At 61.0% G+C, this 68,632-nt stretch overlaps 1 protein-coding gene and 1 long non-coding RNA gene across 15 annotated transcripts; one reads left to right on the top strand and one right to left on the bottom strand.

Moving 5' to 3' along the window:
• Nucleotides 1–29,180: 29,180 nt before the first annotated feature.
• On the bottom strand, nucleotides 29,181–37,598 carry IRX4 (iroquois homeobox 4). Of its 14 annotated transcripts, none has more exons than XM_053202411.1 (7): nucleotides 36,097–37,165; nucleotides 35,026–35,268; nucleotides 33,315–33,435; nucleotides 32,582–32,833; nucleotides 31,801–31,943; nucleotides 30,594–30,922; nucleotides 29,181–30,138 (listed from the first exon to the last, which is right to left on the bottom strand). In XM_053202411.1, exons 3-7 carry the CDS (start codon nucleotides 33,357–33,359, stop codon nucleotides 29,315–29,317), a joined length of 1,593 nt encoding a protein of 530 aa, XP_053058386.1. In that variant the 5' UTR covers nucleotides 33,360–33,435; nucleotides 35,026–35,268; nucleotides 36,097–37,165; the 3' UTR covers nucleotides 29,181–29,314. The 14 variants fall into 14 exon arrangements, with proteins under 14 accessions (XP_053058386.1, XP_053058394.1, XP_026929570.1 ...); XM_053202419.1 differs by having other exon boundaries at nucleotides 35,026–35,196; XM_027073769.2 differs by lacking the exon at nucleotides 35,026–35,268 and having other exon boundaries at nucleotides 36,097–36,333; nucleotides 36,886–37,165.
• On the top strand, nucleotides 33,819–35,309 carry LOC113603653 (uncharacterized). The gene is made up of 2 exons (XR_003425315.2): nucleotides 33,819–34,255; nucleotides 35,018–35,309. It is a non-coding gene; the product is annotated as an uncharacterized LOC113603653 (long non-coding RNA).
• Nucleotides 37,599–68,632: the final 31,034 nt, after the last annotated feature.

Below are 68,632 nucleotides of genomic sequence, written 5' to 3'. Positions count from 1 at the left end.
CAGAAAATGGAAAAGCACCACTGTTAGCGCCTTACTTGATCTTCTGCGACCTTTACCCCGCCATGTTGATTTCGCTCTGAAATGTTATGTCTCCCGTTCCAAAGGTTTGTCCCGTTTAGTCTCCTATTTAATTAATACATCATCTTCTTCACTCTCTCTAATGTTGCAACAAGACGTTTCCTTGATTTCCTTGTTGAACCATTGTCCTCACTCCACGTTCTCTCTGCCACCCCGACCGCTTCACGCCATGATTGTCTGGAGCCACCGCAGAATCCCATCGACGGGCGTTTAATACCTCTGTCTTCCTGCAGGTCCTCGGAGCAAATGGCTGTTTCGGACGAGAAAGCCCCGTGTGCGTGGGCGCTCTGCCAGGAGGCCAACCCACGTGTGTGCGTGGGTGTGCGTGTGCATGTGTGTGCACACGTACATGTGTACATGTGCCTGCATGTGTGTCTCTGTGTGTGTGCATGTGCGTGTGTCTGGTGTCTGTGTGTGCCTGTGTGTACCTGAGCACGTGCCTGCACGTGTGCATGTGTCTGTGTGTGCACACGTGTCCACATGTGTGCATGCATGTGCAGATGTCTGCGTGTGCGTGTGTGCATAAGCATGTGCCAGGATGTCAGCCTCATGGGAGAGCCCGGCAGCCCCCTCGGAGGGACAGTGTGATAGGAGCGTGTCACTTGGTGGGAGGCCAGAGTGCAGGGAACCGGGGTCCAGCCCAGGGCTCAGGGGCTGAGCCCTCGCTGCCGACAGGTTGGTCACACCTGTGCTGGGTTGAATAGTGTCCTACCCCAAACTCCTGCCCACCTGGGACCGGGGGGTGTGACCTTATTTGGGAATGGTGTCTTTGCAGATGTGACGGAGTGAAGACGAGGTCATGGTGGCTTAAATCCATATGACTGGTGTCCTCACGTGAGGGAAGTGCAGACTCGGAGGCGGGAGTGAGCGTCGGCAGTCCAGGACCAGAGGGGATGGAGGGCAGCCAGAGGCCTGGGTCGGGTCGCCCCCCGAGGCAGCAGCGGGAACCCCCTGCGGGCACCTCGATGTCCGGGCATCGGGATTTCTGCCCCCAGGGCTGTGAGGCAACACGCTTCTGTGTGTGGAAAGTGCCCAGCTGCCTCCCCATGCTGGGAGTCCGTGCACAGTGCCACAAGCTCCCCGGGGAGGTCATAGGCCACACGCAGGAGCGGGGGGTTGGGCCTGTCACCAGGTGACCGCCCGGTCACCAGGCTGGACACATGCTCTGGGCCCTGCTGGGCGGCTGGGATGGGCCTCGCACAATGGCATTTCCCGTGTGCCGGGCCAGGCAGGGTACGGGGCTGGGGTTGCGGCACAGAGGGGGCAGCAACGATCCCCGCGGAGCACTCCCTGACCCCGCTGGGGGACGGTCCTGCTTGCAGAGGCTGGGCCCATTCCCAGGGAGGCCTGCCTCGTGCTGGTGGTTCTATAAGATTCGAGACCGGCACCGGGTGTGGGTGAATGATGCAGGGCTCTGTTGGGGCAGGAGGAGGGCAGTCGAGGCCCAGGGGCCCTTCCCCTCCCCACCAGCTCCGCTGTCCTTCGGTCCCCCCCCCCCCCCCCCGCCATGTTCTGTCCCTTCTCAGGGACAGCCAGGGAGGAAGGACCGAGATAAGGCCTCTTGGGGACGGGGTTATCTTGCTGACCCTTGGAGAGGCTGAAAAGGGAGTGTTGTCACCCAGAGGGCACAGAGGGGTCGTGCAGTGGGGAGTGGCCACCGGCTGCCAGAACGGTCAAAGGCAGACCTGGGAAGACAGCCCGGACGGCCTGGCCCGCTGTCAGCGCCATCAACGCCACCGTGGCTCCCAGACGCCCAGACCCGCCTGCCGGCACGCATGAGCGCCCCCGAGTCCCCCTAGGAGGGGCCGGGCTTGGGGCGACGGGAGGGAGGGGCCCACAGGTGGTCTGGCGGGCCTGCGGGGAGGACGGAACGGCTGTTTATTGAGACGTGGCCTCCAGAATAACGAGGACGGAGACAGGAATCTTCCCGTAGGCTTCTCCGTGGCTTTCGTTAAATCCCCGGTCCTGCGTTTCCCAGGCAACATGAGGGTATCAGAAGGGCACAGGTGGCCGATTTGTTGAAACAAGTAGGCATTTCTCTTTGTGGGTTCTGCATTCGTCTGTAAATAAGCAGCCTTCTGCATACGAAAGACTGTAGAATAACCTCCATTTATTCACACCAAACACAGCCTCATGGAGTCCTCCAGACGTGCGTGACGGTTCACTGCATGGGCGGAGGACGATCGGAAAACAGATTTTTCCCCCAATAACCATTGCTTTCTAATTCCCTGTGATTGATTTAAGGGTAGGGAGGACGAAACTGTCCTGCGGTAAGCAGCGTTTTCAGAAGTCACCCCAGAGCACCGGGGCTCTCTACAGATTGATGTTCTCACTTAATAAACTTTCGGGGGCTGCACGGGGAGGGGGAGGAGACCCCTGCCCGGAATTCAAGACCGCGTTGAAACTCTGAAACGCAGTGTTTATTCAGAACCTACGCTTGTGTGACACGACTCATTCTTGAACACCACTCAGTGGTGAAAATGTTCCGCTTTGGAATTATAACTGTTTTTTTGTATGATTATAAAGGTCCCTTGACTATGTTTTTATTACTCAGACCTTATACATACATGTGTGGCCAAAGTGAAAATATTTTTTCACGAGTTATGATCTTTTAAAGAGTTTTCTAAATTATAAATTCCACTCTCCCTTAAAACCTGATCAAACAATAAAAAAAAAAAAAAAAAAAAACAAACCCAACCCTGATACCCTGATATACAACTGAGAGGGGAAATGTATTTTTTAACCAATATGCATCTTTAAATTGCATTCTGTAAACTCGCTCAAACCAATGAGTGGGTTTCAGTGAACCAAGAAATGCGTTTGCCATTGGCGCTGAGAACGTCTGGGCCAGCCGGGCTCTGCGGTAACACGGAAGACGCTGCGTAAACACCTGGTCACAGGGACGGAAGAGATTCGAACACGGAAGCTGCAGACTCCCTTACGACCGTGGGAGCAGGGCCTGAACACGCCAGAGAAGCGAGCCCGAGGGCGGACGCTGCAGACATGGGGGCCGAGGGCGCGTGGGGCTGCACAGGCTCGCCATCCCGTCCCCGCCAGGGACACGTCGTGTCTCCTCTGAACGCCACACGTGACCATTCAGTGCCGGGTGCTGGTAAAACGGAACTTTGTTTTTGCCCCTTTTCTCTGAGAGCCCTTACTGTTAACATTTATTGCCGGTAGACAAGGAAGACCTTCCAGAAGTTGGCGGAAGCGTTGGGTCTTTGGCAGCTGTCCTGGCTCTGGTGGCCCCGTGCCTTCTCTCCAAAGTGTCCCTTGGGCTCCACTTAGGGTGGCGGCGAGAGGGCCCCGTGTCTCTGGAGAGACGCCATGAGCTCGGCCGCACAGCCCTGGGGGCACACGCACACGGTCCCTGTCTTGTGCTGGGTCACACGCACAAGGACCCCGTGCACTCCCCGACGAGGACCCTGTGCACTCCTGGACGGGCCACCTGCACTCGTGTGGCTGGAAACCCGGGCCGCGTGTGGCTGGCGGGCACGCGGCTCCTCCCTGCGGTCGTGGCGCCCTCTGCTCGGTGCCGGAGCCCCTGACAGGCGGCACGGGGTTTTCTAGGCTCAGGCAAGACGAGCGGTGCTGCCAGGGGACAGCCCTGAGGGTCCCCGTTAGTGACGCTGGGGCTCTTCTCGGACACGTCCGGGACCCTGGTGCCAGGGGCCGAGCGATGAGCCCAGTGTTGGGCACGGGCGTGGTGTCCTGGCGGCCCCCCAGACATAGGGCCCGGGAATGGCTTCCTGTGCGGACACTGACTGTGAAATGCACGAAGTCTCCAGGAAGGTGGACAGTCAGACCCTCCAGTGCCCCCGGGCTTTTCAGGCTCCCGCTGGGGCGAGTTGAGCGCCAGCCTGGCCCTTGGTGACCCACACCTGGCTCTTTGGCTCACCGGTGTCTTCGCAAAGGCCCTTTTCTGTTTGAGTTGGCCAGAGGTGGGGTGTTGTGTGTGACCCAGGGCCCCAGCAGTGGAACGTCCTGTGTGGGGACACTTGGAGACTGTCCCCAGTGCGGGAAGCCACCGTACCGTCCACGGGCATCACTGCCTGCACAGGCCATTTCCTTTCTGTGGATTGGATGATGCCATTATTTGGAACAAGAATTTTTTGTTGCTGTTGTTCTTAAGTTAAGAAAAGACTCAGGGGATAATCCAGGCCGTCAGATTGGTCCGGAAGGAGCCTCAGACCCCTCCCCCCAAGGTCAGGTGCGTTCTCATCACCGCTGTTGCTTTTGGAATAAAATTTTTGACCGATTCAACCTGTATCTGTTCAGTTCTGTACAATGAAACATAGTGCCTCTCACCTTGCAGTTGGGGATCTCCCGGGGTTTTGTCACAGCGAGGGCCTGAGCTGAGGTCCCCGGGTGCTGGGCCAGGAGAGGCTAACCGTTTGGGCTGGAGCGCGTGCGGGAGAGCGACAGCGGACTGTGCTCCAGGGAAACACGCAGACAGCGTCGACACGGTGCCCGCCTGCCGGACGGGCAGGGCGGCTGTTAGACCGTCTTCCGGGGGCCACACTGTGATTGCACCTGCCTGGGCTTCCTTCGGTTTTGAAGGGACACAGCGTGTTTTTTGTGCGATTGGGGAGCTTGCTGACTTGCTTCTCCAGCGCTGGTTGTCGCTCCCACCCAGGACTTGTGGCAGAGACTGAGGGGGTCCCGGCGACCCTCCCCCACATTCACACCTCTTTGTGGGTGGGGCTGGGATGGCATACACGTGATTGCGTCGCATGGTTACGGCGCGCATCTGTGGTCACGTTCCACAAGATTGGGACATTTCTGGCGAGCACACCCTCTCCCTCACTGGCCGTGAGAAGCAGGCGGCTGTTCTGGGAAGTCCCAAGCAGCACAGGGCCAGAGGCCTGGGGCTCGGTCCCCACAGTACGAGCGTGTGTGCGTGCACACACTCACGTCCATACCCCCCCCCCCCCCACACACACACACCCGCACCCATGCCAGCACTGCCTCGTCTCTAAAGACGACACTGGGAATCACTGTTGGCGGGAGTCTGGCTGTCCCTCCTTGTGTTCCCCGGTGTGGCATCCGAGGGCAGGCTTCTAGGCAGTTCCGGAAGATGGTGTTCAAGAGCGAGAGGGGCCGCTTGTGAAAGGTGGACTGAGCTCTCATTTGCTTATGAAAAATGTGTGCAAATACAGTTATTTCCCACCATGGTTTTCTCAGGGGTGGGCGGGTGGGCACGGGTGCGGCCCCTGGGAGGTGCCAGTGGGAGGTGCCAGTCCCCGACTGTCCCTCCCAGGACAGTCCTGCTTGAGTCATCGCCCTTTTATGGTGCAGCTGAAGTATGGGGTGTGTGTGCACCGCGTGTGTTCGAGCCTGCGAGCAGGCGGGAGTCTGCACATTCCACGGTGCACACGCATGTGAGTGTGTTCGTGTAAGCGTGTACCCCGTGTGAGTTTGTGTACACGTGTGCTCTGAGAGTGTGTGAGCGTGAGCACACGGCTGTGTGCACGTACCTGTGTGTCCCCGGCCGACCACACGCTTGATTCTTGAGTCCGTTCAGAGGTTGACGTTTGTGGCCTCGGACAGCGGCCAGAGAGGACTTGAAGCATGGACACAGTGGATGTGCTGGAATATTCTGCCTCTGGCCCCCTCACCGGCAAGCCTGCCCCCATCCGTGCCCGGGGGGTCTGGGCATGGACCCAGCAGCCTGGGGCCGCCTGAGGTCCCCCCTTCCGGATGTCGTGGGGCTGCGTGGTGGGGCTGCGGGGTGGGCACAGCAGGCTCCCTGGCTTTCTTCGCTGTTTTGTTTTGTTTCTGAGTCAGCGCCGTGCCCTGCGGGCCCGCGACGCAGGAGACTCGGCGCGAGCGCGGGGCCCACGGTGACCACGAGCTCCGTGAGGCCGGCTGCCAGCACCATCCACCTGCGCTCTCTGACACCGTGGCTGCCGAGCCTCGCTTCCCAAGTCGAGTTTCCCGGGACGGCCCGGCCTCGCGGGGGCCCTGGCGCCGAGGGACTCAGGGAAGGAAGACGCTGTCGTCAGCGCCGGGAGCACAGCGGGGCTCGGCCACGCCCGGGGCCACAGCCGTCACAGTGGAGCGGGGCCCGGGATTCAGCTGCCAAGGCCCTTCCGTCCTTCCTCCCTTCCCTCCCCCCCCCCCCCCCAGTGCCCACGTGGTAGGGCCGTGAAATAGACGAAGCAGCCACAGGGGCCACGTGAGCAGAACGCAGCTCCTCCTGTTCGCACGGGCGGAGCTGTGTCTTCTCCGTGTGGGACACTGCAAGTCCTCTCTGTGTGCAGGGCTGGGGACAGACGCGTGTCCCAAGGGACAGAGACAGGCCATCAGACCTGGACGTGGCCCCGGATGTGGCCCCTCAGCCTCCTCCCCGGGAGGAAAGTCTGCCCTGCAGGGGGGCTGCTGACACACGCGAAGCACACCCATCACTTGCGTGTGTCTGGCCTTTCTCTAGAAAGGGGCCTCGTCAGCCGCACTGTAACCCGGGCGTCACGCCTCGTGTTTGTGAGGCGAATGTCGCGAGTGGGGTCATCCACATCTCAAGATAATCACGTACCTACAGACTCATCACGTGGTTCTTTAGGGCACTGCCTCCTACCGTGCGGCCACACACATGTGAGCACACACGTGCACGCACAGCACGCATACTTTCAGTAGGCCTGGGGTCTCAACACCTCCGCTCTCCCGGAACTTTCCGGAGCTGCAGGGAAAGTATGACGTGCCGTCCTCTGGAAGCTCCGTCCGTCTGGACCTGCGTTTCGCTTCTCGCGCCCCCTCGGCCCGCGGTGTGCCGGCAGTGACAGCTGGAAGGCCGGGGAAGTGTCGGCGAGGCGACCTCTCCTCACCTCCGCCTGTCACGTCTGACCCTCTGTCGCTGTGGTATTTGCAGGCGCTCCCCGCTGCCGTGGGCCCTGCAGCAGGATGCGAGCCAGCGGCTGCCAGATGACACACGTCAGCCGGCCGGAGCGGGCGCCTGACCCCGCAGGCGCGCACTGGGAGGACCCACAAGTGGGGGGCGGCACTCAGCAGCCAGCTGGCACATTCCAGAGGCTCCGGTGACCCGGGGGATGACAGGCGCCACCTCGCCCCTCCCGGAGGCCGTCCCTCCCTCCGAGAGCCGGAGAGCCGGGACGAGCTGGCCTGGAATATTCATTCATCAGCCGGCCCGGCTGGATCTTGGAAAAGCCTAACGTTTTCCCCGCATGCCTGTCAACGAGGGGCAGGAATGTGAGGCGGGCGGCCGGCCTGTCTGGGCCTGCTGGCCTCCGCCTCCTTCGCACCTGGCTCACGTGCCTCTGGGGACCTCTTGGGGCCCCACCGGTCTCAGAACTCAAGCCCCCACAGCCTGCCCTCGGCCCTGACGTGCGCCCTGGAGCGCGGGGCGAGCAGGCGACGCCTGGGACCGGCCGGGAAGGCGCGGCAGGAAGCTGCCTCAAAGCGCCAGGAGGCCTCGCCTCGGCCGGGCGTCCAGGACTCTCACTGCCCGAGTCCCGTGTTTCTTAGCTTTTCACGCAACACACATACTTCTTAGTAACGTTAGCGAAACAACAAAAACTCTGAAATACAATGAAAAATAATTTTAAGGAAGAACGAAATGATGGGTTTCATCAGGGGACTCCCTTACCACATTCTTGATTTCTTATTGTTTTTATTAATTCACAGACTCTTTTTTTCACAGCAGTTTTAGGTTCACAGGAACCCGAAGGGAAGTACGTCGCTCCACGTCCTGCCCCTCCCGGTCTCCCCTCCCGCTGACGTGCCACGCTGGCTGGGCGCACCTGTGCCCCAGGTGAGCCAGTGTGAGACACCGTGATCCGGTCCCTCCCGTCTACACGGGGGGCTCTTGGCGCTGCACCTTGGCGAGTCTGGACAGACGTACCCTGGCGGGCGCCCCCCATTCCAGTGTCACCCGGGAGCGTCTCACTGCCCCAAACCTCCTCCGTGCTCCACCTGTTCGTCCCGCCCTCCCCACTGCCACCCCTGGAGACCATTCAGCTTCCTGCCGCCTCCACCGTGTCCTTGACGCGTGCTGTGCGCAGCCTTCAGACCGGGTTCGTCACTTAGCAGGTGCGCACTGGTAAGTCCTCCACGTCGGCTGTTTTGTCCCCCGCCGCGCGGCCTTCTCGCAGGAGACACGGTTCTGTCCGAGGCCTGCCCACGGGGCTCCAAGTTTCCTCTGCGGCGTGTGCCCACGGCGGGCCCCATATCTCCTTCGCCTGGTGGTTCGGGGTGGCCTCTTCCGCGGCGTCTAGCCGAGGCCTCGTGGGGTCCCTGCACCTGGGTCACCGTGGGGCCGGGGGAACGAGCTGTGCACTTAGGAACCAGCGCAGGTGAGCCTGGGGCTGGCCTATCACCTGCCTCCCACCTCCTCTCTTCCTCCCCTGGCCGGCGGGAGGCTCCTTCCAGAATCATGCACCCCTGTCACCTCACAGGTAAGTTGGGAGTCACGAGGACCCTAGCCTTGGCGCACTGCGAAAATGGGTGCACCGACCGTGGGGGTGACTTTTCTGTTGTGTTCTTGGTGGGAGCCAGGTGGCCAGTTCTCATGGGGGGCTTTGGCGCCCACGTGGCCTCGGGTCTCGTGGGGCCGTTTGTCCTCGAACCCACGGCCGCTTTAAGCTGCATTTATGCCCGGCCAGAAAGTGAGATGTAGCTCCAGACGGCATCGTCTCACCGCTCCCAACATCCCCAAAGCCCTCTGTGCAAAACCCGCCGGACCTGGGCTCAAACAAAACCTGGCCCCTGTCCTCGAGGAGCCAGAGCCCCGCAGCAGAGGGGACCCGGCCCAGAGCCACCTGGGGGCCAGTGCGGGCAGGCACGTGAGGGTCACAGAGGAAGCCACCTCGCGGCTGGAGGGCTGGTGGGCGTGTGGGGCCAAGGCTGACAATCAGGGTGGTCCCGGGCCGAGAATCGGGTGGTGTCGGGACGGGGGGTGCATCTTGTCGTCCACCCTGGGCCTGTGCTCCAGCTTCGATGTGGCCAGCGGGGGTGGGATGTTCACTCTCTTAGAGCTGACCTTCAACCTGCATCCCCCAGCACCCACTGGGCAGAGACAGGAGGAGAGTGATGGGCAGTTTGTTGGGACGATGGGGCCTCTGGAGGAGGTGGGGGGGGGGGGGTCCGGGATGGGGCTTAGCCAAAGTGCCTGAGAGCCCAGCAAAGAGCAGCCGGGGAGCGTCTTTCCACGCCTACACCGTGGACAGGATGACACCAGGCGGGGGTCGTGGGAACGCACACGCCGTGAAGAGCTGCCCGAGGCCGTGTCGACCAGGGTGACAACGGCCTGGGCCTGGGGCCTGACTCTGCGGGGCGGTCAGCTCTGCCGTGTAACAAACACCCCTGAATCTCAGGGAGCTTCCGCCTCGGCCGTGGGCTGGCGCCTCTCTGCGCCTCTCTTCACCCTGGCCACGAGGTCACGAGGAGTGAGCAACCCCACTGGGACGTGGCTTCCTCACGGCGGCCACAGAAACCAGAGGCCGGGTGGGAGCTCTTCGCGGCCCTCCGACCTCCAGTCTCACGTGGCTCACGGGGCACCTGCCCGAATCCCGTCGGCTGAGGTGGGTCACACGGCAGGGCCCTGAGTCTGGAAGGCAGAGATTCATGTCCCCCCACAGATGACTGAGGGGAATGTCATGGTTGGCTGTGCTCTCCTACAGTACGGTCGCGGTGTTCCTGCAGATTCACGTGAGGGCTCGGTGGGGCCACGTGCACGTTACGCCCAGTAGTGTGGCCGCAGTGGACAGGTGGCTGTGTGAAGGCAGCTCCATGTGGCACCTTCAGAGGCCGAAGAGTCCCACTTATATGTTCTCTTCAATAAAGAATGTGATTTAGGGGCACCTGGGTGGCTCAGTCTGACTTCGGCTCGGGTCATGATCTCCTGGTTCGTGAGTTCGAGCGCCGTGTCAGGTTCTGTGCCGACAGCTCAGAGCCTGGAACCTGCTTCGGATTCTATGTCTCCCTCTCTCTCTGCTCCTCCCCTGTTCACACTCTGTCTCTCTCTCTCTCTCTCTCTCTCTCAAAAGTAAGCAAACTTAAAAAAAATTTAAGACAAAATGTGATTTAAATGTGGAGTAGACACCATGCTTGTTCACTAGACTAATAGCAAATCTTTTTTAACAGGCACTTGGCTGGCAGTAACTTGCAGTGAGTTTATATGGGGGGATTTAAAAAGGCAGGCGGCGTGCGTTCAGCGTTAACCAAATACTTTACGTTGTGTTATTAGCTCTAAGTGGATTTCAGAGCTCAGCTGGTGGGGGTGACGGGGTGGGGGTGGCCCCACAGCCTGAGTGGGCGAGGCCAGGCTCGGACCGCACCCGGCCTCCTGCCAGCCAGGACGCAGAACCAGAACCTTCCACTCGGGCCTTGCCCGCCACAGCTCCGTCCCTAGCGGCCTTGGAGACACCTGCTTGCGCGGAGGGATCCGGAAAGCGCTCCTTCAGAAACACACTACCGGGGTGTTTCCTCTGTGAAGTGAGCCTTTACGGGAGGGGCGGTGGCATCACAGTCACCCTCCAGAACGGGGTTGAGGTTTTCCGCACGGAGACGCAGCCTGAGCTCCTGGTTCTGCTCGGTGGGGCCCAGAGGCGCTCACCGGTGGGCCCGTTACACTTTCCTCCTGGAGAGTCTTAGCTATCTTTCTTGTTCCGCGTGGAGGGAGAGGCCCCAGGCGGCGGCACGGACAGGGGGCATGCTCAACGCCCTACCCGTGGAGACTCCCCCACGTCTGCGGGCTGACCTGACCCTCGGGCTGTGGCCCTGCCGTGGTGTCGGGCCCTCAGCGTCCACGGAGGCAGAGGCTGAGCACACGCGTGCGTCTCGTCTGCAGCAGTGGCACTGGCTGTGTCCCGCGGATGCGGTGGACTGTCCCCCTGGGGACAGAATGGCTTTCCGGTCATCTCACTGATCCTGTGCTGCCCAGCTCCGTGGTTCTGTGACTTCTCTTCTGGACGTAAGTTGTCCGGTCCCTCATTTATTCGAGTAGACCTGAGACCCGCGTCCATTCGCGGGTGCGGGAGACTCTCCAGTCCACCCGCCAAAGCACCGTCCCTCAGCTGCTCCCACCTCTGCTGTTTCCACCATTTTCTTCCCCGGTTTCCTCCACCTCTGTTCATTCTCGCCTCACAGTGGTGACCCTCAGGGAGAGGACCGTGTCAGGAACCTTCAGGAGCGATCACGATGTGCACATTCCCTGCACAGGAGACAACTGCGTCAGGAGCCTTCTGGAGCCAGTGGGATGTGCACATTCCCTGCACAGGAGACAACTGCGTCAGGAGCCTTCTGGAGCCAGTGGGATGTGCACATTCCCTGCACAGGAGAGCACCGTGTCAGGAACCTTCTGGAGCCAGTGGGATGTGCACATTCCCTGCACAGGAGAGCACCGTGTCAGGAACCTTCTGGAGCCAGTGGGATGTGCACATTCCCTGCACAGGAGAGCACCGTGTCAGGAACCTTCTGGAGCCAGTGGGATGTGCACATTCCCTGCACAGGAGAGCACCGTGTCAGGAACCTTCTGGAGCCAGTGGGATGTGCACATTCCCTGCACAGGAGAGCACCGTGTCAGGAACCTTCTGGAGCCAGTGGGATGTGCACATTCCCTGCACAGGAGAGCACCGTGTCAGGAACCTTCTGGAGCCAGTGGGATGTGCACATTCCCTGCACAGGAGAGCACTGTGTCAGGAACCTTCTGGAACCATTGGGACATGCACATTCCCTGCACAGGAGAGGACTGCGTCAGGAGCCTTCTGGAGCCATCGGGACGTGCACCAGGAGGCCTGCACCAGGAGGCCTCCTCAGAAGGGGCCACGGACAGCTGGAGGAACAGGGCACCCTGCCGACCATCCCCTGGTCACACCCCGCGGGAGGGGCAGGGTGATTACCAGCTGAAGCTTGTTGGGGACCCGTGGCTTTAGGATGTTTCTGGAGGGAAGACGTGCACCGTCCTGCTGGGACCCTCCTCAGGGCAGCAGCACCAGGCCCCGATCTGTGTGGCCACGTGCAGGGCATGCCCAAGCCCGCGTGAGGCCACGTGCCGCCGGCACCCTAGTCACGGAGCCTGTAAATCGCCGCTCCGAGAGCCCTGCCTCCCCGGACGTGCAGCCACCATGTAGCTAAACGGCGCTGACTATTATTGCAGGGCAAATAAATGGCTATTTCACTTTGCAGATCACCTGTAATTGTGCGTGCACTGTGTCAACCTCAGGTTTAATTGGTGTGTAGGCTGCGAGGCATGAATTATGGCATGTGTAATTTATTTATGCAATAAAATTTACCGTTAACTGAGAGGAAAAATAAAGAGAAAAATCATATGTTTCACACTATAATTACACAATAAAGTTTGAATTAGAAATGTGGTGTGGGCCGCACACTTGCTCTGGACCCGGAAAGGCTGGAGCACAGCCGTTGCTTCCTTCCTGCCGAGACATACAGGAGGCCGCGGTTCTGAGGCCGAGAGCCCGTTTTAAGACGGAACCATCTGGAAGGCTGAGGCCGCAGGGAGCCGGACCGCTCTGAGATGGGGAGGGGCGCCCAGCCCAGGCTGGCAGCAGGGAGATGGAGAATGGGAAGGCTACTTTCCCATGTAACAAGGAATCTTTGTGAAAACGGCTTCTTAGGGGCATCAGGGCTTCCGCTCAGAAACGGGAAGGAAAGACTGACCAGTGGAGCAGTGTCTTCTGCGTTCGTTCTGAAGGTCTGCCGTTACGCCAGAATTGACAATAATCCTCACGCTAAGCGCCGAACGACACGAGTCTGGCTTCCACCAGACATTTCCAGAAAGAGAAGCTGTCCATGGTCACTCCTAATCTGTAGGAGTCCTTAAAGGACTAACACCCAGAGCGCTGCTCCTGGGGCCCAGATGTGGGGGCAACAGCAGCTCCAGGGACCCCCCCGGGCCCTCCTGGCTCTGCCAGGACCTTGTGCTGTGGAAGCCTGTCCTGTGGCTCTTCCCGATCCCTTAATAATGGAGAAGGAGGCTGTTCATGGAAGGACACACTGGCACTGGAAGTCGAAAGGGACATTTTGAGGCGTATTGTCTAGGGGTTGATGGCCAGGGAGGCAGCCACGGGCTACGGGAGACAAGGTGGGTGAGGCTCTGGGGACGAGGCCCCTGCTGAGGGGTGCCCAGAGCGGCCCAGGACTCCAGGGATGCCAGCTTGGTGGGCTCGCTGGCTCACAGCCCAGGTCAAGGTCCTCCCACTGGCTGGACACCATCATCCTCAGTGTCGTGGGTGCCACTGTGAGGGTATTTGGGACAGCAGTGCCCAGGGCCCTGAGAAGGGCAGGACGGCAGGGCCTGCGCCCCCACACGGGGAGAAGGATCTAGATCCCCGAGGAGGACAGCCTGTGGGGAAGTCCAACGCCTACTGTGGTCCTGTGGCCCCAGGAGGTCTCTGAGAATTTGCCTCGGAGCCGCCCGGCCCTGACCGGGGTGGGAGGATGGCTTGGTTTTATTCTTCCTGGTTTTAAGCTGCCTGGACCTGTTAAGATCCGCTCCTTTCTCCCCTGCGTGGCCTTGATCTTCCCGGGCTGAACCGAGCTTCCCTGAGCAGACCTAACCACCACCTTGACCTTTACAGGGACGCATCTGTCCCAGGGAAACAACAGCATGCATGAACTACATCAGAGTAGGAAGCTTTTGCACAGCAAAGGAAACAGTCAACAAAACGACAAGGCAACCTAGTGAAGGTATTTGCAAATCGTGTACCTGATAGAGGGTCAATGTCCACAATACGTAAAGAACTCACACACCATAAAACAAATAATCCAATGAAAATATTGGCAGAGGACCTGAAAAGACGTTTCCCAAAGACGTGCAGATGGTAACAGACACATGAAAAGATGCTCACCATCATCATCATCAGGGAGATGCACATCTAAGCCACGATGAGATACCAGCTTGTACCGTCCAAGCGGCTAAAATCAAAACACAAGAAAAACGGGTGTTGGCGAGGATGTGGAGAAGAGGGGACCCTCGTGCACTGTTGGTGAGAGTGAAAACTGGCGCAGCCACTCTGGAGAACAGTGTGGAGGGTCCTCAAAAAGTTAAAAATAGAACCACCCTACGGCCCAGCCCTTGCACTACTGGGTACTTACCTGAAGAAGATGAAAACCCGGATGTGAAAAGACACCTGCCCCCTGATGTCTGTGGCAGCGTTACCTGCGACAGCCACGGCAGGGAGGCAGCCTGTGTCCCTCGACGGATGGATGGATGAGGAAGGGGCGGTGTGCACACACGGTGGAATATTACTCAGCCGTGAAAAAGAATGAGATCTTGCCATTTGCAAGGACACGAAAGGAGCCAGAGAGTACCATGCTGAGCAAAACAGTCAGAGGACAAATACCGCACGACGTCCCTCCCGCGTGGAATCTATGAAACACATGAAGAAACACCCAAAAAGCAGAAACGGACCTGTCAGTGCAGAGCACAAACTGATGGCTGCCAGAAGGGACGGGGGTTTGGCAAGATGGGCGCAGGGGAGGGGGAGGTACGGGCCTCCGGTTCCGGAAGGAGTAAGTCACGGCGACGAAGGGCCCGGTGGCCGGAGCGGTCGTGCGGATGGGGGCAGGTGCTAACACACCCGTGAGCCCCGTGCAGCGCAGAGAGCCGGAGCACTGCGTCGTGCACCTGAAACCGAGGTGGCGTTGCCAGTGTGGCGTCAGCTATGTTTCCATTTAAACAATAAAATATTGCAGTGACAAAATTTTGGAGAGACTTAAATACAGATTTATCTGTGTCGACGTTAACACGCCTACGTTAGAGTAATGCAAAAACACACGAACACAAAGCAAGGATCGTCCGTCCCGCACGTCCCTAGGGCTCCTCGTCCTCTCCGGCGGGAAAGGTGGCCCAGACATCCTTCCAGGTCAGCTCACGCCCCAGACACAGGCCCTGCAGGACCCAGGGCTGTGGAACGACCCCTTACTTCCTGCAGTCTGCCTTGTTCCAGAACACCTGAGGCCCAGGGGTGCAGGGTGCTGACTGCCCGTGGGCGCCTGCCCTCAAGGAGCCCAGACCCCTCAAAGATGGCAGGCGGGCAGCGGGCGAGGAGCACTGATGGTGCCAGGATTCACCCTGGGCTCCGTGGTAGATGCTTGGAAGCCCACTGGTGGCCCTGCCTCCGTGGCTTGGCAACCACTCGAAGGTGTTGTCGGGAAGCTCCGTCGGTGGCTGGCTCGGGCAGCCTGGCCACTGAGACGCCCGTGTGCCCAGCAGCCCTTGCCGGTCTCTCGTGGCCCTGGCACCGAAAGGTGCCTCGCGTGGTCTGGGCCTGAGGGGTAAGGCCCCGTGGTGCCCCGCTGGGCCCCCGGGAGCAGCGGGGTGAGGCCAGCGGTGACCGCCGCCCCCATGCAATGCTTCACCCCCTCCACCCAGACTCTGGAAAGATCTACTTCAAAAGGCATCATGAGTTCCGTGCTCCTGGTAAAGGTCTGTGGCCAGCTGTTTCCCTGGGGCCAATTTTCCTGAAAAGACTTGTCAGTGTCATTGGCGCAGTAATTGCAGAGATGTGCGTACAGACAGCAACTGGAAAAAATTCATCCAGATTACGTACGCTCCGAGTGAGGGCATCACACGTGACTTATTTTTCCTCAAACTCCTTTGTGTTTTCCAAATTTTCTGTTCGAGCGTCTACAGTAACAATCAGAAGAACGGTCTGAGCAAAGGACAGCAATTGCAGCCCCCCCAAGGACACGGGACTCAGTGTGCATTGACTCTTGGACATTTGTCACAACCGGGCCTGTGGATGCTTCCCCTACAGCGAGAAACCCGGAGAAACACAGGGAAACGGTGGGGCGGGAGGCGAGGGCGATTTATGCGCTATTTCTCTGCAACACGGAAGAGTAATGCGGAGGTCATGTGGGCAAGGTCAAAGGACAATTTGACTTTTGCAGGATGACCTGGGGCCATCTGTCCTTCGTGCAGCTGATGAGCTGTCAGTGCGGGGTGAAGGGAGGAAGGGGGGCCGCCTTACTGACGAGAGCGCCCTGCCCCCCGGACGGGACAGCGCTGATGCTCCTGCTCCCGCACCCACCAGGAGGTGTGGGGGAGCAGGGCCCTGGAAGGGGTCCACCCCGGAGACCGGCCTCAGAGGGAGGAAAGCCCCTCTGCCTGCCTGTGGAACCAGGGCAAAGCCCCAGTGCCCACTCCTCCTGTCGCTGGAGGCCGTTTGCGGACGGCTGTCGTTCCAAAGACACTTCCTCCACCAGAACCCTGTTTCCCTCCCTCGCAGGTTTCTGGGACCTCGGAGGCCCCACCCTGGGTTCTCTGACCTCCAACCTCTGCTTTGCTCTGGTGGGACAGTCATGTGCCCTGGACCAGAGTTGCGGGCGCCGCTGGCCCTGGCCGAGGGACTTCCTAGCCCTGTGGTCTCCTGTCCACAGGTCACAGTCACCTCCTGCCGTAGTAACCCTCCTGCCCGTGACCCGTCCTCATTGTCCCGTGTCACCACCTGACATCTTCCCAGTGTCTCTTCTGGAACCAGAGATTTGCTGGCCCCTCTGGGCTTGGTTCTGATAACTGAGAAGCCAGGGGTTCTGTGTGCCCAGCCGCCCGGCAGGGAGGTCCCTCGCCCTGTGTGTCTGTGGTTCTGCTGTCCCTGGCGAGGCAGAGCCTCCTGACAGGACAGCCCCAGCAAGATGGGCTGAGGGACTCAGGAGCACCCGCTTTCTTTCTGGTAGGTGGCTTTGACCGTGCACGGACTTGTGACCCGTCCACAGTCCTGCAGACATGGGCTGGGCTACTTGGGGCCTCGGCTGCTGTAGAGAGAAGATGCCGTGCCCGTGCAGCCCCCGCCCTTTCTGTGTCCTGCAAGGACACCGCCCCGGGTGTGGGGAGTGCCAGGAAAGGGGACCGAGCCCGAGGCCCCTGGGGACGCACAGGCATCGCGGTCCCGCTCGTGCCGCAGAGGCAGTTCAGCACAGGCCCGCTCTGCCCGACTGCCCGCACTGCTCTCTCCCGGTTGTTTCATTTACGAGGGTGTCACTGGGCAGTAACATGCGCGTCGGGGATGCCGCCCCCTACCCCGAGGCCCCGTGAGTGCAGATGAGTTCGAGTGGAGCAGGCAAGTAAGACCTCCGGAAGCGGGGCTTTAAACCGGGCGGGTCTAGGTGACACCAACAGCCACAGCGTGCAGTGACGTGAGCGGTGCTGTCTGTCTCTGTGCCAGGACGGCCCCGGAGATCCCGTCGCGATGCCCCAGGGCACGGGCCTCGTGAAGCTCGCAGGATGCGGTCTCGCTGCGGGGTCCACCATCGAACCTGCAATGAAAAGCCCGTCGTCGTCTCGCGAAAGCCGAGGTCTCTGCCCGCGTACCGAGGGCGCGTCGCTCTTCTCAGAAACCCAGCAGACACGTGCGCAAACGGGATACCCCCAGTTGGGAGCATTCGCAAAGCTCGGGGGTGTGTTAGCGGAAGCCCACAGCAAATCCAAAGGTCTGCACAAGATGCCTGACCACTTGCTAACAGGAAAGGCTGCGGGCCCGGCGTTTCACAGGGTTTGAGCCAGGCTGTCAGCCTCGACTCTGCCCGCGTCTGGGCGTCCAGCTTCTCCCACCGCCCCCCGTCAGTGCCCGGGGGCTGCTGGGGCGACGGCCGTACCACGGACCCAGTGACTTCGAGCAAGGGAAGCCTGCCGGTGGGAAGCCCGAGGGCCGGGCGGGCAGGCTGCTCTCTCCTCGGCCCGTGGACAGGCACCTCCCCCTGTGTCTGTGTCCTGATCTCCTCCCTTCCTCAGGACACCGGTCAGATTGGATTAGGGCCCACGCTAGTGACCTCACTTTAGTTGCTCACCTCTTTGAAGACTCCGTCTCCAATCAAATAGATGTCCCCTCCCCCGTGTCAGATTACAGCAACTTTTCTTTACCCACAGGATGGGAGTATCTGAAAAGCCCAGAGAACCTTCTGGAGTGCAGGCATTCTCCTCCCTGCTCCCGTGTGGAGTGGTGACCACTCTCGCTTTTGTGATCAAAGCCACTCACTCGGCGCGCCCGGTCACGCCCGGGGGCCAGGGAGCACAGTGGGGCTTCAGGGAGCACAGTGGGGCTTTAGCACAGCCTTCTTTGCGGGTGAAACCGTATGTGTGGTGGTGTTTACTAACCGCCATAGAGAAAAATGCACTCGCACATCGTTAGCCATACGTTGGTGAGAAGGGACGCGTTGATCTTTTCTCACTAAAGAAGCCACGTGTGGAGAGTCAGCCCCAGCGGGGGTCACCACCCTCCTGAGTTTACGGTGATTCGATGACGTCCTACGAGGTCCAGCCGTGCCCTGTACAGGTCACGGGGAGGTCGGTGGGTATCTGACTGTGGTCACCACCCCCGAATCTCTCAAGGTTTTGAGCCCCAGCTCCATGCACCTGCCTGCACGGGTTCCTGTCCTGACTGTGGCCACGGCGGCCCTCCTGATTTCCAGAAATTAGTGTCCATCCTGAGCCACTGTGCAGAAATCCCCGGGATGTGTCCCTCACACGGCACACGGTCACGCTGGCCCTCTCGGGAAGGTCAGGAAGGAGACTTGCATGCGCACCTCTGGTGGCGCAGAGGTGTCAGCCCAGGGGACACGGCCTCCCTTCCGCACGGGGCCTCGGAACCGGCACAAGCTGGGCATTGGTCAGCAGGCCATGGTTCAGGTCGAATCTCGTCCGTCAGGCTTGGAGGTTTGACCCGGTTTTTGCTCGTTTCCAGGCTTTTTGTCTTTGTCCCCCTTATTGTACAAGTCAAGTAGGATTTGAGCGTGCTGACTACTGGGATTCGTGAATGGGGTCCCACGTACACCTTGTCTCTGGCGGTCGAGACCTAGCCGTTGGCCCTGGCGCCCTGGGACGCCATCCCCGCGAAATCGGGGTCTCTCGTGTTCAGCCCACAGGGAAGAGCCTCGCAGGGCCTTCGAGAATGCAGGCTCTCTCTTCGACCGCTCCCTTCCCAGGGCTGGGGGAGGGGATGCGCTGGGGCCTGTGGCGGGAATGGGCAGGGCTGGGCGAGGCTGAGCAGGGCAGGCATGGTGAGCCCACCTGATGCCACAGTCCTGTCTCCCGAGACTTGGTGTCCTCCCCTTCAGATTTAATTCCACGTGGCGGCCAGAGAGCCCACATCTCCATCAGCCGCTGAAACGCTGGGGGCCCCTCTAAGCCGCCCCAGCCAATGCCACGGAGCCAGAGCACAGGGTGGGGGATGCCACGCCCTCCAGCCTGGCCTGTTGCCCTCGGGGCCACTGCCCTCCAGACTCCCTGTGGTTCTGTCCATAAAAATTGTACAATCGTCTTGCGCGCACGGCCCGTCCTCCTGGTCAGTTTGTAGCTGAGCCCTGGACCCCCGGGATTTCAGGTGGGTTTCGGGTTTTGAAGCACCGAGGGGTAATGGGGATCCAGGTGTTCCCAGACAAGGAGAGGGTGGCTGGGGCCAGGGCAGCGAGAAGTGCCCAGAGTAGGCAGGGGCTCACACCCTCCCCTTACTGGACTCCGTCCCTGTCCTCTCATGGTGCCGCCCCGGTCACTGGCTCAGGCCCTCCAGGGCTGGGACCCCAGGTGCCCTGCCAGGCGGCCAGAGAATCCCGTTTCCAGCCTGTGACCCTCAGGCTACTGGAGAGAAGGGCTTCCTTTAGGACAGCCCCGTAGCTCTCTGGTCCTGACGGGGTCCAGGATGGGGATTCAGAGCCCTGGGGTTCTTCATGCCCGGGCCCTCGCTCTGCAAGTTTCTACCCTGGTGCACGTGGTGGCCGTCTGGTCACCAGAGCCTCCTGTGAACAGGCGGCCGTCTGGAGCCGGCCACAGGTGATGGCTTGCGTCATGGTTCTGTGGCTGTAGGTGCTGCAGACCATGGGCAGCACGGATGCCTCTGGATCCCATCCGACCAGCAAACTCCATCTAGATTTCTATCCTGAGGTTCTGTTTCCCGGAACTGCACCTGCACTCAAGGCTTGGTCAGTGGAGAGACGGCCCTGTGTGGATTAAGGGGATGCAGGGAGTGGGGCGGTTAGGGTAAGGGTCTTCTGGAAGGAAACGCCGGGGTGTCAGCCTGTGGTCTTGGGTGGGCAGGACAGCCCCCAGTGCAGATGCTTGAATGCCAGCCCAGTCGTGGCTCATCCGGATGTCCTGCGGCCTGCCCGCTCTGTCCCTCTGTCTCCTGGACAGCGAGGCTCCCTGTTTCTGATCCCCCAGCCTCTCACGAGCCGCTCGTGATGGCACAGCTACTAACCCTGCGGAGGCCGGAGGGCGGGTGGTGGCGCGGGAGCCCCGGGCCCGGGTGGACGACGTGGCTGCTGCAGACTGGTTCCCGTCCCCCCGGTGACGTGTGCGCGGCAGACCGTTCCATCTGACTGCCGCCCTGCGCATGGTCTGGACGGAGCCGTGTCCTGCGAGCACGCACCGTCCTGAACAACCCAGCCAGGGCGGCACCCTCGGAGCCCGGCCCCCTGTGCTGGGGGAGGTGGGTGTTACTCAGCTGGGCGCCTGGGCGCTCAGCGGCCCCGGGTGGCCATCACCATGTCCCTTCCTCTGTTGAGCATAACGATCCCTGAGCGGGGATCACCTGGTCCTGTAAACCGCTGCCGTCCCTTTGCAGCAAGTGCCTGAATTACGTCCGTTTTCTGGGTGAACTCGAGGAGAGGGGTCAGCGCAGGCCGGAGAGGGGCACAGAGACACTGCAGGATCAGCCACCAGCGCTGCTGGGCTGAGCAGGGACCCGCGAGGGCCCCACGTGCTTCAGGGCCACAGTCTCGTTCTCCAAACCGCATGAGAAGTCAGGTGATTATGTGAAACCAAAGCAAAGCCGTGATGAAACCCCTAAACTTGATCTTCAACGAACCACCTAGAAAAGGCGGGAGACACTGCCTCTCCCGCGTCTAACGTGTCCCTTGTGTGCACGTGTCATGTTGCTTTTATTTCTAAGTCTGTGCACGTATCTGTGTCTACCCCCTTCCCTGCGATGCGACCCCACAGCCCTGTAACTTCTCCACACAAGGGGCGCCCTTGGTTTCGAGAGCCCGAAGCAGGTCGGGGTCTTGGGGCGTTCCCCCCGCGAACCCACGCCTGTCAAGGGCGGGTGGCGGCCCGCGAGACGCGGCCTGGGACTTCGGTGACCCAGGCTTGGACGACGCGGTCTCTGTTCACTGCAGGGACAGCGCTGTTACGGGCAGGTGAGGAGCAGGGAGGCCGCCTGGTCGCCGGTCTCCCCAGGGCGTGGAACCGGGCACGTCTGGACAAGACGTCCGAGGAGGGGTGGTGCGGCAGTGCGGGCCCAGCAGCTCAGTGCGCCACGTGATCTATTCTGTACTCGAACCGGAGGAATAAAAAGTGACCTCTGGTTTCCAGAAGCTTGGGAACAAAACCAAAATAACAATGTGGTTTGTGTCCGTAGGGGGGTTGCCGGGGGCTCTGGAACCCACTGTCTGGGGTCCAGAGGGCCCTTCCACTGCTTCCTGGGGGGCCTTCCCTGCAGCCCCAGCCCGCTGAGCTGGAAATGGGTGAAAGGTTGCAAATGCGCTGAAAATTCACCCTAATGAGCTGCATGTGCTGCACCATGGGGGAAGCTGGGGTCTGGAATGAAATCTAGAGGAGGGCCACCAACCAGGCTGTGGGGGCGGGCGGGGAGGCACGAGGGTGCCTGAGCGCTGGCTGCTTTGTCCCCAGGGCTCTGGGGCCCCTTCCTGCGGGACACCCTCGGCCAACTGTGTGGTCCCTGCGCCTGTGTCCTCCCCAAGGGGCTCCTTGCCCTCCTGCGGTGGAACGTTCTAGGCTGCTGTGTTACTGAAGACACAGGCGAGGTGGAGAAGGAGTGTGAGCCTCTAAAGCGCTGTCTCCTCCATTCCCACCGTGTGCGCCTCACCCCTGCAGCGCCTGAGTTAGAAGTGAGCTCTGTATGGGGTGGCCGGATCCCACAGGCCCTGGGTCTCCCCTGGGGTCAGCGGTGCCCCTTGGTGAGGCCACACTCACCGGATTTTCCTCCCCCCTTGCTTCCAGCGCCCCACCCCCGGCGAGGCAGCGAGCTGAGCTGGGGAGGGAAGGGGAGGAGGAAAGCGGGGCGGGGGCACCCCTCCCGCCAGGCCTGCCGCTGCCTTTCTGAACCCTGGGCGCCTCCCCTGCACGGCAGGCATTTTTGCCCCTGCGGCTCCCCTCCCCCCAGAACTGCTGTGGGACGCCCTCCCCCCACGCCGGCCCAGCCTGGAGCATCCTCGGGGTGCTGCCCCCACCCCCGCAGTCCCCAGGGTCCCACACAGATAGCCACAACCACGCACGTGACCGGTTTTCACTACCGAAGTGCCAGCGGGAAAGGCCAGCTGTGGCCCCTAAATCCTGAGGTTCTCCGGCCTCAGTGCCCCACCCCCCGTCAGGGCCGCCCCGTCCACAGAGATGGGGCCGCCTCGGAAAACCTTCATCCTGTTCTCACGGACACACAGGGGCATCCGTCACATATCCACAGACCAGCGGAAGCAGGGCCGCGTGCAATGGACTCTGATGACCCCGAGAGGTGCCCATGACAGCCTGTGTGTGCGCCGTGCCACAGAAGGGTCTGTCCCCAGCTCCTGGACGGTCCTGTGCCTGGAGGTGAGCCCCCCGCCCGGAAGCCGCGCGCCCACCCACTTGCTGGACGTAAATTATGTTCCTGCCCCCGGCGAGTGTTGTTGCGAAGCTGGAGTTTGTGTTCAGGCTGATTATCTTGAACTTGGGCTAATGTTCCATGAAAAGAGTCTCTATCATCAAATTCATTAATTAAGGTCCCGTTTGCAGGCTGATTGTGAACGGGCGTCACTTGTGTGATGGGCAGACCCTGCTCCTGGCTGGTGAGGCTGCTGTGGGCACGTGAGTCAGTCTCTGAGGGGCGGGGACACGCTCCCCGATTCCAGGTCAGCCTGGGGGTGGGTGGGGCGGGGCTGCACTCCGAGCTCAGGCTGGGGCCCGGGGTGGGGGTCCTGTGATCGGTGGCGCCGGTCGGCCGTCGCTTCCCCGCAGGACCGCGTGCCCGGTGCATTGCCCTCTGGTGCACAGGAGGGGTCGTGGGGCGGGTCCTCCCCGGCCTGTGCGGGAGCGGGGCTCCTGGGGGCCTGGGGCTGCTTGCCCTCTGGCCCGTGACACTGGGTCCTGCCCCCCTGCTCCATTCCCTCACCCCTGCGCAGAGGGTGAGCTCCCCCTCCTCCTCCAGCCGACTCAGCGAGGTCTCTCCTTTGGCGTCCCCCCCCCCCACCCTCTGTAGGTGCAGGCGGGCTTGCTCGCCTCATTCTAGGCAGGCTCTCTCAGTGACAGCTCCTCAGCCAAAGGTGCTGGCGCCCTTCCCTCTCCCCGCCCTGCCCCTGCACTGGGGAGGCCACAGCTGGACCAAGCTATACGTCTGCCAGGCGTTTCCGATAGAGCGGCCTCACCTGACCCTGCGGGTCCCCCGGGCAGGTGCCCTTGGTAAGGCCAGGATGCCCGCGAGGCGCCAGTCAAAGCCCGGCAGGGACGTGGCCATGCCGCTGTGTGGCTGTTCTCCTGGCCCGTGGCACCCGCATACTTACACGCACCCATCAGTTTCCTGCTGGCCCCAGAGATGCCCCTAATCTTACTAGGCCACTAGCAAATGTCAGAGCGTCACATGGAAACCACATTGCCTTTGTCCTGCGGTTTGTCTCTGCCGCCTGCACTCTGGCGGATGATTGGATGGTTTTCTTCTGTCCTTGGCCGCCCCAGGTCAGGTGAGCCGGACACACTTTGGTGAACAGCCCCCACCTGCCTACACCCGCCTGTCTACACCCACCTGTCTACACCCACCTGACTATGCCCACCTGTCTACACCCACCTCTCTCCACTCACCTGCCTACACTGGCCTGCCTACACCCGCCTGTCCACACCTAGCCACCGCATCCCAGCCCTGCCCTGGGAACTGGGTGACTTCCTGCCCCTAGGGGGCTGTGGCAGGTGACCTGAAGCTACCCCCCTGCTCACTGTCCCACCTACACTTTCCCCAGTCCGGCTCGACTGGTGTTGCTCTCCCTGTCTCCCCTGCACTCACCCGTGTGAGTCCTGTCACTTCCGGTGCCCTGGCCTCTGGACTGGCCCCTCCCTCCACCGTGAATGCTCTCCCTCCTCCTGCTCCATCTGTCACAAAGGCCCTCGCCAGGCCAGCTGTGGGCCCTCCCAGCTCACCACGGCCGGCCCGGGGCATCATCCCAGCAGGACAGGGGCAAGCAGCGACGACATACACGTGTGCCTGACCTGCTGAATAGCTTCTGGGGCCTGGCGTGGGCCCCTCCTGCTCTCCCAGCCTCTCCTGGCCGGGCCTGCTTGCACCTGCTGGGGCCGGGCAGGCTGACACTCAGTGCCTCTCCCTCAGCATAGCATCTGCAAACCCCGGGCCGGTGGAAACGGGGTTCACACAAGTGTTGTGCACATGACCCCATCAGCTCCTTCCACCGGCTCGATCGGACGAACGTAAGGGTTATTATGCCTTTAAGATAGCGCAGCGCCTTGAGAAGCAAAGGCAGGGAGGACCAGGCTGGTGCGCCCCCCACATTGATGCCCCCATCACTTCTACTCCCATCATGACTGTTTCCCGGCCAGATGACAGAGTCCCTAAGCACACAGGCGGCCCCGCTCAGTCTCGCCTGCATCGACACCAGAAGCGGAGGTCGGATGCTGCTACAGACATTCAGCTCCTTTTCTGGGAGCTCCTCCCTGGAGTGACCACACCACTGTAACGGACACAGAATTCCGGTTGGATTGCTGAAAGGGAGGCATCAGCCACCCCGCGTGGGCCAGGGTTCACGCCAAGCCTGCATAAGCCCCTTCTCGCTCTAATTCCCGCTTTGGGCGCTCACTCGGTGGGCTTAGTTCAAGACATTAAGGCTCTTAGCGGGTGGGGCTTCTGGCTCCTGAACTCCACCCTTCGTGTTTAGATCTCCTTGGAAGTGGCAATAAGCCCCGGGGGGGAGGGGGCCCGGGGCCAGGGAAGACTCCCCCCCCTCCCAGGCCGGTGAGACGGGTGCCTCGCCTCGTACAGTCCTGCCCCAGTGCCTTCCGGGCGGCGTCGGCCCACTGCACCTCAGCAGCAAAGTGGGGGCGCCGCCCGCTCAGGGATCCCCCAATGTGCAGGGGCCTGACTGGTCCCGGGGCTTCAGTAAACCCCTCTTCACCCCAGGGCCAGAGTCCTCCGGGGAAAAGGCAGTTTCTTCCCAATTTCATGAAGCTGATGCCAGACTTGCTGGAAGGCAGTCCTCCCTCCTCCTCCCTGCCCCCCTCCTCCCTGAAGGCCCCCCTCCCCCCCCCCCCCCCCCCCCGCCTTCTCTTCCTCCAGGGCCCCACTGTTCCAGACAGGGTCAGATGGAAAGGTCACGGTGTTTCCTTCCCAGGACTTCACCGCCTTCCCACGCCGTGATCCTGGCCGAGGGGCTTTCCAGGTTCTCCGGCTTAGTGGCACCAATGGGGCAAATACCCTGGCCAGTGTCACCGTCACTGTGAGGGAGGGAACGGCGTCTTCCTGGTGCCCTGGCGCAGAGGACAGCAGCTCTGGACGGGGGACTCCCTCTGCCTCAATTGTACCAGCTGGAAGGAGGCGCTTCAGAGCGCTCCCCTGGTACCAAGTGCCACCCGCCCCAACCTGGGCTGTCCCTTCACCGGACGGCCTGCCCGCTGTGAGCGAGGCCGACCTCCCGGCCTGCAGCCTGGGTGCCCACACCCCACTGGAGAGGCCTCGTCTGGGCCCCCGGGCACCGGGGACACCACGTGGCCAGCTGGATGTCCGCAGGGGGAGCCAGGCTCAGTGTCCCTCAACCGGCTACTATCTGCCTTAGGAGACAGGCGGTCCCAAGAATCCTCCCACTGGGGAGGACTGGAGCACGGAAAGATCTTTTCTCTGTCTCTTGTTTTATGCAAGAGAAAGACACAGACAGAATGGAGAGGGGAACACACGGCGGGTAGGCCGGGGAGAGGGAGAGAGGCGGAGGGGCGGGCAGGCCGCGTGCAGCCACAGGCAGGCAGGCCCGGGGAGAGGTGGGGGGCATGAATCGGGCAGTCTCAGGAGACCATCACTTTAAATCTTAATTGGTTGCCTTTTAAATATCATTTAAGGGCTGGTGTCCCTGCCTCTCTCTCTAGTTAAGAAGGTGTCGTGTCAAACTCTATTACCTCGCTGGACGAGTCTCCCTTATGTTAAAAAAAAAAAGGGGGGGGGGTAGAAAGAGAAAAAAAAAAAGAAAGAAATGGAGGCATCAGCAGCGGTTTGAGGGTCGATAAAGCTCTTAGATTTGGAGACGTTTTCCGGGAGCCCATTTCCCGCGGCTAAGAGTTGTTAATGGAGCTTAAGGAATTATCTTAGACCGGGCGGCCGCCGCCGTATATTTCCCTGTCGGGTCTGGATATGCTGCTGTCAGACTCGCTTAATGAAAAGTAACGCGCCGCTGATTACAGTTTTATTTGGGCGCTATGTAAAGAGCGCCGTTAATTTAGCAGCCCTTCCTTGGTGTGTCTGAATTGGCCACGCCTGAGTGGCTGGGAGCGCGGTCCCCAGCGCCGCTGCCCTGACAGCCTCCCGGGAGGGAAGCGGGGCCCCGCCCCCCCCCCCCCCCCCCCCCGCCACGACCTTTCTCCCCAGCACCACGGACCCTTAAAATCCGCGTCTCCACCCTCCCCAGCCCGGCGGCGGCGTCCCGTCCCCTCCCCCTCACTGAGGGGATCCGCCTCCTGACCCCCACCCCGGGGGCACACAGGCCACTTGGGGGTAAGGGTGCCTACGGCCAGCCTTCCAGAGCATTCCCCCCAAAGGTAAGGGGGAGGTCCAAGGGACAGCCCCTGGTGAGGGGGGGTGTGCGCGGCTCACTCCCCGCCCCCACCTGATGTCTTTATTCCCACAATTTTGCAGATTAATCAAACAAGTCTCTTCCAGTCGGCGCCACCAAGGTCTGGGGGCTCCTGCGGTGCGGGATTCTGACCTCCAGTCTGCGGGGACCGGCCGGGCTTCCTGCGCCACAGACCCTGCCCAGAGTGTGAGGTCTCCAGGGCCAAGGCGTGGTCGGCAGCGGGAGCCCTCTGGCCCCCCCCCTCCACCCGGACTGGCTGCGGGGGGATCGGGAGGGGGGGGGCGGGGGTCCAGACCCGGCCGCGGCCCCCACAGCCCCTGCCACCCGCACCGGGGCCCGGGCCCCGCGGCCCCCACAGCCCCTACCCCGCCCGCCGCGCCGCCTGCGTCAGCGAAGCCTCATTTTTGCTGAAAATGTCTGGCTTTGTCTGGGGCTGGGGTGGGGGCGCGGGGGCAGCCGCCCTCGGCCGCATTAAAATTCCTGGCGCCCCAGCCGCGGCCGCAACGCGTCTCCCCCGAGACTCCACTTTCGCTATTACTGTCAAGTACCCTTGACTCTTTATTTTTGCCCTTTTATCTATTACAACTAATTCGAGTTCTTTTGCCCTTTTCAGTCTAAGACGTGGGCTTTCTGCAAAGCCTCCCCCTGCCAGCGAGCTCTCGGAGCGCGGAGCCTTTAGAAATTGAGGGGTTTACTGTCAAAATGAAAATTTCACTTCAAATTATCTTGGCTGATGCTCGCTCGCCGGGCCGGGGGCCCCCGCCCAGCCTTTGACAGGCGCATCAGCGGCGAGCCTCCGAGTCCCGATGATATCATCCACGGGAGCGAAAGTCAATACGGTGACAGCGCGCGGATACAATCCAATTACCGCGCGGCCCGGACAGGCCTGGGGCGCGGCGCCCGCCTGGCCACCGGGGTCCGGGACCGCCCCCTTCTCTCAGGGGCCGGGGGCCGAGGTCCGGTCGCTCTGGGGCGCGGACCCCGACACCGGCCTCTGGCCGCCAGCGCTCGAGGCCCGCCCCGGAGCGGCTCCCCGGCGGCCCGGGACCCCGCGGGGGCGGGCCCCTGTCCAGTCCCAACCCTCGCAGGGAGGGACCCCGCCTCGCGGCGGGCGCCTCCAAGGCCCCCCCCCCCCCCCCCCGGCAGGTTCGCCGACTTGCCGATCCGTCCTTCCTCGGGACGCCTGCGACTGCGACGAGGCCCCCGCAGCCGAGCGCTGGTCGGCGAGGGGACCCCGAGTGCAGAGCGCAGCGCTCTCCGCCGCCCTCCAGGGGCCCGCGCCACCGGAGGGAGCGCCCCGAGAGCTTCCTGGGCTCGGAGGTGCGGGCCGGGCTCCGCGGGGGTGGGGGTGGGGGTGGGGGTGGGGGCCGGAGGGAAGCGGGAACCCAGGGCTGGAAGCGCGCGGGAACCGGGGCCAGGCGCGGCTCGCCCCCCGCCCCCGTCCCGGGGCCTCCACTCCCAGCCCCGCCTTCTATCCGCAGCCGCCTAAGCGCTCGCCCCCCCACCCCACCCCCGGGGCGCGGCCCCGGGCTTTCGGAGCGCGGGCGGGGCGGCGGGTCCCGGGAGGGAGGGGAGGCGGGGCCGGGGGCGGGAAGGCCGCGTCACTTCGGCTCAGGACGTTCGGCACGCAGTCCACGCCCCCCTCCCCCAGTTCCAGGGAATTTAGCAAGTTTAAAAGTTACTCTAATCTTGCAAGGGAAGCCCCCACTTTCTCAGCATTGTGGAGTGTGGTAACGGGGGAGAGTTTGAAGTTTAGGGCCTGTGCACTATCTCTCACAGACTCCAAAATCCCTGGACGTTCCTGTAACCGTTGCTATAAACGGGGCTTTGAAGCAGGACGTCTGGGCTCTGCGGGGACACTTCTCGGGGCTCTGGGCAGGCCGCCGCCCCCTCCTGCCCTGGGCGATTAGCACCTTTCCTGGGCAAGACCTCAACCCCCTGGGTGTGAAGCGTGTTCATTTTGCAATGCAAACACCATCACTCGCTTTATTGGTTTGTTATATCAGCCTCTGAAGCAGGCAATTATTGGTGTGAACATACACGTAAAAAAACGTAATTTTATCGAGTTACGAGTGTGCAACAGTGTAAACAGGTGGGAGTGCGATTGCTGGAAGATGTGCTGAGGACAACGCGGGTCAGCAGGCTGAGGGGTCTTCGGAAGGAGCAAGGATGCCTCAAACCCGGGAGGAGGCGGCAAAACTAAGCCTCAGAGCTGAAATGTCTGGTCCGTGTAAACTTTGGGACGTAAACTTTAGGCTCCGGGGCGGCTCCCTTGTGCTCTGGGAGCGTCCCTACCCGGCTGGGGCCCGGGGCGGAGGTCGGAAACGGCCCGGACCAATGCTTGTCCAGGCGGGGTCTGTGGCCGGTCCCCCCACGGCGGGTGGGCTGCCTGCACTTGGACGCGCTCCGGTCCTGCTTTGGAAACTCCGTGGAAACAGAGTCTGCGACGCGCAGCAGGCCGGCTCCCCGTTTGCTCCTCCTCCGCGCGGGGCGGGGCCCGTCAGGCGCAAAAGGGCTTGCCCCCGGCCTTGGGCGCCGCCAGCAGCTCCTTGGCTGAGCCTGCGGTCGGGGCGTCGTGGGGCGCAGCGGGCGGGAAAGCGCGCGCCAGGGGCGTCGTCAGCACGTTGGCACCTGCCCCCAGAGAGCGTCCCAGCGGTCCTGGGTCCAGGAGGGCGCCCTTGGCGGTGGCCCAGGCCTGGTTCAAAGTGCTGTGCCTGAGGATAGGGTCGTGAAAGACCCCATCCACCCAGTTTCTGAGACTGGTTACCGGGGAGTCCTGGTGCCTGTCCAGGGCACCCGTGGGGGCCGGGGCCGCAGGCGAGGACGACGCAGGAGCCAAGGAGGCGGCCGCAGGGGCAGCGGAGACTTGGCGCTTCAGCATGCACGAGGGGAACTCAGTCTGGCTCAGGGCTGTGGCGGCCGCGGTGGCCGTGTGAGCCAGCGACCAGATGCGCGGCTTGGCCTCGAGGCCCGCCGTCGCCCCAGCAGGCGCGAAGCCCAGCTTGGCCTCGCAGGCCTGCGAGCCGCCCCCAGCGCCAGGCTGCTGCTCGGGCGCAGCCGCCGCGCTCCGGAGGCAGCTTCTGGCCCTCTCCAGGTCCTGGTCCAGGGCGGCCGCGCCACCGGCGGCCAGGGGCATCCGGAGGGTGCCGGAAGCCTCCTTTCCCGGGGCGCTTGGACCGTCAGGCGCGGCGGGGATGCGCTCCAGACCGCCGTCCAGGGGCTGGAAGGGCGGTTTCAGCTCGCACTCAGGGGGCTCCGCCTCCAGCGGGTCGAAATCCTCCAAGTCTGTGAGTTCTACATCCTTCTCCCCTTTGCCCACCGTCTCTGCGCGGGGTAGAAAGAGGGGCCAGTGCAGGAAGAGAGGAAGGCGCTAATCTGGACCTCACTCTTCCTTCCTAGCTCTGCCGCATAGTTATGGGCCCGACCCCCGCCCCCAAGCTAGGAGAAGCACCTGTACCTCCCACCTGCTCCAGAACCCCAAGTGGTAACAGAGAAGCCTAGCGATTTCCTGCTCAAATCAATGGGGGGTGGGGGGAGGGGGAGTGTGTCTATTGTTTTAAGCGCTATTTTGGATTTCTTTAAGCCTGTTCCCAGTTACTCCTGCAGGCCCCCAGGTCAGGACCCCCATGGGTCAGCTCATTTCATTTGTTGCCCGTGCCCTGACAGTTTGCTCTTACTACCCCAGGTTCAATGTCTCCAGAGGTCCCAGAACCCAAGAAGAAGGCACAGGGAGTCCCCGGCCTCGGTGCCCCAGCCTTAGCATTGCAGGTCCCACCCACCTTCATTCTTGGTGCTCTTGAGGGGCTCCTCCCTGGCCTCCTCTTCGCCCCCTTCTTCCTCCTCGCCCTCCGCGTAGGGTCGCTTCTCATCCGCGCATTTGTTCCTCGGGGGCCACGTCATCTTGTTCTCCTTCTTGAGGCGCCGGCGCGCGTTGGCGAACCAGGTGGACACCTGCGTGAGGGTCATCTTGGTGATGATGGCCAGCATGATCTTCTCGCCCTTGGTGGGGTACGGGTTCTTGCGGTGCTCGTTCAGCCAGGCCTTGAGCGTGCTGGTGGTCTCGCGCGTGGCGTTCTTCCGCCGCGTGCCGCTGTCCATGGTCCCGTACCTGGAGACAGGCTGGGCAATGGGGCGCTGGGCCGAGACCCTTGCGTCGCGGGCGGCGGGCCCAGGCCCAGGCAGGCTTTCAGTCCCCGTCGTGGGAGTGTGTTTATGGTGGTAAGACCTGGGTCAAACCCAGGCCCCTGGTTCCTCGCCACGGCCCACAGGCACAGCCTTTTGTGGCCCAAGATGTTTATATTTGATTCAACTTACAGGGAGCCTGGGCTCCTTCCTAGCCGGAGTGGAATGCGGGCTCAAGGCCTGGCCAGGTCTCTGTCACCCTACATAGACATCTATTTCTTCAGGTTCCTTTATGGGGCCCCTCGCCTACCCTTTTGATCCCCGAACCACAGAAATGTGAACCCAACTATATAACAGCAGTGGGCAGGGGTGGTCATTAGTGTCCGTGGGGAGAAAGCGTCCAGACGGCCTATGTGGACTTCCTGCAGTTAAATTTATAATTGTCACCCTCCTCCCCCCAAGATGGGCCACGCGTCTCTGGATGAGCAGACTGGACTCCCCCTTCTGGTTCCCACCAAAGGGAAAGGTGGGCTGGGCTCTTGGGCAGAAGGAGGCGTCTGAAGCCTGGGCAGGGAGACTTGACAGCCGCCTAGAACCACAGTGCAGGAGGGCTGTGAGGGTCCAGACAGCGAAGGGAGCGAGAGGGAGAGGCCGGGGACGCATTTGCCCAGTGGGGCAAGGATTGCCAAGGGGGCGGGGCTCGGACTAAGCAAGGTCAGCTGAAACCTGATCCGAAATCCCTCCCCTAGCCGCCCAAAGATTCACAGGGGGCGTGGGGCTGGTGGTGCGGAGTTTGACGACTGAATGGAGCGCAGGGGCCCGGGCGGGGGCAGTGAGGAGGGATTCTGTCCGCTGGTCCCTCACCTGTCGTAGGGGTACTGGCCCAGCGCCGGCTCGTAGGGGTAGTAGGCGGCGGCCGCAGCAGGCGCGAGGCCCGCATGCGCAGATCCCGGCGCGTCCTTGGAGTCGAAGCCATTCTGTAGGATCCCACGCGCCTGGGGTCGCAGCTTCCGGGAGGCGACCCAGCTCAACCCCAGCCCCCCAGGCCCCTTGGCTCCTGCACGCTTTGCACAGACCCCTGGGCAGCCTCATAAGCCACCCCCACCCCTGGACTCTCTCTTGGGGCCAGGGAGCAAAGAAGCCTCAAGATGGGGAGAGAGGACGCGCAGAATTGGGGGGGGGGGGGTCGGGGAGTAGGAGAGAGAAGAATGAGGTTGGAGGGAGAGGGGGCCAGAGGGGACAGGTGGGGGTTGGGAGACAGCAGGAGGGAGGACCCGGACCCAAGAAGAGGACCGACCGACCGCAGGGAGGAAGGAGGAGCGAGGGGGGAGACGAGCTGGCGGGAGGAGGGGGAAGGGAGCAGGGGAGGGCCAAGCGGTGGGGCACTGGGAGGGAGGAGGAGGGAGACCGGGAGGAGTGAAGGTAGGGAGCTCAGAGGAGGAAAGCGCGGGACAAGGGGCGGGCGCCGAGCTCCAGCTCTGGGGGCGGCGGTGCTGGGAGGAACCCGGCCAGGAGGCTCCCCCTGCAGCGTGGGGTCCTGGGCACTTGCGCCCGCGCCTCGGGCTCCCTGGGAGGTGGGCTGGGCAAATAGGGGGCAGGGGCGTGGCGTGGCGGAGGAAGGCTTCAGACAATCCCCTCCACTTACCAGCGAGTAGAAGGCGGACGCCTCGGAGCCGTAGGTCACGTAGTTGCCGTAGCCCTGCGAGCCGCCATACGGGCCCCCGTACACCCCAAGCGCCGCGGCCGAGTTGAGCTCGTGGCGCGCGGTGGCCAGCAGCCGGCTCTCGTAGACCGGGCAGTAGACGGGTGCCTGGGCCGAGGCGGCGGGCCCCGAGTCGGCCAGCGTGCGGCCGCCGGACTCGCAGCACGTGCTCAGGGAGTTGGTGGTCATCAGGAACTGGGGGAGAGAGGGGCCGCGAGGAAGGGCCGGCGCCCGGGGGTGAGGGGGGGCGCGCCGCCCAGGGGACCCTGCCCCACTGCCCGGGGCGTACTGCCATCCACGCCGCGCGTTCCCTCCTGCCGCGAGTGCGCTCCGCTGGGCCTCCTCCAGCCACTGGGGGACCAGCCCTACCAGGCCCCGGAGTTTTCACACGCACCCCGGGTGTGTGGGTGTGTGTGGGGGGGGGGGGGTCCCAAGGCCGCGCACGCCCTCCTGTGCCACGACGTCTCTCCTGGGGTGATGGCGAGGGTCAAAGAAAGCGAGAGACAAGGGGGGGCCCGCACGTCAGAGTCTCTCGGCGCCCCTGTCCTCCCCAGGGCTGGGTGCAAGGAGCGCCTGGCACAGGCCCCGCTCTCTGGGAAGCGACCCCGGGTCGCTGGACAGCCTGCCAGCCGGCGTGTCCGGCCGCGTTCCCCGCACCCTCGCGGGGCCCCCTTACCTGGGGTGCGGAGGAATAGGGGTATCCAAACTGCGGGTAGGACATGGCGGGGCCGGCGGGGTCCTGCACGTGGTCGCCCGCGTGGCGCGGCCACTGCTCCGGGGCCGCCGGCTCCTAGGCGCTGGGAGGGCGAAGCGGAAGAGCGGGTTAATTCATCCACGCGCCCCGCAAACTTTTCTAACCCGGTGGGAAAGTGAGCCGCGGCGGCCGCACCGAGCCTTTTAGCCTCACGTTCCCGAGCCTCGAGGGGGCTCTGGGACCAGCCCGCCTCGCAGCGGCGACACAAATACATATTTTGCAAAAAAGGGGGAAAAAAAAAAACACCGAGTTGCGCGAACCCGTCAAGTCAAATGTGCTTGGCTTTCAGCGGCGGGGGCGCTGACGTCAGCCCACGCCGCGCAGCTCCGCCGGGCCGCAGACGTGCGGGTCACTGGCGGCGGCCGGGCTGCGGGGCTGCGGGGCGGCGGGGCGGCGGGGCGGGGGCGCCGCGCGGGGCGAAGAGGCCACAACAGGCTCTGACAAATGAATTCCGTCCGTGGAGTCAATATCGCCCCCACGAATGCCGCTTCTCCTTAGTCACCGAGGATGGGAAGCACTTTTAATTAGAAATTAATTAATGAGCACCTGCGCCTGCCCGCCCCACTGTAATCATTAGTCTCAATTACAAATGAGACATGTGAAGGGACACACGAGCGAGTCTCCACTGAAGATGTAATCAACAGTTAAAATTAGCCGGGCGCTGGCGCAGGCGGCCGGGCCTCCGCGCCCCGCTCGGCGGCAGGTGCAGGAGGGCCGCTCCGCAGGCCCGCGCGCGACCCCGACTATTGTTTAACTGGCTCTCCGCTAGGCCTCCCGCCGGTTCGAACCCTGCTCCGGGGCGGGGAGTTCCAGAACCAGATGCGGCTGCCAGTGTGCGCGTCCGAAGGGCAACCTGCTCTCAGGTGTGTGGGTCCCGCGAACTCCCCAGAGCCATCCACTCCGGGCCTCGGTGGTCCAATTGCCGCGGGGCTCTGCGTCTGCCCGCCAGCCTGTCCCCCGGGAACGCCCCCCCCCGCCCCCGCGCGTCCCACCCCGCCCCCGCGCGTCCCACCCCCGCGCGTCCCACCGCCGGTCCTGTGAGTTCCTGCACAGCGAGCGGCCCTCCCTTTCCTCCTCCACCCCCTTCCGCGGCCGCCCTCCCAGCCTCCCCCTGCCCCTCGCGGCTGAACCCGGGACTGCCAGACAGCCCTGCGCGCTCCGGAGAGTAGGTTTCCGCCGCCCTGCTCCGGGGCCCCTCCGGGTTAGGTGCAGGGGAGGGAGCGCCGGGACGCCTTCCCCTGCCCGTTTTGCATAGCTCTGGGCCCGGGGCGTTCGGGGCAGTCTGGGGGCTGGGGGACAGCCGTGCGCCCTCTCCAGGACTTTCCATCTGGTCCCGGTCCTGGGACCCAGCTCGAATGCAAAGCGGAGGCCAGCACGCAGGCTGCAAACGGGCGCCCGGGCACCCCGAACTCGCTCCCCGCCTTTTAGGCAGCCGCCCTCCGGGGACCCCCCCGGCTCGCCCCTGCCGCTCTGCCCCGCTCGGCCTCCCGCGGTCGGCCGGCCGGGAGGGGAGCTGTGCGCGGCGGCGCTGTGCAGACTTGCTCGGAAAGATTCCTGGGTTCAGACCTGTGAATCGCCCCAGGGTCACCCTCTAATTAATGATGACGTTCTCGCCCTCTCCCCAGCTGCAAACCTGCCTCCCAGAAACGAAATCTGCCCGCTCTGACAGCTCGGTTGAAGGTGATTGATGACTGTCTGGAGACCACAGTACGCATCATATAATATCTGCTGCGTAATTGCTTTAATTTACAGATGAAAATACGAGCTCTCCGATCGCGCTGAACCACAGCCGGCCACGTCCGAGCTGCTTGCGAAGGAAAATCATCGGAAATAATGAATAGCCGCCCCATGCAAATTATTCAGACAGTTTAAGCGTCTGTAGCCGGGAGAGATATATAAAGAACACGAGTCAAATGACATTAATAATTGTTTCTGAATTCTGTATTGATCTCGTGGCGGCCGTGTTTATTTCTTTCTCACCTGAATTGCTAATATCACCTTCCTGTAAATAATAAGAAACTAGCCACCGGGGCTTCTGGGGCAGAAATGAATCTCTCAGTCGCTCTCCCTCTTCCTCCTCTGCCCCTCCCCTCCCCCACCCCCCTCCTCCCAACTCCTTCCAGTTTTCCAGGCTTCTGCTGTGGCTTTTCTGAACATCCTCCTACTTTCCATTATTTATTGTTTACAAACAGCTCGCTCTCTCCTGGTAATGAGGTTTGGGCCACGGAGGGGCCCGAGCCACGGGTGGCCGAGGGGGCTCCGGGAGCAGCAATCCGGGGCAAAGATGCCTTCAGCCCCTTGTCCTCACCCCACTCCCAAGGCGCAACCCCAGGGATCGTGAGCCCTCGGCTGGCAGGGGGAGGACAGCCACCGCCCAGGTCCCAGCGGCACCGAGCCACCGCGCTCTGGCTTGCTGGGCATCACACCCAGGCCTGCGCCCTGCCCTTCCTCACCCGGGCCACAGCTCGCGGGCAACGGCGCCCCCTCAACACGCCAACATTCATCTTGTGAGCAGCCTTCGGAGCCCGGAGCCCTGGAGGGCACAGGCCGTCAGTGGAGGCCTCAGGGGGGTCAAGGGCTCCCTTTGGCCATCACTGCAACGTTCCCCTTTCCAGCCTGGGTCGTAAAAGGACGCCCCCAGTCCCCACCCGCTGGCCCGGTTCTCCCAGGCAACCTGGACTCCTAATCCAGAAATCAAGCTCACCGACTACTTTCCAAGGCCTCCGCTTCCTCCGCTTCCCGCCGGCTCCAGGCCTGCCGCACCCTGGCGGCCACCCTGTCTGGGGAAGCTCGGTGCTGTTGTGAGGAGCCTGGCGACCTTGCCCCGGCTCACCCAGGCCCCGCGACCCGATCCTGGATGCAGGGCTGGCCAGGCCTGTCTCCCGACTGGCGCACACCCCGGCATCTCGCTGACGCCCTGCGCCGGGCTGAGGCCGGCCTCCTGCAACCGAGATACTTTCTGGTTTATCTTTGTCCCGCGGCAAACGCCGGAATAACTCTCCCAGTGTCCTTTCCCGAAAGGCTGAGGCCCCGGGGTTTCCCTCCCAGAGCCGGCAGAACGGGAGGGTGGGCATCTCAGGTACCATCAGCTAAATGCTCCTGCACAGACGCGCGTGCTGAACCCAAGTCCCTCGAGGGACCCTCGGTTCTAAATACACCCCCCCCCCCCCCCCCGAGAGGCTCCCCGGGGACCGAGCAGCTGCTCAGCTCGGGAGAGGTGCCCCCGCCAGCCTGTTGAGTGCTGAAGGAGCCCAGGGCCAGGGGGCCTGAGGACGGTTAGCGCCCAACGTTAGAGGCCTACGGGTCGCCCTCTTCGCCCCGGGGGGAGGGGGGGGGCGTGCTGTAGGCCGCTGAGGGCCTCTGGGAGGTAGGCCGCGCCCTAACGTTCCACCCCGCCCCGCTCCCCGTGGGGCTTCGCTCCCGAGCCCCGCCGAGGCCAGGCGCTCTCCGCGGTTCCCTGAGTCGTCCCCCGGGGCCACCCCGTCCTCCGCACCGAGAGCCTCCGGGGGCTCGCTCCAGCCCGACGAAGTTGACCTCAGGCAGAGGGCGGAGGCTGGAGCGCGCGGAGCCGGGCGAGGGCCAGCCCTCGGGGCGCCGGTGCCCGCCCACTGCTTGCGGACACCCGGGCGGGGTGTGGCGCTGAAAGGCGTTCTGGATGTCGCTGGCGCCGAGGTCGGCGGGTCACTCCTTCGCGGCCGGTCCTCCGGGTCTCACGCGAAGTGAGGCGGGCGAGCTGCAGGCAGGCGCGCGGAATCCTGCTCCCGAACCGCCTGCACCCCCGCCCCCCGCCCCCCACCGTTTCGCTCCGGCTCTCCCGCCGCGCCCCCGCCGCCCGCCCGCAGGGCGCCGCCCGAGCGGGAAAGGCGCGCGGTCGGGGCGTCCCGGGGCAGGCCCGGCTGCCCCGCGTCGGCCCCCCGCGCCCCGCGCCTCCCCCGCACCCCGTTTCCGCAACTTGCAGCGAACGCGGCCGCCTCTGGAGACCCCAGCGGCAGGCGGCAAACTTTGTGCCCTCCGGCGCAGGAGCGATCCCCGCAAAGTTTGTGCGGCCGAGCCCACTCCCTACCTGCGCTGGGGACGCGCCCGCCCGCGCCGCTCGGGCGCCGGGGCCGCGGGGAGCAGCGCGCAGCCCGGGACGCACCGGGGAGTCGCCGCAGTCGCCGCCGCCCGCGCCCCTCGGCGGCCGCGCGGAGCCTCCGCCTCCCCGGAAGGGGGGAGGGGTCTCGGAGCCCCGGGGCGGGGGCGGGCGGCGGGGACCTCGCCTACCTGCGGTGGCGCCCGGCCACTACCGGCCGCCCGCGAGGGCTCTGCGCGGCCGCTCGGCGCGCGCGCTCCGGCGGGGAGCAGGCGACAACTAATGGAGACATTTCCAGGCGGAGCACCTGGCGAGCGGAGCGCGCCGGCGTCCCCAGGCGCCGCGGTCGTCAGCCGAGCCCGCACCGGCGTGACGTGGGCGAGCGAGCGCGCTGCTCCCACCCGGCCGCCCATTAACGCTTTCCCCCGCGGGCGCCGCGCGCTCGCCAACTTTCCCCTCCGCCTGGCCCGCGCCCTGGGTGCGTGGGGCGTAGGGGCAGGCACGGGGGGCGCCCTGGGGCGGGGGCAGGGACGCCGGGCTCAGAGAAGACGGCGCCGCCACAACGGGGCGGCAGGAAGGCAGGCCGCCTCCATCAGGCCAGACCCTTCGGGGGCTGTTAGGCCGCCCTCCCCCGCGCCCCGCTGTCTTGGGCCAGAGGAACGGCGCCCGAGACCGCCTCGCTGGCTCTTGGCCGCGATTCTCCTGGGTCTCCCCGTTGGCCACGCCACCCCGCGCTCCGAGGAGCTGGCAGAGGGCTCGGCTGCGCGCAGGCCTCCTGGGAGTAGGCTGGGCGAGCAGCTCTGGCCCCGGCTTCCTTCCCCGCACTCCCAGCCCCGCAGCATCGCCCCTTGGCACGGAGGGAGCCCAGCTCCCACGGCTACTGTCCGCGCGAGTCCCCTCGGGCTGTCCGGGCAGCGGCGACTGCCTTGGTGTGGGCAGGTGGGGGTGGCTGTACAAAGGTGACAGCAAGCCTGCAATCTGCCCAGGACTGGGTGGCCGGAGTGGGAGCTTGCTAAGGGCTGACTGCAGTGCTGCTGGGCTGGGTGTCCGGCCTGGGGCCACCCCTGTGCCTGGACAGCCAGCGGCTCCTGAGACCTGAGTCCAGGAGGGAAGTCAGTCTGGGTGGGTCCCAGGTCACTCAGCGGGAGGAACCTTGCCCTGCGCCCCCCCCCCCCGCCACCCCCCTCCCCATCATTTCAAGGAACCGTGGAGGTGTTCTCCTCATGATCTGTGGCCTTATAATGACGTCTGAGATTTGTTGACCTGGATAGCGTCTGAGAAAGTTACTTGCTGTCCTCTCTCTTTTTTCCCTTCAAAGCTCCGGCAACCGCTGGGGGACAGTGCTCATTTGCCTGCTCCGACAACGGCACGCGGGGTGGTGTTCGTCTCCGGGCCTGTCGTGTGCCTCTGTTTCCTCCACGGAGCAGAAGGACAGCCAGCAGTCCTGGCTTCCCGGCCCTGCCGCTGAGCCCAGAGCTTCCGCTGGCTTCTCTGGGAAGGACACAGCTTTGCGGTCTGGGTCCACTCTGGAAACACGAGGCTGGGCCTCGGGCGGGCTACGGGCCTGCAGACACCCTTTCCGACCCTGGGCTGATTGGAGGGGGTTGTGAGAGGGGTGCCTGTATGTCGGGGCGTCTGGAAACGTCCTCCGGAGTACGGCAGGGAGCTTGCTCGATTCTAGCCGGAAGGAAGTGGAGTCAGGGCGCCGAGGGAGGGATGACCGCTGTCCCTGCCCTGCTGGCAGCTTCCTCCTCCCTCTTCTTGCCACAGGATGGTTTTGGCAGGGCCTCGGGGCCAACGGGGACAAGCACGCCAGTCCCTCCCCGCAGAGCCTACCTGGGACTTAGATTCTTTTCATAGCTGACGATAAGCAAGGCATGTTTGTGTTCACAGCCCTGATGGGGAGATAGGCGCATTCTGCCTGCCTTCGCTCATTCAAGACAGCAGCAGGCGTCTGAGAAGCACCAGGGCCCACGTGGAGCTCAGGGCAGCCGGCGGCCTCCGGAGTCTCCACAGCCGGAACAGCACCCAGGCCCCTGGAAACGGCACCTCCCCAGAAGGTGCGCTGAGCGGCCCGTCGCCCTTCCTTGGGGGGCAGGGCCTCCCTTCACTCCGCTCCCTGGAAGCCAATCTTCGTGTCCCATCACTTGGACGCTGCCGGGCCTGACCTTGCCTGGCTCCCTGGCCAAGTGGCCGGAAGCGTCGATGGCCCTCCTCCGCCCCTGCCTCTCGGGCAGGAGGCTAGCGCGGCTCTCCCGCTGCGCTGAGAGGGCCTCCTGGGCCCGTGCTCTGGGGAAAGGATGGCAATACCCCAGGTCTTGCCCAGGGAGCCTGGCAGGGAAAGTCCCTCTTTGGCCCGGGACTGAGTGATCTGTCCAGGGAGCCATTGTGCAACCTCCGAAGGGCAGCGGTCCCCCCAGGCCTACGGAGGGCGCCCCCCCAGGCCTACGGAGGGCGCCCCCGGCACTCCCTGCACAGGAACGAGGCCAGGGGCTGCTCCCACCCCTGCGCCCCCACCTCTGGTCCCTGTGGTCGGAGGTGCTCCCTGGTGGATCCATTGTCTGTCGATTGTCTTTTGTTTCTGCTGCTGGCAGAGCAGCCCGGGTGCGATCTGAAACAAAGTCTCCGTGCCCCCGGGGCCTGGCCCCGATGCGGCGTCCCCCCCCGCCCCCCCAGCCTGGCCGTTGCAGCAACATGCAGAGGCATCTGGTGGGGAAAGAGGAGCTGGCCCGATGCTGTCTGCTGCCTGCCGTCACCCAGGGACCGGCGCCCTGGTCCCCCTCCCCGGGGACCCGCGAGAGGCTCTGACTGCAGTGGGGGAGGGGAAGGGGAGGCCACAGGAACCGGTCCCGAGTGAGGACGGCCTCAGAGGGACCGCCTGGCAGCACTGGGCATGGGGTCCCGAAGATGCCCTTGGGCTTGGAAGGGCCCAGCCTTCTAACCGCTCCGTGGCCAGACTTAGCCGCAGAGCAGCGTGGGGCCCAGATCCTGGGGCTGGACAGTGGAGAGCGACATGGCTCATCTCTGGCAAGTTCCCCCAGGAGCTGAGGACTGGGGCCGCAGGGCTGTAGGAGGGCTTTGTCCCGGCCCAGCGCCAATGTGAATTACTTCAAGCAGAAAGTCTGAGTGGCTTCTCTTTCAAAGCAGCCTGGTGCTGGGGTCAGGGTCAGGGACAGGGACGTGCCTCTGGCCCTGGGTCAGAGGTGGCGGGGGCCGCGGCCCAGGGTGATCGGAGGGGACTGAGGGCTGCCCCCCACTCCCACCCGGTCACCGCCTCCCTTCCTGTTTTCCCACCCTCGTGGGCTTGGAAGGAGAGCAGGGAGCAGGAGTTGGGAAGTTTTTCTTTCTCCTCATTTCAGAAACAAGATGTCATGTCTGTGATGCTGAAACGCATGGGCAGATTTTAGGGAGGTTTCTGTTATTAAAAGCGAGAGGCTATCAATTCAGACACTGTGTGCAGCCTGTGTGGTCCAGCTTGAAACGTTTACCTGCCGCAGCCCGGACTCACCGGCATCCACACCAGAGGGAGGTACCGTGAAGCGTGGAAGAGACAACAGCCTGGAGTTTGTCGTGTCAGAGTCCTTGACGGAAGGGTTGGGAGAGAACGTCTGTCTTGCGGGTGGGGACAGGAAGTGTCAGGGTGGGTCCCGAGTGCGTGAGCTTGTGGGGGGCCTCCCGTAGGAGCCCTGTGGGGCGTGCTCCCCGGAACTCGCGGCCCGAAAGCCCCTTTTCCCACGGCGGCGGCAGCGAAGGCGCGGCCGCCCGCCTCGTTCACGCGCACTGCTCCGCAATCACACGCCAACAGCCCTGTGGCGGGTGGAAGGTGACCAGGCACCAAACGGCACTTGCCCAGGCCAGGGAGCAGGTGAGGGAGACAGAGGGGTGGAGCGCAGGGCACAGGGGGCTGTGCTGCCATCGGGGCTCGGCTGCTGGCCTCTCCTGCACCCCTCCCAGCAGCGCCCCTGACGGAGCCATGCCGTCAGGGACCTTTGCCGACGTGGGCGGGTCAGCGCTGCGGGTCTGTCGTTGGGGCACCGATCTGCCTTGTACTTCGTTGTCCTGGGGACTCTGGTGTGTCCCCTTCCAGGGTGGCTGGGGACAGTTGCCGGCCACCTAAAAAAACCGAGTGTCCCCCCGCCTCCCCGGCGGTAAACTCAGTACAGCTGGTGACGCTCCGACGGTGACCGGTGTCACCACAGGCTTTTAATTACTGTGGCAGCAAATCATACAGGAATGTCCTCCAGGAGGTGGCTGATTTTTATATAAAAAAAAGCCATTTCAGAGTATTTTTGAAATTCAATTAATTGAAGGCCCAGATAAAAGGGACACATTCTTAATGGCTAGAAAATAACCCCGAGGGAGGAGAGGGAGCCACCGAGCCCGACTTCAAAGTGTGACAGAAATACTTTTACTTTAAAAGTATCCAGATCAATGACTCAGTCAAAATTACTTATACATTTAGCAACCTTTTCGTTTTCCGTGTACGAGCGGCGGGAGAGGCGTTCTTCTCGCCCGTGACGAGAAGCTCCTGACAAGGGACTGTGGTCACCAGGCTCGATCAGAAGCACACCTGCCCCTCGGGGGTCCGACCCCCAGCTCGGGGCTCAGGGGAGCCCCTCCGCGGGGGCCTGACAAAGAGCCACAACCCAGGGGTCTCTCTCAGCTCTGGAGGGGACAAGTCCGAGGCCGAGCCGTGGGCAGGGCTGGCCCCCCGAGGCGGTGAGGCGGAGTCTGTCCCAGGCATCTGTCCGGCCTCTGGCGGCTGCTGGCGGTCTGGGGGCTCCTGACCCCCACTCCCATCTCTGTCTTCAGGCTCACACGGCAGTCGCCCTGGGCGTGTCCGTGCCTGTGTCCAAGGTTCCCGTTTCTGTAGGGACACCGTCATATTGGACTAGGGCCGCTCACTCCAGCACAATCACATCCTAACCGATCGCAGCTGCGATGACCTTGTTTCCAAAGGACGGTGCGACCTGGGTGCTGGGGGTTAAAGCTGCAAGGTACGAATTTTGAGGGGACACAGTTCAAGCTGTCACAGAGGAGGAGTCTGGGAAGGCCCGGGTTTGTGTCTTTAGAGCGACCCCCACCATCACCACTGGCAGGTCCACGGAGGGGGTCCCCACGTGTGTCCATCGGGAAGGATGGCGTCTCACACGCCCTTTCCCCCTAACTTCTCGAGGCCTCTCGGGTCCCCGCCCCAAGTCTGGTGCGGCTGTGTGGGCGGTGAGCCCCAATATGCTCGCGTTTTGTTCCTGTGTTTTATTGCCGTCGGGCACATTGTATCCTTGCTTTATTTCTTTGCCCTCATTTCCTCCCTCCTACACTACAATCAATGCTTCAGGAGGGTTGGGGACTTATTGTAAATAGTAGGTGCACATTAAACGCACAGTAGGGGCTTAACGAGTGTTGAATGAATGCGGACATATGGGTGGCATTCTTCGTAGAAGGAGAGCCTCACAGGGAAGAGACATCAGGAGGGTTCTTGCACGCGGGAGGCTGAAACTCTTCACGTGGGACGTACTGACAGAGCACCTTCCGTGTCCCAGGCGCTCTCCTGGGGCTTTGGGGTGCACCAGTGGACAGAAGAAAGAAAGGCGTCTGCCCGGGGGAGCGTGCGTGTCCTCAGAGAGAGGCAGATAAGCAATCAGCAGACCGAATGACCGCGTAGACAAAGGAGCTCACTAAATGCACGAGTGCACACCTGCGTTGCTGATCCGTTGCTGTGCCTTGGCGGACTCAGCTGCGCGTACTGCTTCCTGCCCTCGCTTTTGGGGGCCAACCACCTTCTCTCACTGTGTCCTCTCCCAGCGCAGCTGGCCTTCCGTGGGCCCCCCGGGGGGTCACTCCCGCTCAGCTGACTGGGACACCACAGACCCCTGTGACTGCATTCTCTGACCTTTGACTTCCCTGAGGTTTCAGCGAAGGCTGTGCAGTCGCGGGAGGCACGGCGGGCTCCAGGCACGATTTCCCGGTCCTCCTGGTTCCCAGCCTGCTCCCTCTTGCGTCCGGCCAGGGGCTGCGGTGAGGTGGTGACGCGTGGTGGGGAGCCGGCCCTGGGGGCCTCCTGGTGCTGCCCCTGGGGTGAGCGCCCTCGCCCACCGCCTGAGGGCTCAGGACCTTGTGACTGTCTTTGCCTTGCACTTCACCCCCTCCCTGCCACCTGCTGTGGCAGACGGTGGCACCTTAGCTGGTGGAGGCTCGGCCAGGCTCCGTGGGCGGGGCGGCGTGCTGACCTGGGTGGACACACTGTGAGAGCCAGAATCGGCCCCGATTTTAAGCCACTGCGTGTCGGGATTGTTGTTACGGCAGCTCCACCTGCCCTATCTGACTGCTACAGTTACTTCTTTTAATACTATTATAATATAATTGTGTATTATCATGTGATTATGCTATAATTATAAGTTACATCATTCCAAATTCAAATTGTATGTTATTACATAATTATACATTACAATCTAATTTTCAATACGGATGAAATACCTAGAAAGAAACACTAACTTTTTTTTTAATGTTTATTTATTGTTTTTGAGAGAGAGAGAGAGAGAGAGAGAGAGAGACAGAGCAGGGGAGGGGCAGAGAGAGAGGGAGACACAGAATCCGAAGCAGGCTCCAGGCTCTGAGCTGTCAGCACAGAGCCCGACGCGGGGCTCGAACCCCCAAACTGGGAGATCATGACCCGAGCTGAAGTCGGGCTCTCAACTGAGCCACCCAGGCGCCCCAGAAAGAAACACTATCTTAAATCTAACATAAGGGCAAGATTATACAAGGACACTAAAGGCTGAAATGAGATTACATGCCCTTTCATTGCTGCCATGGTCAGGAAAAAATAATATCTTCAAGAAACTTTCTTAACTTACCCATGAATAGTTTCTATTTATGAACATTTCTAGCACCCGCTGGCCTCACTTCCTTGTCCTGGAACTCTCTGTAGGACTCAGTGTCCACACATTGTGGGACCTGGTTGCTCAGACAAGGGTGTCTGTCCGGCCGGGACTCTGGGACACTAACTGACCACCGCACTGGCCACTGGTGACAAGGACCATGACGATCATCGGGGAGAGAGGGCTGTTTCGACAGGCCTGAAGGACTTAGAGAAAAATAATGATGTGATAGTATTTTACAGTTTTAAACTAGCAGCCCAAAGAACAGAGAACCAGGGAAAGTCTAGTGTGGCCCTAAAACGAATCAAAATCTTCTTTCTTATAGTTTAGGAAGATAAGAATATTTAATACTATAATATTAGCAAATAATAATATTAAATAATATGTATTGGTATTTTACCTAGTTTTAGTGATTCAGTATTAGGTAATAACATTTCTTGTTGTCGAGGGTATATTTGACTTCGCAGAAATATTTTATTCTGTGAAATAAAACTGTGCTGGGGAGGGGAGCCACTCATACACGGGGCCCAAGGCAGGGGTGGCTGGAAGCTGCAGGTGTGGCTCAGAAAACCTGTTGGTTTTCCGTGCATTAGGAAAGAATAAGAAACTTGTAGACGTGGCCGAACGTAGTCCGTCGTCAGGTTTTTCTGAGCAGATTCCGTTTGTGTTTTCTTTAACCACTGACAGAGTGAGCTTGCGCGGTTAAAAGTCAGTCCTTCTGGAAGAGATGTTCCTTCTCCCTGTACTTCCCTTCCGGCATTTCCCTTGCCCCTGGTGGTGGTTGTGCCCCACAGACGTCCGCGGTGGCTGTCCCCTGACCCGCTCTGGATGCGTGGCTGGCATGGGCGTGTGCAGGGGCGGCTTGCTGGGCGCACAAGTGCTCACCCCGGAACCACACGCAGGGGCCGGCCCTTGGGTGCAGGACTTGCCTGCCAGTGGGGTCGCCTTGCTGAACACACACCTGCTCCTTCAGAGCCTCGGCCCCACGGCCTGGCGTCCTGAGAACGTGCTGTCTTCCCTCGGGGGGGAGGCGCACGGGCCTGTGGGGCGAGCCGCCCCAGGAGCTCCTGACTGCCCGAGCCCAGACGCCACCAGGGTTTGCACCCTGTTTCGGTCCCAGCTCCACCGAAGGTGTCGCCACCGTGTCTGAGGGCCTGTGCACATAGGTGCTGTCTTCTGACGTTGCTCCTGGAGCCCGGGGTGGGGGACCCCGAGGGCTGGATGGGTCGCTCCGCTCCCCAATCAGGGACAAGCTCAGCTGTAGACCTGCCTCTCTGCTCGGCGTGCCTGTCAGGGCTGGTGCCGCGTCCGGTGCCCTGGGACCCCCATCTTAGGCAAGACGCTCAGCTCAGACCGTCTCCCAGTAGGGCTGTCCTGCTACCTGACCGGTGACTCGTCTGCGGGACGTTCCGTTACAAGGAGAAGGCTAGAAATGAAGTCATTGGAGGTTTTGCTCTCCCTTCTACCTCGCATTCTGTGGTGAGTCGCAGGTTCTCTGAATTTCCGGAATCCTGATGGGGGTCCCGGCCTCCGGAGCAGGAGTCTCAAAGTCGGGTTGGACCCCAGCTCACACCCTTGGGCGTGGTGCAGACTTGAGTTGGTGCCCACGGGGCCCCAGCCACTCTTGTGTCCCCTGCCCCCGGGGCACGATGGGTCTTGGCACCCTTGTTAAGCCTCGTTCTGGGCGGGGAGAGAAGGGCTGGTCGTCATTTTGGTCAGAACAGCAGCCCTGCAAACGCCAGGAGCCTCTGCCCATCGGCACCGGCCCCCAGCCGGACGAGGTGGGATCTCAGTTGGGGTCTTCCGATCCTCACAGTTTAGGTGAGCGTCTCCCACAATGTGGAGAAAAGGTTGCTGGTTTTCTCTTTGGTTCCTCGTGTTTTGGGGGGAGTGGGGTATGGGACTGAAAGATCACGAGCTCCGAGAAATTTTCTACAGGCTGAGGCTTTCAAAGCACATTGAGCTGGTACTTTGAAAGTGTGCTTGTGACAGATCTCTCTTTGCAGCCACCGTAAGACAGAGAAACACACGGGGGACCCGCAACCATCCACCGCCGTCTGCGGCCAGAGGTCCGGGAAAGCGGCAGGGCAAACCGTACGGAGGCATTGTTTTCATAAGAAGGCCGGAAATAGCAGGCCCGTGTTCAACCCAGTGACGGTTTTCAGTGTTTCCCTGTGAACCCCGGGAGCCTGGTTCGATACGGCGGGTTCTGGAAGGCAGGCAGGGCTCAGTGCTGTCAGGGAGCGGAGGGAGCTGTCTTCATCGGCCGGTGCTCCGGGCACACGTTCAGCAGGGAATCAATACACATCTTCCTGGCCTCACTGCCCCTCGAGCCCCTTTTCCAGTTTTGTGTGTTTGTCTCTGATCGGCCTGCTTAAGTCTGATATTGCCGTCGTGTGGTCTTTTCCAATGGGTCACCGTCTTCTGGGGCCCCGGTGGCCAGGTGGCACGCAGAGATGGCGGGAGTGCTCGGCTGCTCCGGACGGTGGCCTGCAGTCACCTTCCGCTGCCCCGGGCTACAGCTCGTCTTGTGCACAACAGGCTGACGTCACGGAAGCCTCTCGGCTGTGGCATCAGAGGCAGGGAAGCCTGGCGGGCAGCCTTGGGAAGGCCTGGCTGGCGGGGCTCTGGGGGGCCCGTCCCTGCCCTCCGAGTGTGCCCAGCCTGGCTCCCAGAGGGCTGAGGATGGGGCATGGCCACGCTGGACCCTCTCCTGCTTCCACGGGCCCCAGGGACCTGTCACTGACACGCACGGGCTCTCCAACAGCTGGCCCGGACAGACAACCGGGCTGTGGGGGACGTGGCGGGCAGAGGCACACACGCAGGGGCGGACGTGGACTGATGGCACACAGGACTCTTCGCCTGTCACTTGCACATTTAATCTAGAGAATCAGCACGCAGGGCACGGACACCTGCTCCAAACTCCACATTTTAAACGATTCCTCACGGGAAATTCCAGGCATTCACAAAACTAGAGTAGAACAGGCTCACGTAACTTGGGGCCAGTCCCACCCGTTTTCCCAACCTGTTTGCTGTGGGGCAAACTCAGGGCACCAGGCATGAACGTTTCGGTGCTTGTGTCTAAAAGACGGAGACATATAAAAATGTCTCCGAGGCAAATATCAGACCTAAAACAGTCAGTCATTCTCTGAGGGCCCCAAATACACAGTCAGTATTCCTGCTTCCTCATTTTCACCCAGGTTGGGTTTTTTTCAATTTTTTTTCAATTTTCTTTTCTTTTTTTAAATTTTAACTTGCTTTTTTATTTTCTTAAATTTACATCCAAATTAGTTAGCATAGAGTGCAACAGTGATTTCAGGAGGAGATCCCTTAGTGCCCCTCCCCCACTTAGCCCATCCCCCCTCCCACAACCCCTCCCGTAACCCTCAGTCTGTTCTCCATATTTATGAGTCTCTTCTGTTTTGTCCCCCTCCCTGTTTTTATATTATTTTCCTTCCCTTCCCTATGTGTATCTGTTCTGGGTTTTAAAGTCCTCCTATGAGTGAAGTTCTAGGATATTTGTGTTTCTCTGAGTGACTAATTTCACTTAGCCTAATACCCTCCAGTTCCATATGTTGCAAATGGCAAGATTTCATTCTTTTTGATTGCAGAGTAATATTCCATTGTATATATGCCACATCTTCTTTATCTGTTCATCCATCGATGGACACTTGGGCTCTTTCCATACTTTGGCTATTGTTGATAGTGCTGCTATAAACATTGGGGTGCATGTGTCCCTTCGAAACAGCACACCTATATCCCATGGATAAATGCCTAGTAGTGCCATTGCTGGGTCGTAGGGTAGTTCTATTTTTAGTTTTTGGAGCAACCTCCATACTGTTTTCCAGAGTGGCTGCACCAGCTTGCTTTCCCACCAACAATGCAAAAGAGATCCTCTCTCTCCGCATCCTCGCCAACATCTGTTGTTGCCTGAGCTGTTAACGTGAGCCATTCTGACAGGTGTGAGGTGGTGTCTCAGTGTAGTTTTGATTTGTATTTGCCTGATGATGAGTGATGTTGAACATCTTGTCATGTGTCTGTTGGCCATCTGGGTGTCTTCTTTGGAGAAGTGTCTATTCATGTCTTTTGCCCATTTCTTCACCGGATTATTTGTTTTTCGGGTGTTGAGTTTGATAATTCTCTATAGATTTTGGATACTGACCCTTTATCTGATATGTCACCTGCAGATATCTTCTCCCATTCTGTCGGTTGCCTTTTACTTTTGCAGATTGTTTCCTTTGTTGTGCAGAAGATTTTATTTTGATGAGGTCCCGAGAGTTCATTTTTGCTTTTCTTTCCCTTGCCTCTGGAGACGTGTTGAGTAAGAAGTTGCTGCGGCCAAGATCAAAGAGGTTTTTGCCTGCTTTCTCCTCGAGGATTTTGATGGCTTCCTGTCTTACATTGAGGCCTTTCATCCATTTTGAGTTTATTTTTGTGTGTTCACCCAGTTTGTTTTAACCTCAGCATGTGGCGAAGTTCACGCCCGGGGCTCAGATGACATGTTAGTGACATCTCGTGAGGTCTTTCTGGTCCTTTCTGTCCCTCCTCCTTCGTCTGACTTTTTGTTGCTGAAGAAGAAACTGGGCTTTTGCCCTAAGAGTTTCCCATGTTCCCGTTTCTGCCGACCCTGCCTTCGCAGCACCAGTGACCGCGCTCCTCTGTCCCCGCACGTCACGGCCACTGGCGGCCGGTGCAGAGGCTGCTCAGGTCGGGCTGTGTGTCCTGGGCTGCGTGGGTGGCGGGCGTCTCTGCGAGGCCGTGTTGGGGCTGCCAGTGGTTGTTCTGGGCTCGGGAAACGGCGCTGTTGGGGCCCTGTCGTCTTCCCTCACCTGTGAGCTGGGGCAGCACACTCATGGCCCCTCGGAGACATGGCAGGGACGGAGTGAACGTGATCTGATGGCCCAGGATCCTCCCAAGGAGAGACGTGAGAGCTCTGCCTTCTGAGCATCAGGACCACCCCTTGGGTTGGAACATGCTCCCTGTGTTTTGGTCCATTGCAGCTACTGGGGCTTAAAGTGTCCCCCTTTGGCCCCTGGGAGCCTCCCCAGTCCCTCCGACGGCGCTGCTTTTCTGGCACAGCGACACGTTCTGGGCCCGTGCGCCCGTCTCCCGTCCCTGCCCTGGTCTCCTGCGGGTCCCGGCTGCTTCCGGGGTCAGTGGTACTTACAGGCCGCGGCCAGGGCGCCGTGCCACCCCACGTTTAAGACGCACAAGATGGGAAGTGAGCGGCTTATTTACGGGGCACCGTCCGTCCCCATGCTGTCAGGTCTCTGCTGGGATGCGGGGTCCACAGCGGCCGCCAGACATCCCGGCGCGAGGCCACCGCCCGATGGAGGACCTAACCGCGGCCGTGCGTTTGCTTGTCACACTTATTCTGAAATAACATTTTGCTGCATAACAAGAAATGTTGCTTTGTGTCACGGGATGACGTTCTGTTCTCAGGACCCCTTCCCCAGGACCGTGCACAGCACCCCCGGACGTCACCTGAAGGACACACGCAGGGCGTCGCGATGTGCATCTCCCGCTTTGTCAGCTGTGGTGCTGCGGGGAGGAAGCAGGAGCAGGCGGACAGCCGGGCCGCGGGCTCCTGTCCCCCAAAGTGGTGTGAGAAGGGGGATTTGGAGACACACGGATGCACACCCCGTGCTGTCAGAGCACCAAGCCCCCTGACCGGGCGCCTGTCGGGAAGGGCTGCAGGGTCCGCGGTCAGGGCAGGCCCAGCTGGCGGCCGCGGCCGACCCTTCTTCCCGAGAGTTCTCGGTGCTCCCGCCTCTGTCCTCTCGGGGCTGGGTTTCCCCGGGGCGCCTGCCAGGACCAGCACGTTTCCAGCGGGCGACCCCGCGATGCCGGCCTGTCGCAGTGGGAGGAGGCGGGGCACAGGAGCCGTCGGGGTGGCGGACGAAGAGCCATCTTTTCCGGAAGTCCCCGCGCACGGCACCCGGGCCCTTATCTCTCCTTTCAGACCCCGCAGGAAACAGCCACGGGAATGAGAGGAACCCGCTTGGCTTGGGTTGAAACCCCCCCACGCACCCGTGCTCCCTGGCTGGGATAAAGCGACCTGAAGGTCGGGGCCGAGAGTGCCCTTTGTGGGCCTGGCCCTGCCTCCTTTTGCTTCTTCCTTGTGTCACTGATTTTGTAGCGAAGTTTCCTGGAATGAGGGCTTTCTCTTCTACACTCAATTGATTTTATGGTACTCAGAACTGTTTTTCATAAGCACCTCACTGGAAAAATATTCTTCAGTAGTGCCTGCCAGCATGTTGACATAAAAAAAAAGAATTGAACTCACTCGACCACTTTCCCATGGTTTAATCCGTTGCCCCACTTCTGAGAATTCAGGACGGTCCAGCCAATAACCAGAATCATTTGTGGAAAAGACCTCAATCACAGTGGCACGGGGCCCTGGCGAGAAACACACTAGGGTCCTGCCCGCCGAGAAGCTGGAACCACTGTCCGACCCCTAGGCCCAGAGCACAGGCCCCCGGGGCGCGTGACGCTCACTCCCCAGCCAGCCCAGGCCCAGGACAGAAGCAGGCTCTCGGCAGTGTCTCCAAGGAGCGGTGACGAAATCCGCTCCCATCTGCCTGTCCCGGCGTCCCTGTGTGGGGACCGACCCTGATACCACCTCTCCCTGTCGCGTGGTTGTTCAAGGGCCGCATCAGTTATCAACTGTCCGAACAAATCGCCCTGAGACTTAGCTCAGACTTTCCGTGGGTTGTGGATCCGGACGAAGCTCACGTGGGCCCAGGGCGTCAGGGTCTCCTGCGAGGCCGCGAGCCGGCAGCCGGGGCTGCGGGGTCATCTAAAGGAGCCCCCGGGGAGATACCTGCTCCTGAGGGGGCTTCCGCGACTGAGGTCCGGAGTCAGTCCCGAGAGCAGGTGGGGACTCACGGCCTCGGCTCCTGTTGTGGAACAAGCCGTGTGCGGCCTGACCTGAGAGGCGACAAACCAGGTCGCTTACTGTGTTCGGTTCGTCGCCGTGAGTGGCCAGGCCCGACTTGCGCTCAGGACGGGACGTGCACCCGGGGGAAGGGCGCGTACCTGGCACGCACAGCCGGCCGCTGAGACACGCAGGGAAGTCGGCCTGGGGTTCTGGAAAGATTTCTTTGTGATGGAAAGCAATGGCAAGAAAGGGCCTCTCCTTCCACCGGATGCGGCCGTACCTGGAAATGACGCCTGGAATGAGAGGTGCCAGTGCCCACCCAGGGCTGGGGCCCGGGGCCGGCAGGGAGGTGGACGTCCGGTGGTGGGTGTGATGAGTTGTGTTGTGTGGCCCCAGGAGTCCCGGCTCCCATTCCCCGCTGCCACGCTCCCGAGCCTGCTTGCTCAGCGCCCGACTTGGGTGGCTCAGTGCACCCCGTTCACCCGTTAGGCCTTCCGGCCTCTTTCGGAGGAGAGTCGCCCGGTCCTTGGGCGGGTTTCATTATCGCCACCAAACCAAGTCTGTCGAGAATGGGTTAAGACAACTCTTCTTACCTTAAAGGATCAGCTCTCAGGCTCAATCTCGTTTCTCAAGTTAGTTGGCTGTCTTCCGAGAGCTGGCTGTGTAGGCTGCTGGAACGCGCGGGGAGGGTCCGCGGGGCAGCCGTGGTTTTGTCCAAGGGCGGGGGGAGGCCGGTCACCGTCAGTCCCCACGGAAGCGTGCGGCAGGAGGCCCAACAGCGCAGACGGACCCTGTGCACCTTGGGGGCCCCCGGGCGAGGGGTGAGCCGGGCGCCGACAGACCACGGGCATTGCAGTTACCGGAGAAGATGCCAGAGGGCTCGCTCAGAATCCCCGGCTAAGAGGCCGCGGGGCTGGAGGGGGGTCGGGTGGGGGGCCTCAGCGCCTGGCGGAGCGGCGTGCTCCCGCCAGCAGGGACCAGCAGGAGGCAGGTTGGGCAGAACCCAAGCCCTCCGCGGCCTTTGCAGGTGCCCGAGCCCTGTCTGCCCGTACGCATTTCTCTTCTGCAGAATGAGAACTGAGCCTAAAAGCAAAGCTAGAAATCAGTCCGTGAAGTTAGTCACGTGGTTGAACAGAAACCACTTCACGAGCTGCGTTCCAGACTGCGGCACCCATGATGGCAGTCCCCGCCGAACGCTCGGCGCTGTAGACGTTTGTGTGAACACCTCTGTGCCCGGCCCGTGGGCTCCTGGCCACCCTCGAGCCGGACACAGTCAGGACGAGTGGCCGCGCAGGGCGTGGCCCGCCAGCCCCTGCCCTGTGTATCTGGAAGTGACCCCTGGAACGCGGGTCCCTCCTGCTCTGCCCGGGCCCTCTTGAACCCCGGGTGGTGGCGGGTGTAACTCCCCGTGCCCCCTGCCCGGTGGACGGTGGGAGCTCATGCACGAGAGCCCATCACACCGGTGACAGGCTCAGGGATGGCCTCAGATTGCCTTCTGTCCTCGTCCTGGGCTTTTCCTGGGCCCCACGCCTGCTTCCCCCAAAGAGCCACGCACACCACCGTTTCTGGGTGAAGACTCAGGTAAGATGTCTCATCCGGGCACAGAAGCAACTCTTGGAGGGCCACCGATGGTAGAGGCAGGGATTCTAATGACCGGGGGGAGCCCCTGGACGGTGGAAATCCCACACTTTGGCTCCTGCACACTTTGGCGCCTGAGCTACGTGCTGCTATGTCCCGTGGTGCAGACTAAGCACGTTTAGGATATTACAGGAGGAGACAAGAGCCGTCTCAGCAGGGGCTCCCCCAGTGCCACCGTCCCCTGCAAACTCCTCTCTTGCGCGTGGGCCACGTGGCCACTGCGGCGTGGAGATGCGGTCTGCTTTCTGCACGTAGTGAGCTGGCGTCTCCCACACCGTCCAGAATGGAGGAGGACTGGAACACATCCTTCCCGAATAAATGAACTGGTGAAATTAAGTAAATGAACGCTGCCATTTGTGGAGTTTTTACTGTAAATAGGGACCATCAGAAGCAGTGGAAGTTAGGACAAAAATCAAAGGTTTTATGCTGGAATATTCCGGAGTCACCGAGAACATCACACATCCATGAAGATTAAGTGGAGACATTCCCTTGATGAGCCAAAGCTAAGCAAACCTGGGAGGGAACAGAACGTTACAGCATTCTCCCAGTTTCCCTAGGAATCTGTCGAGTAGGACAAAAATAATTTGCAAACGTGTTACGAGTTTTATGACACACGTAGACAGATGTGAGATGAACGCACGCGGATCCGGAAGGGAGGGCCGCGTGGTGTGTGGGGTGACGCGGTATCCGCTCAGGGCAGACTGTGCGTCAGGTGCCAGGGTGACGGCCGGCGGGGCCGCTAACACACACGGCCAGGCAGCACAGCTGGGAAGTCAGTGCGTGTCTGGTGAAGCGAACCGACATTCACGAGGTCCCACGAGAGCAGTTTCCTGTGTGTGAGAACAGAACGTGTCGGAACCTGCTGGAAGGAGCCGAAGCCATCTTCTTCGGGAGCCTGCGGCCTTCGATAGATGTATTCTAAAAAGTTGGAAATCAATGATGTTTCCTGCTTGAGAGTTTAGAAAGAGGGAGGGGAAATGAACGTGAAGAAAAAGGAAGCAAATAACAAAAGTAAGAGGAAAAAAATCAATACACTATAAGCCAGATAGCCCATAGAAAGAAACAAGGCCTAAAGTCGGTTCTTTGGGGAGTTAATAAAAATTGGCACGTCCCAGAGACCCATCAAGAAGACGTCAGGAAGCACAAATTGCCAATATCAGGAGGCAAACAGGGGGCGTCCCTGTAGATCCTGCCGACGTGAACAGAAGGGCCAGCAGGTGACACGTCCAGCTTCGCGCGCAGACAGGCAAACCCAGCGCGCCCCGACCCAGGAGGTGCCCCTCACCTCCTCCCCGTCAGTCCCACCCCGACTCGGTGTTTCGGTCTTCTCTCCCCCCTCTCCTGTGCCCGGGCGCGCGCGTATATTTACACGTGTATGCGCTCGAACTCAAACAAATGTCTAAATAGCGGCCCGGGTGCCGTGGTCGGGGCACCACAGAACCCGGACGCGGCCGTGAGCTTCGCAGATTTGGGCATCACACGCACCTCACACTGCACAGCACGAAGGGGGTCGCGCGCACCCCGCGGCGCTCTCACCTCCTCCTGTGAGGAGCGGAGGCTGGCTCTCCCTGAAGGAGCCGTGGCCGGCGTGGGGACGTCGGCAAGGGCTGGAAACGTGCCCGCACGTGGGGCCTCCCTCCCCGGCTGGGGGGCCCTGGCCACCATGTGGGTGTCCCCCATGGCCCAGCCGACAGCTGGCCCCACCGCTCTCTGGGAGCAAAGCCGTCCTGGACGGCCCCCTGGCCGATGCGGCCCCCCTGGCTTGTCCTCCGCCGAGGACGGACACGTGGGTACCACTGTGGGTGGCTCTGAGCGTGGCTTTGTCCGAAGCTACTTGAGTCATTCGGTGGGCGCTTGCAGGCGTACCTCCCTTGGGCCAGGGTCCACGGGCTCCTCGGCCGTCCAACCCCGTTCCGCTGGCTCCTCCACCTCCTGGCGTGGGGGCAGGGCGGGCCGGGTGCGCGTGGGGGCTCGCAAAGCAGGAGCCGGGGGGTTCAGTGTGGCCCCGGGGGGGTTCTGGTCCAGGCTCTCACTGCCCTGGTGGGGGGCTGTGTTCCTGGCTGCACCGTGGGCTTGCACGTCGTGGGCAGTGGGCCCAGGGCAGCGTCCAGATGTGCTGTCCCCTGTGCACAGGAAGGGCACGCTGTGTGGTCAAAGCGGGTGCCACGGGCCCAGCGTGCGTGGAAGCCGTGGGCAGGGTCCACCCCGGGGTCCCCCTGACTCCAGCCGTGCTGCCTCGGAGCGGAGCGCCTGCCGCTGCCTCTGGCCTCCACCACCGCGGAGAATCTGCGCTTTCGGGGGGCCGGGGGGGCGTTTCTCCCATACCTGGAGCCGCGCCCTGGGGAGGGGGCTCCCCTTGGCTTGGCCGGGCGATCGCGGACAACGCGGGCCGGCCGCACGTGCTCGGGGTCTCCCAGCTCCAGAGAGGAGCTCTTTCCCTGTCTCTGTTGTTTTCTTTGTTATGATCTCATGTTTCAGGAGACCCATTTGAGTGGAGCCTGGAGACGCGTTATGAAACTGTTAGTTTCCTCCAGGAAAAGGGATTTACGGCAAACAGGAGGCCTGTGACTTTAGGAGCGCGTCTCCTCAGTCCCAAGTGTTTAAATTATGCACCGGAATATTAAATGCTGCCCTGTGTAGTTCGGATGCAGGCAGAGCCACCCAGGGCGCGGGACGCGGGGAGACGTCTCCGGGAGCCGCGCCCGCGTGGGGACCTGGGTGCCGCAGACACCGCGCTCGTTCCCGCTGCGCTCCAGGGATGTTTTAAAGCTGAGACTTCTCCACGGTCACCCCGGAACATAAAGATGATCTACGCGCAGCATAGAGGGTTCTCATTAAGTATGCGCTTGCTCCATAAAGAAGAAAATCGGACGGACTTCCCGAGGAAGATTATTTACAGCGGACTTTTTCTCCCCCTCCCTTCTGTTCCTCCAAAGGCAATGAAAAGCAATTCTGAGAGCACAGCAGAAAATCAGTTTTTAATCAAGGAAAACGTGTGGGAAGGAGCGATGTGCGGCTCACCTCGGAGACGATCCAGCGGCCGCCGGCACGCAGGGCTCCGCGGGGCCTCGGGGACCAGGAGGGCGGGCGAGCTGGCGGGCCCCCGCCGCCTCGAGGGCTTCTGTCCCCGACGCGCAGCCCGAGGCTTGTGCCGCCAGCCCGGGACGAGGACACCGTGGCCGCGCGGACGGCCTCACAGGCACTGCTCGTGGACGTGACTTCTCTGTGGGCTGGTTTCCAGACAGGTGCAGAAGCCGGACGGCGGCCCTGCCGGGACCCCGGACGCCAGGCCTCCGGGCCCCGGCCTCTCGGAAGCCGGTCGGCCCCGGTGTGGCGGGTCTGGATCCCCCGACGCGCCCACACTGTCAGGAGGGCCCAAACAGCCATGGGGGGCACTCAGTTTGGGGTGTTTTGTCACACGATACACAGGAAGGGGACAGTGTCCAGGCAGGTCAGCCCTTCCCATCTCCCGTCTCTGTCCCGTGGGCGTCCACAGCTGAGTGGGCAGAGCTGGCAGGACACCCAAACCCTTGGCCCTCAGGAGGCCCCCCGGGGCCCACTGCCCGCTCTGCTCAGCCCGGTGAGCGAGTGTCACAGCCGGAGGCCAGCGTGGGCACCTCAGCTGTGCCCTGCCCCTCCCGGGAATCCCAGCACTCACCTCCTCCTGGGACTATTGGGAGCGGCCTCCCTGCCCTACCGACACCTTCCCCGGTGGCCCCGGGGACCCCGCCTCTCGTGGCCAGCTCACCCGGCCCCCCGGGCACCCGCCGGCTGAGTCTGGGTGCTGCTGCTTGTGGGCAGATTCTGGCTGACCGGCCAGTCCCCCCTCCTCCCTCCTGGAGTGGGTCTTCCGAGGCAGGCCGGCTCACCACGCGCGCTCCTGATGGTCCAGGGGCTTCGCAGCCCCGAGGGGGCCCCACACGTGAGGCTGCTCAGCAGGGATGGGCTCGGTCTAGAGTCGGTGAGTGAGGGCCAGGCCTCGTGGGCCCTGGGGTCTCAGTGAGCATGGCCGTGGGTCCGGGAGCCTTGAAGTGACCGAGGGCCAGTGGGAGGAAGTCGGGAGATGGGGACATTCGGATGCCGCGGGGGTCAGGGTGATGGCTGGTTGGGGCGTCTAAGGGAGCCCAGCCCAGGCGGGGAGTGCCGTCTTTCACAGAGAGGGAGGTCTGTTCCCAGCTTTGTGCGTGGCCATTGCCGGTGAGGGCCAGGAGCTCTGAGACCTTAATGACCAGCCTCGCTGTGTCACCTCTGCTCTCCTGTGTTTTCCCGAAATAAGTGCAAATATTTTCATTTCGTCCTAAAGGAACTAGAGTTGACTTTGAGAAAAATGTGTCATTTTTTCTGGGAAGGGGAGCCTGGCAGGACGGAGCAGTAACGTGCTCCCTGGACACCACACTGGGACCGACGCGGTGACCCGTGTCAGCGGAGCCACTGGACATCGATCGGACGCCACGGGCAAAGTCCGCACATGTGTCCCCTGCAGCTCGTCCCCAGCCGGCCCCTGCCAGAACCCCCTCCGCGACACTGCCACTCTCACCAGCCCTCCTCCGACCTGGTGCTTCAGACCCGCTGTGCCCTCGAGGTGGCCGCACACCCCAGGCTCCCTGGTCACTGTGAACGCAACGCCCGGTGCCCTTGACCCCCAACATGTGCCCTGGACAAAGTCAGCATCCGCCGTGCCGCTTGGCCCCCTGCGTGCAGAGAGGGGAGGGTGAGCGGCTCCATGCCCTGAGCTGGCGGGACCTCTAGGAACACCAGCGTCCCCACGAGGGACCTCTAGGAACACCAGCGTCCCCACGAGGGACCTCTAGGAACACCAGCGTCCCCACGAGGGACCTCTAGGAACACCAGCGTCCCCACGAGGGACCTCTAGGAACACCAGCGTCCCCACGAGGGACCTCTAGGAACACCAGCGTCCCCACGAGGGACCTCTAGGAACACCAGCGTTCCCACAGAGCCTTCCAAGAGCCTGGGACACTGGCTGCCTCCTGCCTCCCTCTGCTGGCCCCGGGATCGGGCTCTCGAGATGTGTCTTTATTATCGTCCCTCCCCCCTCCCTCCCCATTACCTGCTCTCCTTACTGTCTCGCCTGAACTCCCGCCCTCTGAGTGGGTTGGTTTAACGACATGACAGCTTTTACCAAAACATGTATTTTGAGGGCGCCTGGGGGCTCAGTAGGTTAAGTGTCCCACTCTTGATTTCAGCTCAGGTCATGATCTCACGGTTCGTGAGTTCGAGCCCCATGTCGGGCTCTGTGCTGACAACATGGAGCCTGCTTGGGTTTCTCTCTCTCTCTCTCTCTCTCTCTCTCTCTCTCTCTCTGCCCCTCCTCTGCTTGCTGTCTTTGTCTCTCTCAAAATAAATAAGTAAACTTCAAAAAAATGTAAAAAAAAGTTTTTTTTTTTTTGGGTAACAGTTACAATATTCATTCTAGAAAGTTTGGAAAATGCAGAAAAGATTAAAGAAGAAACTAAAACTGACAGAAAGTTTGGAAATGCAGAAGAGACGAAAGGAGGAACTGATTCATTCTAGCAAGTTTGGAAAATGCAGACGAAAGGAGGAATTAAAACTGACAGGTAGTTACAGCCCTCAGAGACGACCACCGAGCAGGACTTCCGTGCAACGCTGGTAACTCGAGGCTGCCCCCCCCCCCATCCTGTGGTGCACCACGTGCGGCCCCTGGTCTGTCGCGGGGTCCACAGGCTCTTCCCACCAAGGGCCGGAAGGTAAGCTCTTTGGCCTGCGGGGCCGCGTGGCCTCTGTCACCACCACTCAGCGCTGCGTCACGGAGAAGCCCCTGGAGATGCATGGATGGGCGGGCTGCGTGCTTGTAAAACCTCACCCACAAAATCAGGTGGCGGCCCGGTACCCATCACGGGCTAGGAAAGTCTCCAAACAAAATCCGTGGAATCGAAGTGTGTTCATTTAGGAGAACACAGTTTCAAGGACTGTTTCCATCCTTCCCACGTTCTTCTCCGCGTGCGTGCTTCGTGAAATATCAGAATGCCACTTGCTTCCCCCGGGCCCTGTTCCCAGCGAGGGAGACGCGACCTTTCCCAAGATCTCCGTGCCCCGCGGGCTGGGGGTCAGGCAGCGGTAATGTTCCCCCAGCCGGATCTTCATCTCCAGAAGGTGAACTGGTTTGAAACTCATTACTTTTCATGAGAAAAATAATGAGCCACGGAAACGTGAGCCTAGCGGGCACCTGTGTTTGGGGAAAGGGCATCAGACGGGGCCACGCAGGGAAGCCGCTCAGCCAGGCCTGCTCCTGGCGGGGGGGCTCCCAGGGGGGGGGGTGTCGGGAGTTCTCCAGGTGGGGTCACCCTAGCCTACGGCCCCTGGCGGGTGGACCCTTGGAGGGGCCCGACCCCAGCTGAGGCCTGCCTGCCCCACCCTTCGCCTCTGGGCACAGACGCGGGCAAATGTTCGACTCCCAGGTCGGGTACGGGGAGGCGGCCTCGGGGGGTGGGGGGCGTGTGGAGGTCCTGGCGGTATGGGGGTGTCCTGAACATGTCACAGGCTGGGGGCTGAGAGAACTGGTGCATCAGTGTCCTGAGGCCATGACGAACGCCACAGACGGGTGGCCCAGGACCACGGGACTCGACGTCCTCATGGTTCCGGAGGTACACGTCGGAGTCCACGGGGCTGCGTTCTGAGGGAGGCTCCTTCCTGCCCCTTCCTGCTGCTGGAGACTCCAGTGAATCTTCCTTTGAACTAATTTTTGTTCTTCCCACAGTTTTGGCATTAAAATATACTTTCAAAATGGTGTGTGGGGGGTAGATTGTAGTGGTTTGTTTTGTTCAACACCCTTGCTTTTCAGCATGGTTTTATTATTTCAAAAATTAGTATGAGCAATGTTCAAAACCAAACAATACTGAAAGGCTTGTACGAAAGTACAATGCAGCCCCTGCCCATCTCCACTCTCGTTCCTCAGAGCACCTCCCCTTCCTGTGACCCATTTCAACTATTTGCCTCTATTTACGGATAATACCGTCATCCTACTGTGTACTGATTTCTGCCCTTCCCTAGGTCTCTTTTCCAGCGTGCCTCTCTCTTCCTAACACACTTTTGTCACCAGTTTTGGATAAATCACTTTCACATCCTGCGAAGTCAAGTTATGCCCTGCGATTTTTCCTTTGCTGTGTGACTTTGCATTTTTCCTGGAGTTAATGTTTGCGTGATTGTTTTCACGGCCTAATTTTCTATGCGACCAGTATTGCATTTCCCACACGCCCTCATCCTCTGCCAGATGCCTGGTAATGATGTCTCTAGATGTCCGAACACATCAAGTAATGTACTAGCCCCCCGACCCCCCCTCCCGCCCCAGTACCAGGCAACTGCTGGTCTGCTTCTGTAGTTTTCTGTCTGTGTGTGTTCTTTCCTTTTCTAGAAATTTCACATAAATGCTCAACTCAATACCTGCTCTCATAGGTCTGGTGTTTTTGCCACCACATTTTAATTTTTTTAGCAAGGTTTTGAGGTGCGTCCCTGTGGAGCGTGAATCAGTGGTTTGTTCCTTTTTATTGCCAGTCTGATTCTGTGGGTGGCTATTGCCACATTTTGTGGACAGATTCAGTGGCCGATGGCCGTTTGGTTTGTTTCCAGTTTTTGTCCGCTATGAGCCGGGGAGGGGGGCGGGCCTGGAGTCTGTCTTGACGTTTTCATTGACTCACGCACCCTCATGGGGTTCAAAATGGTTTGTGTGTGTATCATTTTAAGAAACCTCAAAATTTATAAAGGAAAGATGAATCCTCACAGAAGGGCCTTCGGGGCCTCTCTGTCCCCTAGCCTTCTTGAGGATTTACTTTATGGGAGTCCGGGGGGTGACTCCCTGCCCCTGAGCCGGGTTACCCCAGCCAGAGGTGAGAAGCCTCTGCAGGGAGCCTTGTGCCGTGTCTTGAAAATGAAGCAACAGTCAGCTGGAAAACACGCTGCTTCCTCTCCTTTTTTTTTTAAGAAAAGACTTAAAGTTGGATCCAAAGAAGACGTTCTCCTAAGAATAGCGGACAAAAGCAGCCAGCAAGTCTCCCACCTAAAGGGACTTGGGCTCACGTGGCCCTCCATTAGTGCACCCGGACCGCCACTCAGGTGATAAAATCGTGTCGCTTCCGTCTGAGTGGACGCCGGCCGTGGCCTCCGGAGGACCCGTGGCTGCTACTCGGGGACGCTCTTCCCTTCCTGGAAGCGGTTAGCGGGGTCTCAGCAGACCCGCTGCCATTACGGCGGCCTCCAGCTTTGCAGCCACTGCACTTCCAGATTTCCTCCCCGGAGCCGGTGGGAATTCAGCAAGCGGCGAGGAGGTGGCTTGAGCGGCCGGGCGTCAGGACGCTCCTTCTTCCACTTGGCGGGGCACGGCCCCCCCAGGGCCCGGGTCCCAGGCCTCCGCCTCTCCTTCCTCTGGGCCTTCCTGCCTCCTGCCTGCAGAGGCCAGGGCGGGGGGGGGGGGGTGGCTTCTGTCTGTGGCCCGTGTGGAGATGTAGCCTGACTCGGTCCTCATTGCAATGGAGTGACTTTGAAGGTTTTCCTTCGGCTGGGAGTTCGGGGCGAGGGCTTCTGGTTCATTTCCTCCCTTCGGAGAATAACCTCTCTGCATGTTTGCTGACACGTTTCCCAGCGTGACCGAGGGAGGCCACCTGTGCCACGTGTGCGTCACGACAGAAGAGCTCCTGATTCCTGATTCACTTCTACCCCTTCTTCACTCTTCCTGGTGGTTCGAGGCTTTGTCTGTTCTTTTTTTAGAGACGGAGAGGGAGAGAGAGAGAGAGAGCAAGGAGGGCTGGGGCAGAGATAGAGGGAGAGAGAGAGTCCCAAGCAGGATCCACGCTGTTGGCACAGAGCCTGACGTGGGGCTCCATCCCACGAACTGTGACATCGTGACCTGAGTGAAACCAGGAGTCAGACGCTTGACCGACTGAGCCCCCCAGGCGCCCCGACAGCTTTGTCCTTGCACTGGAAGTCAGAAGAACCTAGCCAGCGTGACCTGCCCGACAGGCACCGAGCTTTCCGCCGGCAGCGTCTGGGGCCCGTCACACTGGGGTCCCGCAGGGCAGGACCCCGTCCTCCCCGCCGACCCTCTGCCCGGGGCCCTGCTTGGTGCCTGGAAGGTCATGGCTTGCGATAGGTACTTTCTGGCCGATCGGACAAATTCATGAATGATCTGAGTTCATGAGTGAGAAGCGTAAGTGTAGCCACTTGGCTCAATGTTAACGGGACCACATCCTAGCGTCGCTGTCGCTGCCATCGCCGTTTTTGTGAGAATGTTAGAAATTTGGCTGCGATGTTTGGAGTGGTTTTGAACGCGCAGAGTGGCAGTCGCGGCCTCGCTTTGCCGTCCGGCCGTCCCTCCCCGCCTACGCCAGAATGTGTCCGGACAAGGCGGTGGGAACTGAGGCTGTGCACACACCAAGCCCCATTCTGCCTCTGGGACTCTGAAGGGCACAGCGGCCCGGGGAACGCAGGCCAGCCGCACCGTCACACGGCCCGTGATGCTGATCAAGCTGGAAGTGAGGGAGGAGACCTAGAGTGCGGAATGCACGTTGTTAAGACCTCAGCTAAACTCCCCCCAACTTACCGGGTGGACAGTCACTGAGAGCAGCGAGTCTGGTGTCTGGAAGGAGGGGGAGCCCGGCCGACGTTGGGTGGGGGGAGGGACGCTCAGCGGCCAGATTGGCAGGATTCTTGCCACAAGTGCGCTGGCGGCCGGGGGTCGGCCCGGCATCGGGGGCTCGGGGGACCCGAGCTGACATGCCGTCCAGGAGGTGCCCTTGATGGGTGCCCACCATCCCAGGACGCGTTCTCCAGGACCCACACCGGCTCCGTTACCCTAAAGACCCACCTGCCTGGTCACTGTCCACACCGGTAAGTCCCCGCCCGCCGGTGCTTCTGGAGGTAGGTCCCTGGCTGTCCCCATTGCAATGGTCTTGGGTGACATCTTGTTTTCTTTTTCTTTTTCTTTTTCTTTTTTTTTAATTAGACTTTCCTTCTCTCTCTCTCTCTCTCTCTCTTTTTAATGTTTACTTATCCATGAGACAGAGACAGAGCACGAACAAGGGAGGGGCACAGAGAGAGGGAGACACAGAATCCGAAACAGGCTCCAGGCTCTCAGCCGTCAGCACAGAGCCCGACGCGGGGCTCAAACCCATGAACTGTGAGATCATGACCTGAGCCGAAGTCAGATGCTCAACCGACTGAGCCACCCAGGCGCCCCTGACGTCTTGTTTTCAACGGGTGTCTGAGGCATTGTCTTCCACACCTGGGGGCACCGAGGACCGCGTGACAGAGGTCAGGGGGACGGGTCACAGGGGTCTCTGTCTCACCGCAGGTGAGACCTTCAGGGTCGGCCCGGGACCCCTGCCGCCCTGTTTAGCCGGGCTGCCGAGAGCAGCCAGCTTGTTGAGGAAGCCATGGTGGCCACGGGGACTTGGGGGCTGTTTCCTCCCTTGTCCACTCACTGCAGGTGGACAATTGGCGTGTTCTGTCACCATTTTCATTCAAAACTGCAGAGCTTCACTTTCTAAAGCACCATCCACAAAATGAGCAGATCTGCATCGGTTTCTAGCATGAACTTCATTGGTGCTTAGCACACTATTTGCCTCAAAAGTTCTTACTGGCTGTTTTCTCTTTGCAAAAGGGGCACCGAGTGTGTGGAGAAGCAAATAATAGTAATAATAATAATAACGAAACTCACTTCAAATCCCGGAGATTTGCCAGTGGCATAGCTTGGCGTATGTGTGTCCTCTCCACTTTACAGACAAATTATTTGAACAAAAATCCCCCTTTCTCCTCCTGTCCCCGTAGACAGCTGCTGCTTACGTAGGGGAGGGGAGAGGTCCAGTCGGAAAGAGGCTTTGTCTCCATCCAGCCTGGATCTGTCCACGCCTCGAGGCAAAGGCTGCGGGTGGATGCGATGGTGCCACAGACTTTGCAGGACGCAGGGACGAGGCATCGTCAGACCTGCACCAAATCCCTGGGTCTCGGGCCGAGTTAACAACAGGCACCTGCTGCCCCATCACTTCCGAGTCTTTCCTCACATGCGCTCAGCGTGGCCTCTGTCCCTGAAGCCTCGGGCACTTGTGGGGACATGGGGACTGTCATGAGGCAGGCTTGAGGGTTTTTATGGTTTTATGGTTTATGGTTTTATGGTTTTATGGTCATTTATGGATTAAAAAAAAAGTTTCCTGCTTTCAAGGTCCTTTTAGCATCAAGGGAAGGGCTGTGTGTCTGGGGGCGGTTTCTGTCTCTAAGGCAACAGTGTGTGTGAGCCACGGGCTCACCAGTGGGTCCAAAGCCCCCGCCACGGTTTTTTTGTGGCATTAATTTCCGTCATCATAAACCCAGTTAATATGAAAGGTTTTAATTCCCAGTATTTAAGTGTTTTCTCCGCGGAGGCTTATCCCTTCCCTCGAGGGATGTCTGGGGCACGTAGCCGATGTCGATGGCCACGGTCACTCTCAGAGTCAGGACGCGTGAGGGAGCAAAGCACGTGAACGAGTGTGAAAGGCACAGTGTAAGCACCCACACTTGTCTCATGTTTGTAAGAAAATAACGCCAGGTCCTTATCTTTGGTCTTACAGCCAATCGTCCATCTTGAATTTGTGATCGAGAAGTACAGAATGAACACCAGGTGATTTAATTTAAATATAGAGTGTTTTTAAAATTTGTAGCATCATCTGGTGAGTTCAGCCGTGGCACCACAGCAATTCCTGTCCAGTGTGAACGTGACCGGCTCGGTGGCTGGCCGACCTGTGGTGCTTCTGCCCCTGCCGGGCGTGACCGCCGGTCAGAGCTGCTGTCCTCTGAGTGGCCTTCGGTGCTTTGACCTTTCCACTCGGGCAGGTAAATAATTGAACAGCGAGGTTTGGGCGTCAGGTTCTTGAGCTGGGAAACTGTCCAAGGGCCAAGTCATTGCTTAAACTCATTCAACAAATAACGTCCCTCAACGGGACTTACGGACGCCTGCGGTCAGGATGCTCGATACTCGGAGCGAGCAGGGAAATGGGTCCTTCTCGTGCCCGGGAAATAATCCCTCACTCACACGGCGCCACGTTGCGAGTGCGCGGCCCACGAGGGAGCACCGTGGGGCTCGGGGCCGCGGGGTTTGACGGTCAGCTTCCCGCGCAGACTGGCTCTGGGGCCCCAGCGCCCCCAGCGCCTCCCACGTGGCCTGGCGGGAACGTGGACCGCGGGCTGCCAGAGGCCTCCCGGTGCCAGGCAGTTATGGTGACAAGTGTTTACCAAGCCCCGTCCACGGGCCTCAGCGGGCATCGTTCAGGTGTCAGAGGGGAATGGATCACGCCATCCAGCGGTGGAGACTTCCAGAAGGTTGAGCCCCAAGTGTTGCCGCCTTTTGGCAGATAGACAGCTTCCCGGGTTCAGGCTGTCCTGGATCCCCCAGACCTCCGGCTCCTGGGCCAGGGAGCGGTTCCCAAATTGGGGTCCCAGACCCGGCAGGCGGAGGCCCACACAACAGGAGTCTCCACGCGGAGCTCGCGGCTCCCACTGGGGCGCGGAGCCCTTCCCGGGGGGCTCGCACACGGGGTCCCTCTCGCTCCCTAGCGCCGCCGGCTCTCGGCACAGGGCGGGCGCCGTGAGAAGGTTAATGCGCAGGCTGTGCCTTGACACGCGCAGGCGGGGGCTCTGACCGTCCCGGCGACCCGACCCGCGGACCCGCCAGCCCTCCTCACCCCGCACCAGACACCCCCCGGCCCCGAGGCCGGCCTCCGTGCCCCCCACCCTACCCAAGCCGCCTCTCTCGGCCCCTGAAAGGCAGCTCCTCTGGGGCTCCCTCGCCCCTGCCCCGTCCGACAGCCAGGCCCCCGGCTGGACGTCCCCCGCCCGCCCAGTGGGGGCTCCACGTCCCCGCAGGCCGCCTCCTGCCCCGACTGCGCACTTCCCTACGTCCACTCCGTGTGCCCCCGGCTGTGGTCAGGGTGCCCCCTGAAATGCGTACCCCACCCAGGTCGTTCCCAGCCCAGGACCCTCGCCGGCATCGTGTCACTTGGGGGAAACGTAACTTCCGTCTTCCGCCGCCTCGTGCTTTTGACTGTGTGCCTCAGGGTCTCCTGATCTTCCCCACCACCCATCGCCTGCGCTGTGTCACTGCCCCGCCGGCACGGGAGGCGTTTGCCCTGGGGCTGTCCCGCCGCTGTCCTGCAACTCGGGGCACAGACATCAGAGGCTCAGGGTCTACGCTGAGGGTCCTAGACCGTTATCAGCTCTTGCCGAGGGGGCCGGCGCCATCACGGGGATCCTCCCGCTGTCACAGGACCTGTGGTCTTCACGGTCTCCCAGGAACCCCGTGTCAGCCTCTCCCGTCCAGAGGCCTCGAGGGTGGATGCCGGGGGACCAGCTGCGGGGGCAGCGGAAGGGACACCCACACGCCAGGTTCCCGTCCCTGCCGTGGACTCGTCCTACAGGGCGGCCGGTGGAGCATGCAGCCCGGGGAGGGCGCAAGGCCGCGAGTGGGCTGGCCAAGGTCTCAATGCTCGGGAGGGACAGCAGAGTTTCTGTGTTGTCAATGGCAAAGAGAGAAAACAAGAAAATTTCCTTTAAATGCCTCAAATCTCCTGGGTTGTGTTGTACGATGAAATGAATACATGATTCGCACCGAAAATACATCTTTCAATTTCTCAGAACTGCTGTTTACTGAGAATGCAGCTCTAATCAACTGGGATTTTGGAACTTTAGCTGCTCGAATGAACTAAAACGGAAGATATTTTTCAAATTTTCAAATCGTGCAAACAAAAGTCAAAGAAATTCAAAATGTGCAATACTGTTTCCTAAGTAATTTTATGGTTGTGGGTTCCATACGCCACATGGGAAATATTACTGCTTTATTCCAAAATTTTTGTGTCATTCAATAAAGAAACCCATCTTTTCACGGCATGCTTTTCTGATTTATTAAATGGCAGTGTACTCGTGCGGTGCCATTTTCAGGCAAGGGGCAGAAATCACACTCAGGTTTCCATCAGCCAATGTTCGAACAGCCGCCCCTCCTTGGTGTTTGAGACGCAGACGTTACCGCGAGAAGGTGCGCGTCCCCCTCACCGCCGGTCCTGGGACTCGTCGCGGACCCGTCGGGGGAGCGCGCTGCTGGGGGGGGTGGCAGGGGCAGACAACGACGCGGAACAGTAGTGTTTTTCCGCCCTTCTGGTTGGTGCCAGTGCCGGCCGCAGCTGAGGACTGGCCTGTGGGTGTTTATCACGTGATCAGCGAGGACCGTTCGAATACTCATTGTCTCACCTCTTGAAGTACAGCTGTTTTTAAAGTTTCTTTCTTTATTGCGAGGGAGAGAGATCCGAGGAGGGGCACAGAGAGGGAGGGAGAGAGAGTCCCAAGCAGGCTCCGTGTGTCAGCGCGGAGCCCGATTCGGGGCCTGAGCTCGTGGACGTGTGAGATCATGACCTGAGCCGAAATCAAGAGTCGGACGCTTAACTGACTGGGCCCCCCAGGTGCCCCAAAATACTGTGTTTTATAGGCCCTTTCTTGTAAGACCTTAGGAAGTGTAGTGGGAGGCTTTCTGACGTTCGCCAGAAACCTCTCCTCACCTCTCGGCTTTGGTTCTTTACCGGACGCTCAAGTCGCTGGACCCGCCGGGCATGGTAGTGCTCTATGTTGTTGGACAGTGACCCCACCCGACTTCCGGCGGAACTTCTGTGAGCACAAGGAGCTTGGCTGTAGCCCAGGAGTCGTTCTCTTTGCAGGAAGGGACTCAGCACAGTGGCCTCCCGCCCCTGGCCCCTGCACATTTTCTAACCGGAACGAGGACATTTGCATGATAAGAGTAGGCTCTGGGAATGACAAATGTCACGGAAAATCAGGGCTCGGGGGGAGCGGGGAGCCAACTGAAGCCTCTGTCTTTGCACAAGGCTCCAGCCGCCCCATCTTGGACACGGCTCCTGGCCAGCAATGTGATGAGATGGGAGGGGGGCTACTACAGAAGATGTGCCTGCTCAAAGCGGGGTGAGGGATGGCAAGCGCACTCGCTGGCCCCCAGCAGCCATGTCGTCCCATGAGGCACAAGCTGCCAGCTGCTCTGTCAGGGCCCCCTGCTCCTGGGGCTTCTGGTTCTGCCCTGTGAGACACCTTCCTGCTCCATGAGAAATGGCAAATGTTTGCAGACCAGAAGGCTTGTCTGCATGCTTTACGCACCCAAGAAAGGTTGGGGCGAGTCCAAGAGCTGTATTTTTACCATCTTGACCTCTTTCGGTCCTCGCTGATACCTGTTCCTTAAAAACCTCGTGGGCTTCCTGTTGGGGGGCAGTGCCCCCCTTCCCCAGGCGAGACCCAGTGGTCGGCCTGTGTCCTGTCGGCTGACGGAGATCCACCTGTTCTCTTGTCGTTTGATGCCTGGTATGTTCCATCTGAGTTCCGCCATTTAATTTTTTTGACGTTAACTTTATCGACATTTTATGAAACTTAAAAATATGTGGCAAAATAGAAAGAATTTTGTGATTTTATAATAAATACTGTAGGACCCCCACATTGGCTCGCTCAGTACCCTTTCCTGCACTGGCCTTATGACATGTTCTCGCATCTGCCACGTCGAAGTAGAGGGGGACGGGCACGCACTGTCTCTCCACACGTCAGCAGCATCATTACCTGGAACTCAGGACTTTCTCAGTTGCTGTTCTTTGGAGAAAAGTATTATAAATATTAGCAAGTATAAATAAAATGTCCAAATCTCCATGAACCTTCTCTGTGTTTTGACAAATGCAAACACCCATGAGGCCCAAACCTCTGAAAAGTCAGAGCACTTCCTGGGGCGCCTGGG

Source organism: Acinonyx jubatus, chromosome A1 (genome assembly GCF_027475565.1).
Source record: "Acinonyx jubatus isolate Ajub_Pintada_27869175 chromosome A1, VMU_Ajub_asm_v1.0, whole genome shotgun sequence".
Taxonomy (NCBI): domain Eukaryota; kingdom Metazoa; phylum Chordata; class Mammalia; order Carnivora; family Felidae; genus Acinonyx; species Acinonyx jubatus.
The sequence above is the reverse complement of the archived record's forward strand: the minus strand, read 5'-3'. Positions and strand labels throughout refer to the sequence as shown.

Coding starts and splice junctions, on each gene's coding strand:
- IRX4 (XM_053202380.1), bottom strand. CDS start 33,606: ATGTATTTGTGTCGCCGCTGCGAGGCGGGCTGGTCCCAGAGCCCCCTC. Junction 32,834..33,314: donor CCTATTCCTCCGCACCCCAG/GTAAGGGGGCCC, acceptor TCTCTCCCCCAG/TTCCTGATGACCACCAACTC. Junction 30,766..31,800: donor GGCCAGTACCCCTACGACAG/GTGAGGGACCAG, acceptor ACCCTCACGCAG/GTGTCCACCTGGTTCGCCAA.